This window comes from Symsagittifera roscoffensis, chromosome 2 (genome assembly GCF_963678635.1).
Source record: "Symsagittifera roscoffensis chromosome 2, txSymRosc1.1, whole genome shotgun sequence".
Taxonomy (NCBI): domain Eukaryota; kingdom Metazoa; phylum Xenacoelomorpha; order Acoela; family Convolutidae; genus Symsagittifera; species Symsagittifera roscoffensis.
In genome coordinates, this window is record NC_087063.1 from 29775741 (window position 1) to 29847829 (window position 72089).

The following is a 72089-nucleotide window of genomic DNA, read 5'->3' on the forward strand; positions in this document are numbered from 1 at the left end:
GGTTGTAGAAAAACTGCTAGAAAAACTGCTAAAAACTGCTAAAGACAAATCTTTGACTTTTGAACTGCAAAAAAATGACTTTTTCGAGGGTCATTAGTATTCGTGTAAATAACTGGGCGTAACCGCTTATGAACTGGAGCTTCCCACAACCCGTTCTTCAAACTGAAACCAGTACCTCAGATTCGCGAGGGTAGTTATTCAGAAAAGACAAAAAGTTTCAAAAACAGTCTAAATTCTACTTTTCCGAGGGTCATAACTTGTTGTCTAAAAGAATTTGAGCGTAACTGCTGATGCAAGGGAGCTTCCAACAACCTGTTCTACCTAATGAACCCAAATTTGCAGATTTTTCGAGAAAATGTATAAATCAAAAAGAAATTCCCCAATGCCATACATTTTTCTCAGACCCATTTTAATCAAATAGGAACAATAGGCCACCTTAGGCTTGAAATACCTGTTTGATAGTTTATGAAATTTTTCTATTGATGCGGTAGGACAAGAGTAACTTCAAAAACGGAACCATAGCAAAGAAAAGAAAATCCCAGTTTAATTACTTCAAAATCTGTTAATTTCACCAATTACTTCAGTTTTCTTAAAAATGAAGTGATAACAAGAGCTTGTTAGGTTGTAAAATGCTTAGTGTGGGTAGTTTTGCAAAGAGAAGTGAAAAAAATTCACCCCCACACACTTTTTCGAAGGCTGCAGGAAAGTGGGGTAAAGTAAAAAAAAAAGAGGATAGGGGAGTATGCAAGCGCACAGGGGAATGGCCCTACTTCCCATTAGCACCACTCTTTTGAAAATCGGTAAAGTAGTTTTTGAAAAAACTAAAGTTTTCCAAAGCGTCTCAAATTTTCATAATTCATTTTTATCAAACAGGAATTTGTAATGTAATAGTCTGTGTTAATATCCTTAGCATTGGTAGTATTTAACAGCTGGCTATTGATCATAATGAACACTTTCAAAATGAACACAATTGTCGCAACAATATATGCGTCGCACTAATATTTGAGACTTAGGTTGAAAAAAAGTGAGTTCATACTATAACACAAGCATTGCTTGTGTAAAAAAGAACTGAAAACAAAAAAGATTAGTTGTTTCATGTTTATATATTTGATCTAAAGAATTCATTGTTTGGTTGATATTGAGCATTTGAAAATTGATTGTCAGTCTTATCGATCTCAAAAAACCACCGAAAATTAAACCCGCCACAATAAGCTGAAAACTGAACAAAAACTTTCACCGAAGGTTTATTGAGAAAAATTGCAGGTACAATCAATATAGGATCTACGAGTACCGACAGAGCTGAAACCGACATCCATGAAGCCGAAACAAAATCAGTCAAAATAGCAAATTCTAAAAATATGCAAACAATGGTAAAATTTCTGGATATGGCATTTACCAGTTATACAAGCATTAGTGCTCAGTAGTTGCTTGCTTTTTCAAGAAATTGAGCACGATTCGCGAATTACGTTATTATCCCGAAAGAAAGTCTAATTTCTAATTTGCCAACGCTTGCTAATTACAAGCGAAATAAGATTTGTCAATAAAGCTGCGTGTGTTAGTTCTGAACTTGTAGCCATTTTTAATCTCAATTAAATTGAAATTGAAAATGAAACTGAAAGTTGTTTGAGCTTCGGAAATTTTTGAAATCAAGTTTTTTTTATGTTGTTTGAAACAAATAGCTTTTCTAGGCTCATTTGATGAATTAAAAATTGTAAGACTACACCAAAAGAGGTACCAATATTTGCTATTTAAATTAGAAAAAAGAATAGCCATACTATTTCACTGACGCCCAGTAAAATTCTCTGGTAAAAAAACTCAAATTTCAAACAAATTGATGGCCTATTTAAAGTTCTTTGAATTTCTAGAATAATTTATCATTGAAACTTTTAAAATAAAATTACCTCAAAATGAGAAAACTTGATCAATGGGTGAACTTTCTATTTCGCTGAGAAATTCGATAATTTAATTCCAATTTCGAAACTAGAAGTCGGCTACGTTTTTTAACCTTTACACTTTCACTGTTCGTTAGTGGAATTTGACTTACTTTTAGCTGAGTAAATGAAATGAACTTACCAACCCAAAAAAGTAACTTTGAACAAACAAACCGCAAAAAAGTAACTTTGAGTCTGAACAAATTTTAAGAATTTTCCTGAAAAAATCATTGCGACCTATAGAAGAGTCTTAACTACGTTCATATGAACACATAAAACAATTAACTTAATTGCAACAATGAAAAATGAGAGTTTCCTAATAGCAACAAGAGTAGCAGATGAAAATTGACAACAAAATCTTTAGAATTGTGCTGAGGATATATTTACGAAAGCGGTTTCCGATTTTTTGAATTTTTTCTTTTAATTTTGTTTTGCTTTTTAGTAAGAGAGATGATGATCGATTAAAATAAATTCTTCTAATTTATGATTTAAAACCAAAATATTGTAAGCAATAGAAAAACTAAATCGAGGTTCAACCATTTCATTCAGTCCTCCAAGTGATTGGTGTAGAAACGGAATAAAAACAAGATCATTTTATGTCGTCGCCAATTTGATTACTTTTTCGAAAATATTGGCGATTTCAGCAAAAACCAAACGTGAACATTATCATATCACTACTTTTCCTGGTTTTTCCTTAACCATTTTTGCCTTTAATTTAAATGAAGCCTCATTGGCTACCAGGAGAAACGTGGGATGTTTGTCCTCTTTAGAAATTCGAAAATCTGCGAACTCAAATTCTCCCTTCAATTTACAGCATCACCGGAACCAATGCATCTACCCCTGGTGCTATTAAATTACAATATCCTCTTTTGAATTTTTATTGTTTTTTGGCCAAAACCTTGTATAACCTTGCATAAATAAAAACTTAGGCTGGATTTTGTTTTCGTGTTTGATTTAAGTGTTTTGAGAATGCTCGGAAACTCAATTTTCCGTGCTAAAAAGAAGTTCAACTACAATTACACTAAGTTTCATCGTGTTCCAGCTAAAAGACCTGGTTAACGTAAAAAAAGCATTGAAAAATTTATTTAACATTTTTATTAAATAACTATTCGAAATAGTGACACAATATTAAGTTTAACACGGACCAACCACAAGTACCGGTACCATTCATTGACTATACTGATCTCGGCAACTCTAGCAATAAAACATTAAATATCACAATTATGATGCTTTGTGGTCTCTGGTGCTAAGTTTGTTTTTGATATAATTCGTTGGATGCTTCGTCTCATTCTTCAGGCCAGTAATGTCATAAAACAATTATTAAGCATTTCCTCCTTCGCTTTCATCTTCAGGGTTTGGCGACCTCATGCCTCCGAATTGTTCACGCAGTCTAGCTACTTGCTCAGGGTCCTCCCTTTCAATTTGTTCTGCTAAGTGTTGTCCCCTAGTCCGAATAAATGTAGTTCAATTAAGACGGGCAATTAAAGTTCGGAAGAATTCCTCATGCACGAAGGACCCAATGCGTGAAAGTTTTGTCAACCAATCAGAGCTTAGTATTTTAAAAAAACGAAAGAAATATGTGATAAATTCAGTCAGTTTTTGACAGCTTTAAGGGCGTTGTTTGTTTAAGAACTATCGTGCATTCCGTCCTTCGCGCATGACAATAGCCCCCTTGAAAATCATCAACTTCCTTTTTGGGTAATAGCATGGTCAAATTACAACACAAGCTTAAAATACAAGCTCTTCAAATTATACTAGCCATTAACGCACCTCTGGAGCGTCAAAAAGATTGACAGAGAGGCAAAGCACACTTGCGAGAACACGACCAAAAAGCAGCTTTATCAAGAGAAATAAGAAAAAGTAGAAATAAGCCTCGAATTAGCAAAAACTTGGTTACGTGTAGGATTCGAATCTGCGACAAACTGCAATCAAGAGGTTTTGAGACTCACGCTCAACCCACTCAGCCACGCAAGCTTAACAACCGAGCAACACTAGTCACGCATAAAGTAACTACATATGCTAATAAATTGTCAATACTATTCAGCAACAGTGGCATCAACTACAAATAGACTCAATTTTGCCAGTAATAATTTGCTAATTTGGAATATAACAAACTGAAGTCATCCACATTAACTTTGCATGCAACAAACCGCAAATCATAAGGCCACATTATGTATAAATTATGCCTTTCAAAAAATTGCGAGATATATTGAGTTAGAAAATTTCTAAATTCGAGTTTTCATTATTGTTATGTTGTTCGAAACCATTCACTTTTTTCAGTTCATTTGATGAATTAAAAATTCATCAACTGTGTTAACTTATTACTTTCGAATGTCAAAGCACATGCTATGTAAAAACTGTAAAGGTACCCAAAAAGTGGCACCAATATTGCGACTTAGGTTGGAAAAAAAGAAGGTTCGTACTAATACACTAGCTTCACAAAAGGTAATGAACGTGAAAATTTATTAGAAAACCTCTAACTAGGACAGTAAAAACAGTTCAGCAGCCATAATTTGAGTCCAGATATAAACCCCCTAATAGCGCCCAACCATAGTAGTGACAATTTCAAACTTTCTGAAGTTTTTTGATCTAACCTTTTTGAAAAATCAATAAAAAACGGCATATCTCTGTAGCTTAGATGATTTGAGCAGTCAAACTTGGAGGCACGATCTGAAACCTGTGAGAGCACCCTCAAAGCACCTCACTATAGTTTTTCTAATTCAAATTTTATCTCGGAAACTGAAACGATATCAGCAGTCAAATTTGAAGGAAAAAAATTGCAACCCTTGAGACTACCCTGGCAGCAACCAGCTTAAGGGATGAGAAATTCTCATTTCGTGAAATTTTTGAAATTTCTGATAATTTTTGAAAAAATCATAAGCTGGTCTGTTTGGTTTTGAAAAAGTCGAAACCAAACAGACCAGTTAACTATTCGCAAGATGATAATTTTGATTGCACAAATAGATTCTAAACACAGAGGCTAAGCGGAGCTTCGCGTCACTTGCGATACCACGAAAATTGCATTGCAAGATAAACTAAAAAACTTCAAAATGTTGTCTGGAATGAAGTTCTATTTGCGGAAAACACGCCCAAAAACACATTCGACGGCTAAAGAAAAAAACTGAAACCTATTCGACGTTGCAGAAACTTCGAATTATTCATGCTTACAATATTGAGATACTGATTGCATCTAAAATGGAATGATAATGGATAGAGGGGGCATAGAATGCATGGAATAGTTAGTAGTTTATAATCATTTTCTGATTTTCTGGATTTAGAAGCTTCGAATGCGATGAAATAAATTGCATTTTGCGAATTTCTGTCCTCGCAAACACCAATTTGGTTTTATGTCGGAGTCGTGATGGTCGTTGATACTCTAAAATTTGCAATCTTTTAGACAACCCAACTACAGGGCTGCGAATTTTAAAACGTTTTTAAATCTAAGTTCTCTGAAAACTTAAAAAAAAAGAAAACGTTATATCTCGAAACTACGAGGATCTGAGCAGCCACATTTAAAGGCAAGGTTCGCAATCTCTGCGAGTATTTTGACATCACTTAACTACCGCTTCGGGAATTTCAAACTTTGTGAAAGTTTTTAATTTGATTTAAACAAAAATTTAAAACGTGGGATAAAAAAAATTTGGGCATTGATAATTGGGGGCCACACCCGCAACTCCTGAGGAAAACCTGACAGTATTCCACAATTGAGTTTCATATATTAAACTCGGAGAAATATCACCGAATACTGACTGGAAAATTGAAAAAAAAATCTTCACCATTGCAATATACGATATCTTAAACGTGAAAAACTTCGTTCGTTAGCTTAAACATGGTTTTGTTTTCCGACTGCGTTTTGATGCAGGTATGATATGTATTGGTCGCTACGTTAATTGATTCGAGAATCGGAGCAGCTAAGAACTATATTAAGTGGAAGAATTCGAATTTTTTAAGTATCGGTCGTCAAAAATTTAGTTTGTCTAAAACATTGTGAAATTGAAAGATTTGATTGGCTAAATACACAGCATTTGGTTGTTAAATAGCTAAAAAAACTAATCAAACGGAAAAATGAAAAAAAAATGAAATGTTTTTTTTGCACAGTTTTTTGGATCAATCTATTATTCTTGTGTACCTGCCCAACAAATTTTTTCGTAACGTTATAATATGCAAATGAGTATGTTAAACAACAGCCACTGCAGTTAACTTTAAAATTCAGAATATTCGCATCGACAAACTTTCTCCTCAGACTCGCAGTATTTCTCTGCCTGAGCATTGATATCGTTCGATGAAGTCAACATAAAAAGAGCAATCATAATTTTGTTAATCATAACTCTCATAACGCCTCCTAAGAATAACTTTCACGACGCCTCCTAAGTTGCAATCATAACTTTCATGACGTTTCCTATGTACAATTGCTTACCTGGATTGATTTAGTTAAACCAAATCGAGTGTCCAACATTTCATTCACTCCCCCGAGTGAGTTGGTCTAGAAACGGAACAAAAACAGATCAATTTGTGTCGTCGCCAATTTGATGACTTTCTCGAAAATATTGGCGATTTCAGCAAAAAAGCAGTGAACATGATCACTACTTTTCTTGGTTCCTCCTTAGCCATTTTTTTGCCTTAATTAATTTAAATTGAAGCTTTATTGGCTACCAGGAGAGAAAGGAAGGATAGACGTCCTCTTCAGGAACTCTCCCTTCAATATACGGCATTGCCAGAACCAATGGATCTACCCCTGGTGCTATTAAATTACAATATCCTCTTTTGAATTTTTATTATTTTTGATAGGTAACTAGTTTTTGGCTAAAACCTTGTATAACCTTGCAAAAATACAAACTTACGCTGGATTTTGTTTTCGTATTTTGAAAATTCTCAGAAACTCAATTTTTCGGCCCTAAAAAGTGCAACTAGAATTAAACTAAGTTTCACCGTGTTCCAGCCATATGACCCAGTTAACGTGAAAAAAAGCATTGAAAAATTTATTTAACATTTTTATTAAATAACTATCCGAAACAGTGACACAATATTAAGTTTAACACGGAACCAACCACAAGTACCGGTACAATTCATTGACTATCCTGATCTCGGCAACTCTAGCAATAAAACATTAAATATGACAATTATGATGCTTTGTGGTCTCTGGTGCTAAGTTTGTTTTTGATATAATTAGTTGGATGCTTTGTCTCATTCTTCAGGCCAGTAATGTCATAAAACAATTATTAAGCACTTCCTCCTTCGCTTTCATCTTCAGGGTTTGGCGGCCTCATGCCTCCGAATTGTTCACGCAGTCTAGCTACTTGCTCAGGGTCCTCCCTTTCAATTTGTTCTGCTAAGCGTTGTCCCCTAGTCCGAATAAATGTAGTTCAATTAAGACGGGCTATTAAAATTCTGAAGAATCCCTCATGCACGAAGGACCCAATGCGTGAAAGTTTTGTCAACCAATCAGAGCTTAGTATTTAAAAAAAACGAAAGAAACATGTGATAAATTCAGTCAGTTTTTGACAGCTTTAAGGTCGTTGTTTGTTTAAGAACTATCGTGCATTCGGTCCTTCGCGCATGACAATAGCCCCCTTGAAATTCATCAATTTCCTTTTTGGGTATTAGCATGGTCAAATTACAACACAAGCTTAAAATACAAGCTCTTCAAATTATACTAGCCATTAACGCACCTCTGGAGCGTCAAAAAGATTAACACAGAGGCAAAGCTGCGCTTCGCAAACACTTGCGAGAACATGACCAAAAAGCAGCTCTATCAAGAGAAGTAAGAAAAAATAGAAATAAGCCTCGAATTAGCAAAAACTTGGTTACGTGTAGGATTCGAATCTGCGACAAACTGCAATTAAGAGGTTTTGAGTCTCACGCTCTACCCACTCAGCCACGCAAGCTTAACAACCGACCAACACTAGTCATGCATAAAGTAACTACATATGATAATAAATTGTCAATGCTATTCAGCAAAAGTGGCATCAACTACAAATAGACTCAATTTTGCCAGTAATAATTTGGAATATAACAAACTGAAGGCATCCACATTAACTTTGCATGCAACAAACCGCAAATCATAAGGCCATATTATGTATAAATTATGCCTTTCAAAAACTTGCGAGATATATTGAGTTAGAAAATTTCTAAATTCGAGTTTTCATTATTGTTATGTTGTTCGAAACCATTCACTTTTATCAGTTCATTTGATGAATGAAAAATTCATCAACTGTGTTAACTTATTACTTTCGAACGTCAAAGCACATGCTATGTAAAAGCTGTAAAGGTACCCAAAAAGTGGCGCCAATATTGCGACTTAGGTTGGAAAAAAAGAAGGTTCGTACTAATACACTAGCTTCACACGTGTAATGCACGTGAAAATTTATTAGAAAACCTCTAACTAGGACAGTAAAAACCGTTCAGCAGCCATAATTTGAGTCCAGATATAAACCCCCTAATAGCGCCCAACCATAGTAGTGACAATTTCAAACTTTCTGAAGTTTTTTGATCTAACCTTTTTGAAAAATCATTAAAAAACGGCGTATCTCTGTAGCTTAGATGATTTGAGCAGTCAAACTTGGAGGCACGATCTGAAGCCTGTGAGAGCACCCTCAAAGCACCTCACTATAGTTTTTCTAATTCAAATTTTATCTCGGAAACTGAAACGATATCAGCAGTCAAGTTTGAAGGAAAAAAATTGCAACCCTTGAGACTACCCTGGCAGCAACCAGCTTAAGGGTTGAGAAATTCCAATTTCGTGAAAATTTTGAAATTTAAAATTTCTGATAATTTTTGAAAAAGTCATAATTGATGTCTTATCTCGGAAACTAAAAGGATTTGAGCAGTCATGTTTGGAGGCAAGATTTGCAAACACTTAGAGTAACCTGGAAGCACCCAACTACACAGTTGGCAATTTAATATATTGTGAAATCCAAGTTTTCTAGAAATTTTGAAAAATAAAAAATCGTCGTATCTCGTAAGCTAAAAAAAATTGGGTACTCAATTTGGAGGCAAAATTTGTTGGTGAACCCTGTCAGCATCCCACTGTTGGGTTGCTAATTTCAAAATTGAATAAAAAAACACTGAATTCAAACCTCAAAATCAAAAAAAAGCGATATAGCTTAAGTGTGAAAAAATTATTTCGATAAACATGCCAAAAAAGACGTTATAAAAGCTAAAGCATTGCAAGATAGTAAAGCACGCATTTACAGATATTTTTCTAATTTTAAACCGTTAGGCACTAAAACTGATAAAAGAACACTTAGAACTTATGAAACATAAAAAACATTATCGCAGAAGACCTTTTGACTCAGACCGCCTCAAGCTCTCAATTTAAGCCAAAGTAGAATTAAAAACCGGTTTGCATTTTTACGGCAGAGAGAGAAGAGGTTTTAAAAAGCGGTATGACAACTTTGGGTTTTGAGCAAAGTCAACTCACATCTGAAGGAACGCATTCATGTTTGGGGGCTCCCCGTCACCGGTCCCCCCGCTACTTCCACTGCCACCGGGGTTCTGCTGCATGGCAGAACTAAAGCTGAAACCAAACAGACCATTTATAAAACTATTCGCAAGATGATATTCGAAATAATTTGGGCAATAATTTTGATTGCACATATACATTTTAAACACAGAGGCTAAGCGGAGCTTCGCGTCACTTGCGATACCACGAAAATAGCCTTGCAAGATATCAGACAGGAAAGGAAAAGAGAGCCACTAAGGCCGATGAAAACAGAAAAAAAATTCTAAGAAACCACAACTAAAAAACTTCAAAATGTTGTCTGGAATGAAGTTCTATTTGCGGAAAACACGTCCAAAAACACATTCGACGGCGTTTAATGAAAATTCAAAATTTATTCTTGAGCGAAAAAAGTTGTTGTCATAAAAAAGTTCAACTATAAATTCTTTTCTGAGATTTTTAACGTTTAGTGCAACCGGAGGAAAGCATACAGAGTATGTTTTCCTCGAACGACCCAAAATTAGACGAGTAAGCGATAAAATATAAGCGGAAATCATTTAGACCAAAAATTTTTTGTAGGCGAAAAAAATCAAAAAAGGACAAGATTACAATGTTTTTTGCAATCCGGAGGAAAGCATACAAAGTATGCTTTCCTCGAACGACCTAAAATTAGGCGAGTAAGCGATAAAATATAAGCGGAAATTATTTAGACCAAAAACTTTTTGTAGGCGAAAAAAAAACAAAAAAAAAGGAAAAGATTACGAACCGTTTTGGCCGAGTGTTCAATAGCCTTAGTGGTTTCACGGGCTAATTATCCAAACCTAACTTGAAACTCTCAGTTTGAAAATAGGTGCTTTGAAAGAAGTTAAGACACTTACGCGTTCATAATTTGAGGGTTTTGCATAAACTTAGTTGCCTGAAACAAAACAAGGAGTCTCACGTCACAATGAATTCAAACGGATTTTTTTTTCTAATAACGAAACGATTAGCAGCGCTACGATATGCTTACCATGTTCATAAATTCGGGATTGGACAGAATATTGCCCAGACCACCGCCAGCAGCTCCACCCATCAAACTGCCTAGGTCCATGCCGCCCAAAGTCGCCTAAAACCACAAACAAACCATTCTTCAACTTCGTTCATAGGCGTTCAAAAAAACTATAGCTCAATAACGTTTTAAAAATCTTAAGCTCTGTCTGTTATGACTAAAAAAGTTCTATTAGAATTTTCACAATTTGATAGAATATTTTGCTTCAAATCTTTTTCATTCTTCACGTAATATTAAAAAATGAAGCGCTAATTAGCTAAAGTTCATTTTTTAATTTGTTCAATCACCGGAAAAAACCTTATTTTTTTTTTAAAAAAAAGAGTAGAAGAACCGATTATCATGAGTCCGAATTTTTTCGAGCTGGTAACACTCGGGTTAGGCGTGTTCTTGATTTTTACATGGTTCTGACTTGAACAAAAACGTGCCTAAGGGAATGTGACACCATTTGAAAATCCGGTTGCCAAATTTTAGAAACAATATGCGCGGTTTATTGGGAGCGGGGCAAAAGTCTGACTTAATAAAAGCAAACAAGATAGAAATACAAGTCAGTTCACTCACGCCAGATGATGGCGGTGCAGATGCTGCCTTTGCCGCCAAGTCCTGTGCAACCTTCAGATTATTCTTATAGCTTTCATTCGATGGGTCGAACTCCAGAGCTTTTTGGTAGGCCTCGATTGCCTTTGCGTACTCTTTCATCTCAGTGTAAGCTAGCCCCATTCTGCCGTGGGCCTTACTATATTTGTCGTCTATCCTTAATGCCATCTCGCAGTCATCGATGGCTTGGCTGTGGTTACCCATCTTACTGTGAGCTGCAGCTCTAGATAAAACAGCTCAATTTCAGCATTATACACAGAGGCGCAGCGGAGCTCCGCATCACTTGTGACACAACACAAACATAAAAAAAAAACAGTTGGAAAACAATAGATGAACCAAAACTTTCTCGATAAAAGAATTTTAGGGACCCAGCTAAAGCTGAAAGTACCAGTTCGATATTTTCAAAAATTGTTATACTGATGAGGGATGACATGGGTAGTTTTAAAAATTTGACTTTGCCCATACCTTAGCTGTTTCTTTACTAAAATAAGTTAGGATTTTTCCCACGAACATAGCCTTTTTCCAACAAAAATAAACGAATATCCGCTTCTGCAGCAAACACTCTCACAGCCGGTTCTTTAGATTGACCGGTTAATCTCGGGTTTATAGGGTAATTTTTAAGAGAGGTCAAAAAACTTCTAATAAATGGTCGAAAATTCAAAACCGTCTCTTTACAAAATCTTTAAGTAAATAAAGTAGATCGAGGTCGCTTTTGCAGAAAGATTCCCAAAATCTGGTTTCTCGGTTAAACACTTCAGCTAAGAATTATAGTTTTCGAGAAAAGTCATAAGTGTTTAAAAAACGGTATAAATTTCAAAACTTTGGACATTTTTGAAGGCCACAACTTTTTTCTTAAAAAAGATAACCTTGATAACTTTTGACATTTTTGAAGGCCACAACTTTTTTCTTAAAAAATGGGAGTCGCCGCTAATGCAAATAGGCTTTCGACAACCTTTTGCTTTGATTAAATCCTTGATATAGAGAATTGACAGGATAGTTATCGAAAAAAGTCAGAAAGATTCCTAAAAACAGTCAGCAAATCAAAAATTTGTCTTTTCGTCGAAGCATAGCTTTTTGTGCAAAACACTTTGAGCGTAGCCGCATATGCAGCACAGATTCACACAACCTGTTATTTTGATTGAACAAAAAAATTAGACGTGGTAGGATAGATTTCGAGAAAGGTCAAATAGTTTCAAAAACCTTAACAAACGAATATCGCTTTTTCCGAGGGCGTAGTCGAAAATGCAAGGAAATTTTTCACAACCCGTTATTTTAATTGAACCCAAAATCTTAACTTTGGGAGGGTAGTTCGAAAAAAATCGAAAAATTGCAAAACGGTCGAAAATCCAAATTTTGAGTTTTCCTAGGGCCATAACTCTTGTGTAAAAAAATTTGACATAACCGCTCATGCAGGGGAGCTACCCACAACCCATTCTATCTATTGAGTCCAAAATCTCAGATTCCGGAGGTGATTGAGAAAATGAGAAGTCCAAAAATATGGGTCAACTATTCCCCCACAGACTATTTCGAAGGCTGTAGACAGTAGTATAAAGTAAACAGAGACAAGAAAATTATGCAGGCACACCGGGGGTAGACGGTCTTTACAAGAATACCATTTTTTGTAAATATCTTTCATAACTAAATTTTTTGCAAAAAGTGAAAAAAAAACATTCAAAAGCGTCTCAAAAACATTTAAACCTCCATACATTTCATAATTCATGTTTCTATCATGCAGGAAATCTAGGAACATATTCCGAGCGAGAAATTTGAATTTCAAATTAGCAACGGAACGAAACTTACTAAGCCGAAACAAAACCGACAATCTTTGAGCAGAATTCAGTTGAGCCAAAATTAATGCTTTTCAAATTTTAAGGTTTGAGCCCCCGCTAAAACTACAAAAAAAAACAACACTTGCAATCACAAAGATACTTGCTTAAATCGCCATAAAAATCCGTGATGACGCAACCTAAGCCAAGAAAACTTGAGCAGACAAACTAATGTCCTTTAATTCAATTTTTACGGGAAACAAACATTTAATTTCACACATACTGAAAAAACAAGGTCCTGCCAGTTCTCGAACCCCAGACCTCAAAAAGCAATGGCAACTGCGTTACCTACAGTCTAAGTAGGAAGAAACCTGGAAGTTATTGAGGTTCAGTATTGAAACAAGCGCAATTTCCCCATTAAAAAAACCGTTCTTACAAGAAATTGCACTTGCTTTAATACTCAACTTTAATAACTTCCAGGTGAATACGTTACCAAATCAATTTCACCAAGAGTTATCAACGTTTGATGACCCACGCTAGACGAAATAAGAAGTTTGACAAGTGTGTTTTTTATACTTTTATAAGATAGATATTAAAACGGTATTGATCGAAAAATTTTAAAACGAGATGAAATTTGCACTTGTTTCAACCTTAGGGTGCATTTTTATGCCTAATACTCACAAGCATGATTTGATGCTTGAAATATGAAGCATTTGAAAAATGAGTGATATGTATGATTACACTTGCAATAGCAAGTGCCGTATAATCGTGAACTAGACTTTTCCCCATAAACAACCTTTCTTACAAAAGTCTAGTTCCCTATTATATGGCACTTGCTATCGCAAGTGTAATCATACAAATCACTCATTTTTCATACATCAAATGCTTCATATTTCATGCATCAAATCATACTTGTGAGTATTAGGGATGAAAATGCACCATAAGGCTGAAACAAAGGCAAACTTATCTCGTTTTAAAACTTTTCGATCAATACCGTCTTAACATCTATCTTATAAGTATTTAAAAAAATAATTGTCAAAGTTCTTATTTTGTCTAGCGTGGGTCATCAAACCTTGATAACTCTTGGTGAAATTGAGTTGGCAACGTATTCACAATTATAGATATTCAAGGACACATACCTGTTGCTATAATAAACAGCATTGCGTGGATCATGTTCAATTGCAGATGTGTACTTGGCTACTGCTTCTGAATAGGATTCTACTTTCATTAATTCATTACCTGAAACAAAATCATCTGACATTTCCACAATTACCGAATTCTGAGCATCGATTCAATTTCAATTGACAAAGGTCAACCGAAAATTTATCACAGGTAAATTTCACTTCATATTCTTTAAGTACCTTCGTTTTTGAGTTTCTCAGCTTCTGCCTTGTCTTCAGGGGACGTTGGCTTGTCGTGTTGGACTAGATATGCTTCGAAGATGGACTGGATGGAAGTTGGTGTGAACAAGTGTCTTCTATCTTCTGGATTGGTAAGTGATACGCTGTACACGTTCTCTAGACACTGTGTCGCCACTATAAACATAAAATAAGCAAAATAAAAGCTCAATGACCAAAGATTCTGTAATTGATTTCTGTTCAAAGAAATCTATATTTTAATTAGATAACAATTTCATAAGCCTTCACCCTATTTCACTTGATATACGAAAGATGGTTACTCCTAACTAAATGACAGGGAAAAAACAACATTTTAAAACTTTTCTGGGGACCATACACTGAGCGCTCTAAATCGCAAGAAATTTTAATTGAATTTGTTAAACACAGGCTAAGCGGAGCCTCACATCACTTCTAAATACAGAAATAAATGGAAAAAATGTTTATTTTGCTTCGACTACTAAAAACTTTTCTGATAATTTACACAGATTTCTAACACATTTAATCGTGTTTTGGATTATCAAAACATAGCAACAACGGTATACAAGCTTCACCGACAACTCGTAAGCTCATAGAAAAAAAAAGTTTTTTTTGGAGAAACGATTTATATTTTCATATTTTACATTTAAGAAGTCGTGAGTTAGAAGGATGCTGCGAGCTAAGCAAACTACCAAAATAATGATTTCGTCTCAAATGGCATCATTCTCAAATGGCATAAAAATAAAAAAAAATCCCAAATTTCATGCAAAAGTTGCATTAAAAAAATCGACAACAAATTTTTCGTGAACAAAGTGAGAAAATTTGTCAAGTTGTCTATTCAAATGTTGATTGACATTCTATCGTGAAAAAATTGTGAATTTTTTATCACAAGCAACTAGCATAAGCTTGCGGTTATCAATAAACTTCTTGTGTTCAATTTTTTTGATAAATTTGTTGCTTAAAATTGGTTTGGAAGCAATTAATTCCAAATCTTGTTCACATGTTCTCGTTCCTGACAAATTCTTAGAATTAGAAAGTGATAGAAAACGTTTAATTACAATGAAAACTTGAAACTTTTGCCATTTGGGAAAAATTTCCACTTTTCTCCCATTTGGGAATTATGCCATTTGGAAAGTTACCAAAATAATGAACTTATTGCAGACCATGCTCATGATTGAACAAAACATTAAACACGTACGATACAACACAAACATAAAAAAACATAGAAAATCGAAAAAAGTAAATGTTGAAAAACACCAGGGAGCCAAAATCTTCGTATTTCTCGATAAAAACTAGGGGCCAAGCTAAAGCTTGAATTACCTGCTTGATACTTTTTGAATTTGCGAAAATACTGAAGAAGAATGAAATTGACTTTGCCCAAAATCTTAATTGTTTCTTCACTAAAATAAGTTTGTAACATTCCGACATTCCGAAAGACAACACTTTTTTCCAAAAAATGCTCGTCTCTTCTGTAGGGTAATTTCTAGAAGATTCTAAAAAAGGTCAAAAGTTGAAAATAGTGACTTTCCGAAATCAGTAACTTTTTCTGCAAAAAAGGTGGTTGCTTAAGCTGAGAAAATTCTCAAAACAGGGTTTCTCGATTGAACACTTAACCCAAGAATTGGAACGGTAGTTTTCGAGTTAAGTCAAAAAATTTCCAAAAAACCGTCAACAAATCAATAATTTACTTTTTACGAGAATCATAGCTTCTCGAGTAAAACATTTAAGCGTGGTAATTTATTAAAAGAGATTCACACTTTTTAATTCGATTGAGCCCAAAAATTCGGATTTGGGAGGGTAGTTTCCGAGAAAGTTCAAACTTCAAAAACGATAGAAAAAAAACGTATTCTTTTCCTTGAGACATTACTGTTTTTGTAAAATAAGATTGGGTGTATCCGATTAATCACAACCCATTGACTCGATTGAACCCGAATTTTCAGATTTGGGAGGGTTGTTCTTGGGACAAGTCCAAATCTTTCCATTAAAAAAAACGTTCAAAAACTCAAAATTTTGACTTTTGAGAGGGCAATGACTCTTGTTTAAAAAATTGGGCGTAACCGTTCATGCAGGAGGGGGGCTTCCCACAATCGGGTCTATCCATTGAATTTAAAATATCAGATGCGTGAGGTGATTTTTGAGAAAACGAAGCAAGTCCCAAAATATTGGTCAAATATTCATCCACGAAATTTTCGAAGACTGTTGACAGTGGGGTAAAGTAAAAAGATACCATGGGATTACGCTGGCGCAAAATGTGGTAGGCGATCTTTTCAGTGATACCGGTTTTTTGATAACCGGTAGTGTTGATTTCGCAAAGTGAAAAAAAATTCCAGAGCGTCTCAAAAAATAAAACTAATAAAAACCCAAATCCTTGCATTTTCATGATACTTTTTTTACATAGCAGAAATTTTAGGAAAAAAACGCCAAGCAAGATATTTCAATTTCAAATAGTAACGGAACAAAACTTACCAAGCGGAAACAAACCTAAAAATCGTTCAATCTTTGATCAGAAACCAGTAGAATTGTTTGGACTACAAAGAACAGGGACTACAAAGAACAGCACTTGCAATCACCATGGTTTTTGCAATCAACACAGGAAGATTCTTTGATGTGAGAACTAAAGCCAACAAAACATGAGCAGACAAGCGAAAGTCCTAGTTCAATTTTACCGTAAACTTTTATAAATTTTCATACTTATTGAAGAAAAGGTCCTGCTGGGACACAAACCCCAAACCTTCACGTGCATAAGCAACCACGTTACCTCCAGGCTAAGCGGAAAGGAATCTAGAAGTTCTCAAGGTTCAATTTACAAGCGAGTGATATTTCTTGTAAGAAAAGTGTTCAGGGGAAAAAGTCTAATGACCGATTACAAGACACTTGCTCTCGCAAGTGAAAAGAAACAAGAATGGCCGGTTGCAGTGCACTTAGCTCAAGTTCCGGCAATATTCATATAAAAAAGAGGTTTTATTCAAATTAGGTTTTATTCAAATTAGTGTCGTTTCAAGAGGGTGGTGTGATTCGGAAAAAATACGATCGCATAGAAAATTAGTGAGTTAGGCATTACGGACAACATTTGTCTTTAAAAACCAACAAATAGTGAACACAAACATTTGCAAAACAATTTTAACTTTTATAGAAAACCTTGTTTGCCTAATTAACGCTAAATGAAAAATGCATAACAAGTTTTCTCTTTAGTAAAAGTCTACAAAAAGTTAGATTCCATTTAAAAAGAGCTACTCGAGCGCGTTACTCCTCCGAAATTAGACTAAATTTTCAAAATTTCCAAAACGTGTCGACACTAGGAAAATTTTATATTGTAGTTCGAATTATGATTAGAAGGTTTTTTTAAGTGATATACCACTAGACAAAATCAGTGATGAAAACTAAAACACATCCGAAAACAAAGTTTATGCCCATTTTTCAATGGTCAGAACAATAATGTAACAGAGGGCTGAAGCTAATAACAGCAAGGAGAGCAGGATGCTGTGCAAGTAGCACTGAAGGTTCCGGCCATTTTGTGAAGTTTTTTCTTCAAAATGCGTCGTTTTTTTGTTTTTAGTATGATGATAGAATCTAAATGAAAGCCTAAAACTTCGATGTTAAGATTAATTAAGTACATTTGTGAACAATTTTCCGAATCAAATAAAGAAATTAAAAACTTTGTTTTCGTTCTTAACGTTTTATTCCAAAGCGCTAAAATAATTCTCGATAAACGATTTTACTTAGGTAAAACTAAGTTAAGTTAGTTATTCAGTGAATTATAAAACCAAGAAATATAAGCCAATAACAAATTAGTCACAAAATCTTTATTCAACCGACATGGGACGAAAAATCAAACTGGGTTTTTCTCGACACTTCTCAAATTTGGTTAGAAAAAGTTATTGCTCGTGTAATGCAGTAAAAAAACCGCAATTCTTAATGAAAAGTAGCGCAAATAAAATGGCCTGCAGCACTGCTATACACGTCATTGCGCCAACAAGCAATAAGCAGACACTAGATAGTCCAAAAACTTGATTTGTTCACAGAAACTTCTAGTTTGTAATAATTACAGGCCCTGGGCAGCTAAACGACAATAACTAATATTTTCTATTGAACGTCTCAATTTTCTTGCAAATTTATAAGAGTAAATCCCAATAGCAAGAAATTTGCTCTCGCAAGTGTAAATAGCCACGGAAATTTGTTTGGAGTGCATTCCATTCGCAGCTGTTTGAGGAATGGGCTAACCTTCGAGACTTTCCTTGGCGTCTGAGTCCACCAGGTCAGAGTTCATTTCATCATTGAGAAAGGTGAGCATGCTGAATATCAGCTTGCGCTTGCTGCTACTGCTACTATCACTGGCCATATTGAACCTGCTCAATCAAACACAAACAAACAACCAAGATCTGAAAATACGACACGAATATTACAATCACTATGGTAAGCAAAATTTACTTTAAAAATAGTCTTTTTATGAGGAGAATCACAACCAGTAGATTTTACACTAAACAAATCAGCTATACATAGCAGGTAATTACAGAATCGGCTGTGAAATTTAAGCAATTGGGCCGACTTTCAAAAATAGTTCTTTTTGGCAGGACTCTTTGCAGGTCCATTAAATTGATTTACTGAGCTTTTTATTACGTGAAAAATCGTATTTTGGCAGTTCTGAGAAAAGTTGTCAAAAATGCCGTTTTGAGCGCTTTTAACGAAGTCTATATAAAAAAAAACATTTTTTCAGAACACTTCATTTTTAAACCATTTTTATGCTTTGAGACTTTGCTTTTTTCCAACTTTTGCGACTGACACTTTTTCGATAAAACTAATCCAAGTTGAGAAAACTGGATCAATAGGTTTCAGTCCACTGGGATACCTATAAGTTTGATTTCCTTTTAGCAAATGAATTTGAAATGAACGTTACAAAATATCCATAAAAATAAAAACCACGAAAAAAATCATCACGACCTAAATAAGCGCCTTCACTTCGTTCATTGACACCTAATAAGTTAATAAAGTGAAATTCGCAAAGCTTTTCTTGAAAAATCTTCTTCAGTCTAATATTCAATTCAAATCGGTGTTAAAAGTTTTAAATGTATATCATCATTAGCATTACTCCTTAATCATTTTCTGATAGGGATGGTCTTTGATTAGACCAAAATTCACTGGATCTGTCTCGTCTGCCCAGTCATCTGGAGGAACTCCTAGTTCTTCGTCCGTCCATGAATCCGGAGTTATTGTCACGTGGTTATCCAGAAAGGGTATTACGTCATAAGGGTGGTAGTAGAAAGAGTAAGAAAAGCCGGCAACCATTAACGCCAGAAGGATTTTGCTTGTTTTAGTGAAGAGTTCGTGTTCGCTGTCTGGGATCATTGTTCGGTACCACGTAGCGTATCCGCTTCCTCCGCCTGATCCATTGCGAACACATGTAACGGCCTTCGATGGAGGTGCACTATTTCTCAAGACACCCCTACTCTGTGTAGACAAACGCCGATTTACAATCTGCACAAGGGATCTAGTCAACCTAGCCGGAAGAAGCATTTTTAATATATCTGAAAAAGATGTCCCCGAAATTGAAAACTGCCTAGCAACAGCAAAATGAAGAACGCTTGCTAATAGCAAGAGAAAAATTATTTAGAACAAAAATTATCAGCCAAAGGTCGATGATCGGATTCTGCACAAAAATTGCCAATAGACAGTTCGAGAATTAGGATGCATTCTCCACTAGTTATTCTACGATCTATATCCATATTTGAAGTTCACCACAAAAAAAACTCATTTGAAAAAAAACTATTACACGCTTCATAAAAACACGATGATTGTATCAGGGTAAAATACCTTGTCTCAGGGCGATGTAACAGAAACATAGAATGGCAAACCAGCCGACACAACATGAGACGAAGAAAAAAAAAGAACATTTTCTTATGCACGATCAAAACGTTTTGAGCTATAAAAAGTTTCGAAACTCCAGGTTCTTACACAACCACCACCCGAAGCTCATAAACAGATTAACATTTACCTTTGCCATTCAAACGACTCTATGAGGCATCTAAACCAAAATAACAAGATCGGAAATCATTTACGACAGGGATAACTTTAAATCAAATAATATATAGAAAGAAAAGGATACAAAATAATCATTGCTAAATTAAACACAGAGGCAAAGCTGAGCTTCGCACCATTTGCAGGAAAAAAATCAATGACTATGATCAAAATCAAGCAGAAAACTGAACAAATTTTAACACAGCTCGCTGGTAAAACTTTAACCAACATAAAAAGCAGAGCTCTAACAAGCAGAATTCGATAAGGCCGGATATTTAAATAAATTACATGCTCCAAATATTCCTGTTGGGCCCATTGGCGGCTCAGACGGGCCCAGTAGATGAATGAGCGCAGGATGAGTCGTGAGCAAATTTATTTACGGGAAAAAAATTTAAAATATTAACTCTTAACGAATTAAATATATGAACGTTAAAGCTCTTCGAATTTTAGCAATCTTTTAAGATTGACTTTTTCTGAAAAATTAAGCTAAAATGAAAAAACTCGATAAAAGATAAATCTTAAAAGATAAATCATTGATCATTAAACACCTAAGAATTAATATCCTTTTTCGACACAAATTCATTACGCATTTTGCAACAATTGATTTTTTGCTTTTCGAAAACGGAATTGACTTCCTTTGACCGAATGAATGAATTTAAATTAAACTTAAAAACGTTACAGAAAATCAAATTTGAAAGTGGACAAATATTAAGACTTCTTTCTTGAAAAATCACACTTAATTAAAATCGAAAAACTACAAGAAAAGTCAATTTTTATTATAGTAAAAAAGCTTACATCAAAAGAAAAGTTCAAGCTTTCTAAAGTAATCCGATAAAAAGCAAACGATAGTTTATAACATTTTTCCGAAACAATTTTTGATTTGAAAACAAAAAACGGCGATTGTTCTTGATTTAAAAAAAAACGCAGAACTTAACCCAGCACTTTTTTCAAATTAAACAATTGAAAGATAAATTATCATCTAAACAAAAACTAGGAAACTTAAAAACAACACGACCTGTTTAAGTGTTTTCATTACGTTCATTGGCACAAAAATTGCCAGGCAAATCAAAATCATTAGTGTGGTTTCGTAAAGGAAAGATTAATCGACAAACATTTGTGCAACTTCAGCTCATATGATACAATTTATTCGCGGCTCATTTTCGTATGGCTTCTTTGACTGCATTTTTCAAATGCTTTATATTTTACATCTGATAACGCCGTGAACATCGAACAAAAATAGTGACACCACCAGATGCGTAAGAAGTTCATGGATGTCATAATATATTTCCCAGCTTGAAACTTTTTATAACGAGGCGAAGCTACGCTTCGCAAAACACGAGCGAGAACACGAAAAAAAGCAGCTTTATAAAGTGAAATGATAAGTAGAAATAAGCCTGGAGTTAACATAAATTCGGCCATTGTTGTGATTCGCTCCTGCGACCTAGAGATAATGAGTTTCCAGCACTAACCACGGACGCTTATCAATTCAAAATCACTAGCCAAATATCAAGCACAGAACACATGCTAATGAAATTTCCAATGCTACAGATCGTGATTATAGCAAAACTGCCACCAAATTATCACTTTCATTTGCGAGTTGGGTTAGAAAAAAAAGAACGTTCGTACAAAAACACTAGCTGCTCGCTAGCGTAAAAAGTCATAGTGAAAACGATACAAAACGATTCATCTATTCCTCTATGAGCAAAATTGGCAAGACCATTAGAAAGCAAACAAAAAGACATTTGTAAAATTTGTACAGGTTTGACATTAATCAATTTACACTACGGTTGTCACATCTACAAAATATCTTTACAGCTACTGTCTAGAATCTCTGAACCGTTTTCTCCATTTTCTTTCTCTTTATCGTGATTCCATTTACCGGATGACAATTTAGCTTTCTGGTTATAAGCAGTTAGCTGCAACGGCGATGATGAAGACCTAATATTTCCTGAGCCACTCTGAAGAATCAAAACAGTTTGCTGCAGCGAATGAACTTGAGACTTCAACGATTCAATAGTCGCTTCTAATTCTTGTCGAACTGAAGCCGGCAACATTGACTTCATTTTAGCATTATGAGTTAAGACAAGTTGGTTCATCTCATGTTCATAATGCGATTCTCTCTCTATCAGTCGTTTCTCCAGTGACTTGACCTTGAACTGTGTGCTTTCAAGGTCATTTATAATATTATTAACCTTCTGCGTGTGTTCATTCCTCATTTTAGTCAGCTCTGCGTTTTTTCGTTTCATAAGCTGTTCTATCTTCGTTTCGTGTTCTTGTTGTTCCCTGAATGCCTCGTTGCGCCATGTTTCAATTTCTGTTTGCAGTTGCGCGTTGTTTTCCTCGGCGTATTTGAGTTTAGCTCTCCATTCCGATTCGATTTGCGTCTCCTTTTCAGCATTTCGCAGCAGCATGTCTTTCAGTTCTCTTTCGTGTATTTCCTAAACAAAAGGCCGATATTTAACATAGAACAAAACAGGCTGAAATTCCAGAGGATTCGGGCAAAAAGGGAAGGGCGGATTTTGAAAGTGACACTATGTACGTTATCTTCAACTTAACAATTTCTTACAGTAAAATTTGTCGCCTTGAACATAACTCTTCAAGTTCCTCTTCACTTTTGTTTTCAAGTATTTCGGTGCAAGATCCGGGTGCACAAAAACGTAATTTCAATCAGCTTGACACCATTTAAAAAATTGTAGTATATCTCCTATGATATATCAATTGTGTGTCAACGTTACACCTCCAGCTAGCGGTGTTTTTGCGAATTCCGAGTTCAGTCTAAGCCCTCGCGGCTCTGATCCGTAGCACCTGCACCACGGAAGCTTAGAATTATACTAACATAACTACAGATTCTATTAGATTGTCAATAATGGGATATGTTCCACAAGTCCCATAAAAGCAGTTTTTTTTGCGAGTTGGGTTGGAAAAAAATTGATTCGTAATATAACACTAAAAACACTTCGCTTGCTTGTGTAAAAAAGGACAAGGAAACCGGAAAAACTTTGACCAACTTTCGAAAAAAAAGTTCATCAGTTAAAGCTATTAGTTTTTCAACAATTGGTTATGAAATTTTGAAATTTTTTACTGAACGCCATCCCATTTAGTGAAAACTAGCTCTTTTTTGAGCGTGAAAAAAAATCGTGACGACCTATAAATGTCAATCATTTCGTTCAACAATCAATTCAATTTGTATTTTAAAAAGAAAAATTTTGGAGAATGCCCACAGAGCTGGCAGTTTCTGCGTCTCCCTTGACCTTTCTGAAGAGGACAGCGGCCGACTCCTAATTACCTCCCTCATCCGATCCTGAGACTAACTCAACCTTGTTGACTTACCACCAAGTCTTTCCTCTCTGCATCGGCTACAGTTCTGCACTTGGCCGCAATGAGTTCCCTGTCCGAGTTAAACTTGGTCCTCAGCTGCTCCATCTTCAGCCCCACCTCCATCAACTGCTGCTTCCTCACTGACTCCAACTCATTAATCTCCTCTCTCAGTTTGTCTCTAGTAGACTCCACTTCAGACAGATACTTCTCACGTTTCTTCATTTCAGTCTTGTGTGCGATTTCCTAAAGCGAAATCGAAAATCAAAACTATGTTAGACACGGAGTGAGGCTTAAAAAATGAACTTACATTATTAGCAATCCTCTGTTCCAACTTCACTCTCAGGTTTTCCAGACTTTCATCATGCTTCGCACTCAGCTGTTCACGCTCGTGTGACATATCCTTAACCCACTTGGCCTTCTCTTCTTCATGTTTCGCTCTCATCTCGTCTATTGTTTTCTCATGATTCCCTCGGAGAGCATTCAGGGACTTCTCATACTCACTCGCCTAAAACGGTGCAGGGCATAACAATGATTGATACTTTTATCTACAAATCAACAGTATAAGAAATAAGTCGGATGAAACAAAATCAAGCAAAACCTTGAATACGAATCCAAATTACGAAATCATTGTTCCGACAATTAAGAATGGGGAGGAGCTTTTGCCTTCGGGTGTTTTAAATTTTTTCCCACGCAAAATCAGGTACCAAAAACAATCATCGCAAAGGATCGAGATAAGGAGGAATACATTAACTCCATTCATTTCTTTCTCGAAACCAATGTATGAAACCGATAAGAAAAAAATGTTGGTCAAAACATGGAGATCCAAAAGTTCTTAAATACACTGAAATGCTTTGCTTAAAATTTTGCACCCAAACAACCTGCACATCCTACAGGAGCAATTGGACATAAGAAAAATTCCTTTGAGTTATTTGCTATGAACTATGATCAAAATGGAAAAATTCAAGAAAAATGAATGCAAAAGTTTCAAACAATTTCCACATTAAAGAACTTGCAGAAAATCCAAAAAATCTCAAAGCTGATTAAAATGACCCAATTATCACGAACTTATCAAATATGAGGTTAATAGGCAACGTAAAAAAGAGCTGTATCACAACAGCAAAAAAATTTTTTGACATTAAATCAATAAGCTATGCTATCAACATAAATTGATGTAATGAAAAGTTTGTTTGTTTGTTGAAACCTTTTCAGAAAAAAAAACCTTTTTTTGTTTGTTATTCATTTATCATTCTGTACTACTTCCACAGAAGCCGGCTATCCGCATTGCATTTTCGAGTTTGAGACTTTCATGCACACGAAAAAAAAAACATCTTTCAACTGTCTGCTGGAAAAAATCATAATGTTTTTCAATTTTAGTAAACGTTTTCAATCAGAAAAGTCCATGCCGTGGAAACTTAGCTGACAAAAGAGACAGGCGTACAATAGACCGACAAATGAAATGTTGCGAGCAAAAATTTTCGATTTCCAAAAAGTAAGGTTTATCGCCGGACTCGAACCGTAATCCCTTATCGCCTCAAGCAGGAACTTGATATCCCAATGAAGCTGATGAATTCTGCAAACAAAAGTTATTACGCGAAAAAAGTCTAGGTCCCGCAGTTGCAATGCCCTTGCTTCGGGTGGTAAAACTACAAAAACAGGACAGGTAAGGCAAAAGAACCACTGTGCTTCGCCTTATGTAACCGCCATACGGCTTTAATCACCCCACCACTAGCGCATAGAATCATTCAACCACAAGACCCGAATAAAACTCAAAAGCTAACAGATTTGAACTCGCTTCGGTGAAGCCGATCTGGCTAATGCTATTTAAATTGTCAAATTGAATTCAGGCTGTATACACAATCTGAAACGTCACACAGAAATGTGCGCGCTGCAAACGAAAATTTCAACTTATATATTTAAAACTTTAAAGTTTCGATGACTTAATAATACCACCTGAAAGCTCTTAGAATATCAAGAAACTTTTATCATTGGCACTTTTTTGATTAAATTAACCCAATTTAAAAACTGGATCAGTATATAAATTTTCATTCCGCTACAAAATCTGTAAATTAAACGCCCTCTCTAAGACTAAAAATCAATCACGCTATGTTGCGCCACTTGCGCTTAAGTAATTGGAGAGTGCAACTTGCAGTGCATAGGGAAACCGCAAACGAGAACAACTTTTCTTGAAAAAAAAATGCGGCCTCTAAAACCACTAAAGGACACTAAATGTTTTCATTTAACTAAACGAAACTTAAAATGCGCACAATTAGAACTCAATATCTAGTCAGTGGACAATTGGAAAAGGGTCAATGAAATAAAAATATGACCTTGTTTTTTTTCAATTTTCGAATTTCCAGGAAAAACAATGGCCTTGAAGCGCCTTGAATTTCTAGAAAATTGTTTAAACCCCAATTGAAGAAAACAGGATCAATAGCTAAAATTTTTATTTTGCTGGGAAATATGATAAATTGATTCCATTTTCTAAACTAAAAATCGATCACGTTTTTCGTGACCTTTACACTTTTGCTGTTCGATAGTGGAAATTTCCTGCCTTTTAACAAAGGAAATGAACTCAAATTAACAACAATCAAAAGACAAACCACGAGAAAGCAATTTTCAGCGATAACAAGTTTTCCTGAAAAACTTGATGAATTTGGACTAATTTTGATATTGACTCATTTTGATAAACCTGAAACAATTAAAAAAAAAACTAGATCAACAGGTAATTTTCTACTCCAAAGGAAATGATATAAATGACATGAAAAGTCCAGCTCCTTTTCTTTCCCGCACATTTCTTTTGAAGAGAGCAAATCCGCCTTCCATTCAGCCTAGGAATTTGAGGTAAACTCAAAAATAAATCTAGATTCCAGTCACTTTGTAATTGAAAATTGACTTTCTTTTATACAATTTAAATGGTGACTCCCTGAAAACATAGGCAAAAAGTTAGAAAATTGCAAATCGAAAAAAAATCCGATTGATAATACTAAAATATTTTTTAATTTTCGAGAAAACACACAACTTGTTAAGGCCTTTTCGATTTCAAATATCTTACACTTTTTTTCTCACACTTACACTTTATTCACACAGAGAGAACACCAGCGAGAACACGAGCAAAAAGCAGCTTTATAAATTGAAATAAGAAAAGATAAAAATAGGCCTCCAATTAGTAAGACTTCGCTACGTTTGCGCTCCAAACCTGCAACCTCGAGAATTGAAATCTAACGCTCTGCCCTCTCGGCCACGAACGCTTAACAACCGTCAAACACCAGTCACCAATAAAGCAGCTACAAATGCTAATAAATTGCCAATGCCAAGCAGCAAAAGTGTCACCAAATACAAATAGACACAATTTTGCAAGTTATAGTTTGGAATAGAACAAACTGAAGGCATCCACGCTAATTATGCATATACTAAATTGGACAGCATAAAGCCATTTTATGTATAAATTATGCATTTCAAAAAAAATTAAAGATATATTGAGTTAGAAAATGTCTGAAATCGAGTTTTTATTATTGTTATGTTGTTCGAAACAAATAGCTTTTTTCGGTTCACTGGATGAATTTTAAAAGTATCAAGGTATCAACTGTGTTAACTTATAACTATTCGAATGTCAAAGCATACTATTAAACAGCCGTAAAGGTGCCCAATAAGAGGCACCAATATTTGCGACTTGGATTTGAAAAAACGAATAGTCGTAGTATAACACTAACGCTCACTGCAGTTCGCTGGTGTGATAAAACTAATACAGTTTAAGAAAAATATCAATGTGTTATTTTTTTTTATTCCGTAAGGTAATCTTTAATTTGAAATCCACTTTTGAACTTAAGTCGATCACGTTTTTTCGCGTCATTTAAACTTTTCCTATTGGAAAGCGTAACTTGCTTTCCTTTTAGCAAATAAATTTGAGATCTGAAAGAAATCAAAAGTCAAATTGCGAAAGATCAAATTTCAGCGTGACCAAACTTAATGACTTTTTCCAGAAAACAAAAAAAAAACAACCGACGTAAGTGTCTTCACCTTCGGTCATTTACACTCAATAATTTGGTCCATATACTTTCAGTATGCAATTATTGCACTGGTGAGCGGCTGAACACAGTCCATGAGCAATCAAATAATAAAGACATATGAACAGATTAAAAAGAACTCGTACCTTGAAATACACTGAAAAAGTTAACAACAGTAATCATTCAAACGTCACAACAGCTTAATATCTGCGCTTACTAAGCTCAACGCGAACTTCAAAATATTTTTCAGAAAGTAAAAATCTGGTTCGAGTATTGTCAAAACCCGTCACTCGGGATTCAGAAGTTTTTCAAAATTACCTGTTGTTCTCTGGTCACTTTAGATTCGTTCAAATCGCTTTCTATTCTCTCTATCTGTCGTCTCATTTCTTCATAAACTTGATTATGCGAAGCATCCACCTGTTTTCTGAATTTCTCAAAGGCCGACTGTGATTGGTTCATTTCTCTCTTGTGCATTTGTAGCAACTTCTCAATCTCAGTATCCTTTTCGCTCACGCCTTCCTCACATCTGGACAATTTGGACTGCAGTTCTTTCACGTCAAGGTCATAGTTGAGCTGCAGCTCTTTAAGCTTCTTCTCGTAGCCCTGTTGACAGCTGAGGAGTTCAGTCTTGGCATTGTTTTGCGTTTCTTTGATTTTGCGATCTGCATCCAGGGTAGCATCCTAAATTGTTAAAATGGATCATATTCTCAACTCTCTCAGAGCTAAAATTTTCTCAATTTTCGAAATTTCTTTTTAATTTTCTCCATTTCGACTTTCAAAGCAGAGTTCATGGTGGGTATGGCGTCCATCGCGAAATGATTTAACTCTGTATTTTAACTATACTGTCTTATCAAATAACTTCCAAAAACACCTATTATGTTGGACATATTTTTGTGTCCTGAAATGCTGTCATAATTTAGTTACCTGTAGTTTCTGCTTCATCTCCAGCATTCTGTCGTCCATGTCACATATCTTCTGCATCATATCATCCACCTTCTCCGCATGTGTCTTCTTCAGACTCTCACAGCTGTTCTCATACTTGTTCACTGTCTCCTGCTTGTCCTTCCGCATGGAGTCCACTGTATCCATGTACTTGTGCTCAAACTTCTCCAGTCTACTCACAAAAGATGTGATTCAACACTTCATTCGGAATAGCAAATTTTATTGCGCAGAAGAAAAAAATGTGAAACAATGGTACATAGCCAACCACAAAAAAATGGCAACCAAAACACAACAACCAAAAAAGAGATATGTAAACAACGGAAAAGAAGACATTCCATATTCAAGCTAAGAATTTTGGTGCAAGAATAATTTTCATTCATTGTGACACAAAATTTGGATAGTATTTTGCTGAAACCTCACTCATTCTAGGTTTTTGACATTCTATCAACAATAACTAATATCATTTCGTACCTCGTTTTCAGTTCCAGGAATCCATCGTTCAGAGTTCTGCACTCGTACTCCAATTCCATGTTCCTTCGCTCAAGGTCAAATTTCTCTTCTCTCGTTCGATCGATATCGGCTGTGAGAGAATTGATACGAGATTCCAACTCCTCCACTAGCTTAGCTGTGGTCGTCTGTTGCTGCGTATACTCACTAAAACCAAACAAAAAGTTGACATAAACTGCAATATTCGATACTACCATTTCAGTTACTATGAGAGCTGACGTCGTGTCGAATCTTAGATAGTCACATCGGTCTTAGTTCCCGAAAAAAGTTCCACTCAGAAAACAAACTTGTCTCAAAATCTCGAATCAGCAACAAGTCAATGGATTCAGCTGGTCGAAAATCAAATTATTTAACTTACTGTTCCATTTTATGCAACCTCTTATTTGTATCATCAATCAGCTCCTGAATACTGTCTGCATGTGCTTGTTCCAGCCTCTCTCTATCTTCTTCAAAATGTGAGTTCAAGTTTGCAATTTTGTTTTCGTACTCTTTCTGAAGCGTCTCGAGGTTAGAGTGAGCGAGACTCTTGATTTCTGCTATCTGGCGATCTTTGCCTCTTTTCATTGCGTCTGCCTCTTGCGTTAAAGCTGTCAGTTTTCCTGCTAGTTCTTTTGTCTTCGATTCCATTTCTGTTATCTTTTTTCTGAAACGCACAAAAGAATTATTCGAAATATATCCAATGCGTTTTGAAACTGTGGATGCGATGATTCAAAAAGTTTCTCTATTTTTAAAAGAAGAAAATCACAGTTTTTGAGTCAAAATTCGAAAAATCAGTTCCAAGAACTTCAAAATCAAGTCAGGAAAATCATAACCTGTACTGAGCATGTGTCATTTCCACTTCTTCGTTTTTCTTTTCCACAAGTCTTTTCAGTTCCCTGTCATACTGAGCCTCCAGACTTTTCTTCTCTTCCTGAAATTAAAACAAACCCAGAAGCATGTATTGATCTGTTATGAGCACCGAAGGAAATGTTGTGTCAGTACCATCGACTCACCAAAAGCTTTGAGTCGTAAGTCTTCTTTTGAGATTGAATCTCTTGTTCATGCAACTTATGAATCGACTGCCGTTTAGCCTCATCCACCATACTTTGGGCCACACCCTTGTATGACGTCATTTCATGATCTCCATCATAGATGTCTCCTCTACCTATCGGAACACTGGCTGCAGACGATGGCCGATTGGCATTTGAGCCTAAGTACTTCCAAGAAAGAGAGCTGCTATAGTCGTAATAATCCGGCTGTGCCTCGCTTACAGTATTCAATTCAGGTGTTTTGTTTCCCGATCCTCGATAATTGTTCACACCCGATGATCCCGACGACTGGTAGTTGCCACGGTCATACCTCAGAGATGTGGTGCGTTTCGGGCTGTTGCTTCTACGTCCAAGATGAGAAGCTGTTGTGTCATTCAGTTCTGTGTCAACCCATGACGGTGTACTACTTTTCACATTCGCTGCTGCGAAGGATGCTGCTTTAAGCCTGAAATATATTTAAAAAATAAAATTTATAAGCCATTAATTTAGGAATAATTAAGCCTCCGTTGAGGAATTATTAAGCCTCTCTATTAGGAATTATTAAGCCTCTAACTCCATTAAGCCATGACAGGCAAGTCTGTAGGACAAACACACTCTGCGTTAATGTATATCACAAAAACATTCTATAAAACCAACAACCTGAATGTTCCGACTGCCTTTTAAGGTCTATGGAGCAGCAATAACATGAAAAAATTAAATGTACAAAAAAAATAAAACTAAAATTTTTTTTTAAAAAAAGTTGAGATTTTTTGTGAAAATCAAACCCCCACACGCCATATAAAGTCCAAAGTGATAGGTTTGGCTCCTATTAACAAATCAATTATGGCAAATAAGCTTCCTTGAACCAATTTGGAACGATTCCGAACTAAGACGGATTAAATCTTTGCTTATGCGTTAATAGCGCGAATTATATCGCGCGTTAATTGTCCCAAATTGGCCGAAACTGCTATCTTTAAACCCCAATAACTTTACAAAAAAAGATAACAGATGAAATATCTTTTCAAATCAAGCTCAGACAACAATAACTTTTGGATGATATTTAAAAAATTCCGTCAAAAATGGCAAGTTAAAAAGTCGAAATTGGTCTGAAAAAAAAAACCCACCCCCAGCACAAATATTCCGTTACTTTCGTTACGAAAGTTGGAACAAAAACAACAATCTGAATATTTCTTGCAAACTAACACTCAACTGTTAGTTAAGGGACAAGGTTAAATGCTAGTCAAATTAACAAATCCCAAAAAATATCAAGATTGGCACTTTCATGGCGAATTTTAAGCAAGATACACATTGAACCCACATTTTGCGCGATGGAAATTTTTGAACGAAATTCTATAAAATGGACTACAAAAACTTTTAATGGAGGCAAATTTATTTTTTTAAAACCTTTTAATGAGTGTGTTATATTGTCGATGAAAATATTTTAACGCCAGCTTGATTTTCAAATAATCTAGTCTGTTTTCGGCCGACAGCCTAGGCATTTTGCTGAAGATTCGCGATCTGTTTTGTGTAAAAAATTATGTTGATGCAAAAGTGAAGGACAAACATCATCTACAATGGATACATTACAAAATTAAAAAAGCTTCACAAACTTTTTCTGGCATTCGACAGTCAAAAGAATTTCGAGCAAGAACATGGGACAAACTAACAGAGAGAATTTATCTGAAGCCTAAAATTTCTGGCAAAAGTTTTCTTGATTCCGAGGCTTTAACAGCCCATGAGGATTCATCTTACAAGCTCTAATTAAAAAATTATGTTTCTTGATGAATTTGACCTTCAAAACACTTGAACACTTGAAATCGGGCTATAGAAAATTAAGAAAAAGACAGCATCTTAACGCGGTCAAAAAACTTGCGGGAACAAAACTCGCAGAGTATCAAAAAATCTGTTTAAGGTCCATGTTTACGATTTTGGATGTATGTATGATGAAATAAAAGAATCTACGAAAAATTCATCAAAATTTAAGAAAATATCAAAATATCCAGCAAAAACTAATTAGAAAAAATTGCTTTCTCTCGGCAGAGAAAACACTTTTTGGCAATTTTTTGATACTTCTCAATCATTCATTATAATAAATCACTGTACCCAATCACTGTAACAAATCTTAATGTCTTGGCCTATAACAAAAACACGCCAAGATATTGTTAAATTAGCATCGAAAAAAGTATCAAGCGTTAACAAAGCCGAAATTACCTAAACAGAAACCCTTTAAGCCCAAAAAAATCAACAAGACTCAAAACTTATCAAAAATTAATAAGTCCCACTCACCCTCAAAACACACAAATTTTATTTGCTCGTGGCATGAATTAAAAAGAGGCCACTAAGCCAATTATAGGCAGGAAAATTAAGCCGAAAAAAAATAAAAAAGCCGAAAAAAAAATCAAAAAAATTACGACTAAAAAAATTTAAGACTGTCTCATCCTCGTAACACAAACACAGTCACATACAAACTTTTTTTTCGTATGTCAAAAGACTCAAAATAAGGACATTATGCCGATTTAATATAGGCCGAAACTGATTAAGCGGGAAAATAAAACAAAATTGCCAAAAATATTGTCATGAAAAACTATAATTTCTTTTAAAGATTTTCAGCATTTTGTGCGATCTAGACGGGAGCTTAAAATTGGGTTTCCCTTGAAACGACTCAAAAATAGGTCACAAAGCCAAAAAAAATTGAGCCGAAATCATTTGGACAGAAGGAATATTTTAAGCGAAAGAGCTATTGGCTTTGCAATGTCGTTCAACTGGTCTATTTTTGTCGAGTTTTAGGCCAAGTTGGAGGGAATCTAGAAGTTTTTCAGGTACAACAATACAGCAAGTAAAAAATCAAGTAAAATTTGTAAGAAAAGTTGCATATGGCAAAAAAAGTCTAGCTCCGGATTACAAGACACTTGATCTCGCATGTGAACTCAGGACCGTTAGTCGATTGCGTTACACGCTCATTATTCAACTAAAATAAAAAAGTTGATATCTGTTTTTCTCGATACTAGCACAATTTTTTGAAAATTTTTTGTCGTTCTAATGACGAATGAAAAGGGTTTAAAATGATACTAGCGTTTAACGCACCTCTGGTGCTTCGAAATTTTTTGACAACTCATGAAAAACGACATTTATTGGAAACAACATCTGCAAACTTTTAGAATACTCTGACTGCACCCAATTACAGGGTTGGTATTTCGAACTTTTTAATTTTTTTCAATTCCAATTTTGAAAACGTCATCTCGAAAACTTAATGGGCCTCTGGAAAAACTTGGAGGCCAGATTTGCAACCACTGAGAGTCCCTGAAAGCACCCTACTATAGGGTTAGGAATTCAAAATTTTGTGAATTTTTTTAAACCTAAGTTTCCCGAAACAAAAATTGAAAAAAAAGTCTTATCTCGGAAACTAAAATGATTTGAGCATTCATATTGAGAGGCAAGATTTGAGACGCCTGGGTGTACGCTGACAATAAGGTTGTATCTTCATCAAGTTAGTAGTTTTAAATTTTTTTAAATTTCTTTGAGAAACTTTGAAAAAATCAAAAAACGTCACATCTCGGAAAAAGCCGTTGAGCAGGCGCGTTTAGCAGTCTCATGTGGCAAGACTTGCAACTCTTTAGAGTACCCTGACAACAACGAACTATACCGTTGGGAATTTCAAATTTTGAAAAATAATTAATTTAAACTTTCTGAAAAGTTTGAAAAAATCTCAAAAAATTTCACATCTCGAACAGTACAAAGAATTGAGCAGTCAAATTTGGAGGTCAAATTTGAACAGTCATATTTGGAGGCAAAATTTGTAACTCCTTAGATTACTCTGCCAGCACCCAACTACAAGGTAGGGAATTTCAAATTTTGAGAAAAAATTAATTAAAATTTTCTGAATATTTTTCAAAAAATAACAAAAAACATCATATCTCGAAAAGTACAAGGATTTGACCAGTCATATTTGGAGGCAAGATTCGTAACTCCTAAGATTACTCTGAAACTACCCAACTACAAGGTAGGGAATTTCAAATTTTGAGAAAAAATTAATTAAAACTTTCTGAACATTTTTCAAAAAAATAACAAAAAACATCATATCTCGAAAGTACAAGGATTTGACCAGTCATATTTGGAGGCAAGATTCGCAATCCTTGATAGTACTCTGACAGTACCCAACTACAGGGTTGGGAACTTCAAGTTTTGTAAATTATTTTTTTTGAAATTTCTGAAAATTTTTGAAAAAATCACAAAAAACATCATATCTCGAAAACTACAAGGACTTGAGCAGTCATATTTGGAGGCAAGACTCGCAATCCCTGATAGTACTCTGACAGTACCCAACTACAGGATTGGGAACTTCAAATTTTGTAAATCATTTTGTTATTTGAAATTCTCACATAAAAGGAAAACAAACAACGATTAGAATTCTCTATATTAGACACAACTCCAAAAATTACCAAAGTGCTACAGCATTGAGCCGAAGCATCAATAAACCAAAAATAAATATATGTGACTCTATCCCGCTACTATGTACATATCCAAACGATTGATAGGAAGTACCATAAGAACGAACTTTAAAAAAAGCGTTACAAATTCGAAGTCGATCACGTTTTTCGGGACCATTATACGTCCGTAATGGGAGAGCGCAACTTATCCAACTTTTAGCAGATGAAATTGAATTTAACTCTAATAGTGCATAAATACATAGACGCATTCATAAATGCATTAATATGTATGAATGCACTTCTGTAAAACATACAATGGACAAAACTAAGCGATAATTCAGGTTTTTACTCTCTGAAAAGTCTGTTTTCACGTTAAATTTGGACATTAATTTTAAAAAATTCTGAGACCACGAGCAAATGATCAAAACTACTCTTTATGTAACTATCAAAATTTGGTTTCAAAAACTTACCAATGTAATCCAGGTCTGAAAATGCTAGATTTCCTCATCTGCGCTAAGTTTTTCAATCCGCGTGATGAAGTAAGTAAGAAACAGCCGAGTTAACAAAGCTTTCACACTGATTATTTCAACTTTCTCGCATGAAAATTTTTTACTCCGCTTATTCCAGAAAGAATTCACTACGATCCAAAGCTTGACTCTTTTTCCTTAATACTACCCCCCCCCCCCCCCCCCCCCCGAAATTTCACTAATAAAGTTTTGTTCACAAGTAGAGATTTGTTCACTAGTAGAGCTTTGTATAGTAGGCATCGAAATGCCAGCTCAATGTAAAAGATGAAAAATACAATGAGGCAATAAAAGTATTCAAAAATACCAAAATTGAAATGAAGAAAGGGGCCAGAGTACTTGGTTCTGTCATACGATCCGAGACTGAATGAAAAACTTTCTTAGAAACTCAGTAAGAAGAACATAATAAAATACTGAAAAAACTTGGTAAGATCGCGAAAACGTGTACTCCTGTTACACCAAAGGGGTACAATAAAGTATCATTTTTAGCTAGAACTAACCCCAAAACCACAGAAAACATGCAGGCCTGCGATAAGATACTGCAGGAAAATCTCATTCCAAATTTAATTGATAAAGATAATATCAGCCATCAATTTAGAGACATCGCTTCTTTGCTACTGAAAATGGGTGGTCTAACTATCAAGCTACCTTCTGACTATGAGAATTTTTTTAGAATGGTGAATTAAAACATCGTCAGTCCTAGACGCATACGACCCATTAACAGCTATATCTGAGCAAGAAAAAAATCTATACAAAAATTGAAACACTTAAAATTAAAAGAACAAACCAAAAGAGAGCTAACATTTTGAACAACTTGAGCGACAATGAAAAGTACGCACTTGAGCTGGCCTCCGAAAAAGGAGCCTCAAATTGGTTAAAGGCAGTCTCTTAGCAGATAAAATTTTAACCTGAATAAATCAGAATTCCGGGATGGAATTTATCTCAGATATGGATGGGAACCAACCAACATTGCACTCACATGTCATGTGGTCAATCTTTCGACCTTATTCACGCCCTTCAATGTGCAAAGGGTGGATACACCCACATGAGGCATAACGAATCAGAGATACCTTTGCCACCCTTATGAGCGAGGTTTGCTTTGATGTTGAAATCGAGCCGAAACTTCAGTCGTTGCAAGGCGAGAGCTTTGTCAACAATTCAACCACTGATGAAGACGCTCGACTAAATGTAAAAGCAAATGGATTATGGGGCTCAAGGTTTAGCCGAACCTTCTTTGATGTCAAAGTCTTCAACCCGCACGCAAAAACTTCACGAAAACTACTGAAAGACGCCTATAAGTAACACGAATCACAAAAAACTCAAAACAACAACAGAGAGTTCTGCAAGTCGAACAGAGCAGCTTCTGCCCGCTCATTTATGGCTGCACTGGTGGTGCCGCACCAGCAGCTACTCGGACAATGCAGCGCATAGATGAAAAACGTAGTGAAAAAAGGCATGAAAGCTACGCAGAAACAATAAACTATATAAGAACTAAGATAAGCTGCGCGCTGCTAAGGAGCGCTTCCTTTGTATACGGGGTTGCAGATCACTGCGTAAGACGCAATTCATAGACAATTCAATAAGTGCTGTTGTAGAGGAGGGACGGTTGAAGTAAATACCGTTAATGACAATGCATTAAATGATGACTTGATTAATTCCTGCAATATTGTTTATTGATGTATTTATATAATGCTGATATGGGCCCTATCCAGCTTGTGCACGACCGTACCTAAACAGAAGAGCCCCTTTTGTAATTTACTATTTTTTGTTAAAAAAAAAGTAAAGTTGTTCACATTATCGGATTGTTACAAAATTTGGTATGCGGACTCGTAACAACATAAAATTGATGCATAAGTAAGGTCGTGGGGGGAGAGAGCCCAAAGCTTGGTGCAGATGAGGAAATCTGGCATTTCCAGACCCTGATTAAATTGGCAGGAAACCAAATTTTAATAGTTCATGGAGGGTAGCTTTGATCATTTGCTCTTGTTCTATGTAAAAATTTTGTAGTAGAAAATCGAAGTAAGCAATGTCCAAATTTAATATTGAAAACCGGCATTTTAGTGCATAAAAACGTGAACTTGTACTTCATTTTGTCCACTAGTGTATACTGGAGAAAAACTAACGCAATTAAAAATAAAACAAAAATTGAAAGAAACTCGTACAAAGTAAAAGAAATTAGCAAGAATTACGTTAGTTTTCTTGCACGGAGAATGAGATATACCAAATTCTTTCCCGGTAAAACCACAAAAAAAATCATGAAATTAAAAAAAAAAACAATTACAAAAAGCTCAATTTTTAAAGCTCTTTTTCAAAAATTGATTTCATTTTTTAAAAATTTTTCTTAACCGAGCAAAAAAATATGATCTGAATTTGCATCTCTCCCATATTGCAAACGAATACTTACTGGTATATTCCAGATCAAAAACGTATGAAAGTTAATCCTATGATAAAAGAGGTTCAATGTGTATCAGATTGAAAGTTTTTTTTTCTGTTTCAATTGAGTCAGTCACAAAAAGGAGCTCATAACATGTTGTTTTGACACAAGGAATGAAACGATTTTATAATCACAGGGTTTCAAACAATTTTTTTGAGCTTTGAAAATAAATTGGTTGCATTATTTTTTTCTCCAGTAGATGAGAATTTTAAGAATTTTCCTGGAAAAAATCATCCCGATCTATAAAAGAATCTGAACTATTTTCGTCGATTCTTAATCACTACCTTTAAACAAGCATTCGAATTAAATTACCGAGCGGCACCTAAGCCAACAATACTTGGGTAGTACCACACGAGCCGAAAACAAAGTGTCAGAGAACATTAGAAAACTTTGAGCTACTATTCTCATTCCTCCTGAACGACCCAAAAGCATAAACATCTAGTATACCCTTCATACGACGCAGAATAGGATAACGGTATAGCATAAGCCAAACCCATCAATTCAGCAAAAAAAAAATAAAAAAGGGTAATCAAACTAAATCAGAGTAAAAATATAAGAAGGCTACTAGCCTTTTTATAAAAATAGCAGATAATTAAATGCAAATTTGTGTAGAATATAAAACAAATAAGAGCACCGTGGATTGTGGATTGTAAAGTGTGTGAAAAACTTCGCTAAAATTCCTCTGGAATGGCGTTTTCAGCCGTCAGGTTAAAAAGGATAGACGCGGCATTCCCCACTTGGACAGCGATGCCTAAACGCTGTCGAAAAAAGGCTCCGGCTCTCTCTTCCAGGGTGGCCACTCTCAGTCGCTTGCTCAATTTTTTGAGGAAGACCGTGGTCGAGGGGCCATATCCTCCTAGCGTTTCAACAGCGACGGGTTCAAATATATAGTCACGCTTCAAATAATCAGAGTTAGTAACCTTTCAACTTTCAGCGCGACAACCAAATACTACTCAATACTGATGAAATCAAAAATAAGATGTTCTGTGGGGAAAACTTTTATGTTCTGGAAGGTAAACTGACATAACTAAGACCTCAAACGATAGCCTCAAGTTTTGCCAAAGAATCAACTTCCATACAAGCAAGGCCCGGCCGGAACTCAGAAACTAGGCTTCAGTTCCTCTGAATGCGCATGCTTTACCTCTAAACCAAGTGAGGTGACTAAAAATATTGAGCATCCTTAGCAAAGAAAGGTTAATTTATTACAAAATTTTGAAAAAAAAATGTTCACGGGAAAAAAGCCTAGTTCTCGATTACAAGCACACTTATACAAGAACACGTGTGAAATGAAACTTTCGTGCTTCTACGCGCCTGAGCTGTTAAATGTTGGGCAAGTCTAGCAGGCCTATTGTCACAGAACCATTGCAAATATTGATACTTCTGATATGCAGAATAAGTAGCTCCATACTTACGCTTCATGCGTAGGATTCAAATAGCTCTGAGCGGACGACGTCGACATTAGCTCTAATGCACCTTCTGGAGGATTCAGCGCAAAAACACCAACATTCAAATTTCCACGTTTTAGTAAATGAAACAGCAGTTGAGCGTAACTATTCCTGTTTTTCTTTTCCCATGCTGAGGATTCAGTAAACTGACACAACTTTTTGATCCAGGAAGCACATTTTTGTCTTTCATCTTTATCAACCATTCCCATCACATAGGGTTTGATTTGAAGCAACAAAGAATCAAATTCTTCGTCAATTTTAGTAAAATTCTCCGACGATAACATGACTTCTTAATCAAAAATTTATCATAGCAATATCTGTAACAATCGAACTAAGCACCTTCAACGATGTAGCAAAGTAGCCTGAAAGAATCAAAGGAGCAAAAAAATTTTCACTTACGCAGACCAAGCGAAGCTTTGCGCGACTTGCGATACAATTAAATACGCCAATCGAACAGAATGACCTGAAGATGCAGGTTACCAACGAGCTTTAGCTGGAGCAGTTTTGACGTACGATCTGATGATTTTAACGATTAAGGGTCTTATTTACCAAAATGGACGAACTCGGAGGGGCCAGTTTCGACTAACATGGTTATTTTTAAATTTTCGATTTAGGTATGCATGACAGGTAACAATTTTTATTTTCACGACAACTGAAAAAACGAAAATCAGACAGACGATTTTCGCTTATCAGAATTAGACGTGTATTTGTATGAATAAATAAATAAATAAACTATAACATATCTATAAAGAGACAAATATGTTTTAAATTTTCAAGTCTATAGAGTTTTGAGTCTATGAGAAAGTAGCAGTATCACGCGTTCTCGTGGCAACACCTTGGTTCGAAGTGAAAGTAGATGCGTGTAGTTATCTGTACTCTGGCCGCAAAATCGACATTGACGTTCTTGATTTGGACTATAGCAGTTTTCATTTTGACAAAGCTTGTCATGGAGTCCATTAACATAATAGCTGCCTATGGCTGGTCTTTGAATAGCAATTGAGTTTTTGATATTTAGATGGTCGTTACCCACTGGATGTTCACGTAGTCGAGTGTTTGACAAGAATTTGGATGTTCCACACCATCTTTTCCAAAAATAACCTCAAAATCTGACTGGAAAACCTGGCATTTTTGCGAAATGTCGTAGTCCATGCGTTGCAGAGGGGAGAACCGTGGATCAGAAAAGTTTATGGGCGCTCAATGATACTTTTCTTATGTCCACTTTGGCAGCTAATGTATTCGTTTGTTTTATACACTTCTGTTTTCGCTAATTGAAGTGCTGACTGGGGCTGCTTTGAGTAGTCAAGGTGACTCCTAGGTAACAAAATGAATTGACGAATTCAACTGGGTCCCCGATGTAGGTTAATTTGTATGTACGCTTTTCTAAAATTCATAGCCGTTGTTTTCACGACGTTCACCTGTAAGTTATTGTCGTTGAATCATGTAGAGTGCTAATTGTACGTCGAAAAATTGTTCCGATGTCAAAATCAGATCATCTTCATAGAAAATACACCTGCAGCCACAATTTTTAACGATTTCTGGCAAATCTGCAATAAACAGAAAGAAAAGCAGTGTGTATTTGATAAAGTAGACAATAAAATTACAGCCGTCGATATTTCAAGAGCGCTCCGAGTTGTAACGATTGTGCAGCTAGAATGGTTACCGAGCAGATCCCGCGAATTTGCTACCCTTCCTGGCTGCGAGGAAGACATCTTTTCATCCGGATTCAGGAAGGAACCTGAGAGCAACTGTAAACATATATTTTAACAACTTTTAGCTTCCTTAATAACGTTGATTTTCAGATTATGGGAAGCTAGGAGTTTAGGGAAAGGGTCGATCCACCTCCTGTATTTTCGCACAGAATTACATACCGACGGCAAATAATGCTAGCAAATAACGACTGGTTAGCTTCTAAACAATGCTTCACATGCTTCAAACAGTCTCTACCAAGCCAGTTCAAGGTGTGGTTCACTTTTATAGGGCAGACGAAGTCGTAACAACTCACAGGCTATCGGTCAAACATTGCAAATCAACTTAGTTATAAGCAAAAATAGTGAGCTCATGACTGGGTCTCAGTATCCTCAGACCACGAGTTCACTCCTAAAGACAGGGCTACTACATTATTTACTATATTACTATTGTTTTTGTTCGATAGATAAAATCATCACATCCATCGGAGGTGGATCAACCCTTTTACCTTAATTCCTAGCTTCTCATTATCTAAAAATGGATCTGATTTTATTTTAAATTAAACGAAAGCCATTCCGGGAAGCTAAAATTTGTTAAAATACAGTCTAAAATTGTTCTTCGGTACCTTTCGGATTCTTGAATCTGAGAGAAGATACATCTTCCTCACTATCACGAAGGGTAGCAAATTCTTCCGTCAGCCCTCCTGGTTCTCGGGAACTGCTCTGTAACGATTGTAGCTGCACAATCGTTACAGCTCGAAGCGCTCTTGTTCAAACAATGATGACTGTATTTTTTCCGTACGCTATATCTGTCACACGTCTAATTCTGACTAGCAAAAATTGTCTGTCTGATTTTCGCGTTTATATTTGCTGCGAAAAATGAAATCGTTACGTGTCATGCAAGCCTAAATCGAAAATTAAAAAATCATAATATTGTCAATCCAAATTGACCCCCTGCGAAATTGTTCAATTTAACGTTTAACACTGCTAATAGTCATAAACTTTCTTCCAGCCAAACTGCTTCCAATAAAAATTGGTTGATGACATGCAATTTCAGATCATGGTAGGAAGCAATTTTTCCAATCTCATGAATGATTAAATACTCTTGAAAGAAACCTACACCATCAAAAAAAAATTGAAAATCTACAAACTGGGCCAGCCCTGTCTCTTCAAAACGAGCATTATCTACAAGATATAACGCTTTTCGAAGAAAGTAGGTTCAACGAAAAGCAACGCTACTACTAATCGACTCCCAAGTCAAGCACAATTCCCGCGAAAACATTTCTAGATCAAGATACAGACAATAGAGACGCCCAAGTATTTAAAAATAATTAACAAATATTTCCAATCTGTTTTCACGCAAAACATTCAATGTGAGAAAACAGATCTTCCCAATAAATTGAGATATCTGGTTTAAGACGAGAAAGACTGCATATGTCTGCTATGTGGTACCATTTCTGAATAACGTATCGGTTGTCTGGACGTCAGCAAAAGTTGATTAAGTAATTGTTGACAATGTGCAGCGAAAAGTCGTTTCATGGGTCTCTATGACAAACAGCAGTCACATTTCCTACAAAGACAACTTCTTGAAGCATGAAATCCTCCCATTGTCTCCCTACTCAGAAATCTACGTTTTCCTACTGTTTGCCAAAATAATAGCTGAAAAAGTCGACATTGTTTGGCGAAGCCATGTGAGCATCTCTGACGTTGAAAACCCAAGAGCGCAAAACTGACCCGGAATTTTGTCTGCAATCAAATGCGCCTGAAAAAGTTTGACTCAGAGTACTGTTTTCCAGCCTGTCATATAGCGAATCGATTCAACGAATATTTTAAATCCGTCCGACATACTGCTTGATCACAATTGCACTAGAAGTCTGTTAAATTGAATTGTGACCCATATCCTTCAACGCCGAATGCACAACAATTCTAGATGTCTCAATTTCTCTATACAAGTTGAGTTTTGATCAACCATTTTTGCTTTGGTAGAGACGGTTAAAAGCATGTGAAGCCTTGTTTAGACGCTAGCCAGTTGCTTTAGAAACTCGCTGTATTTTCCGTCGGTTTGTACTTCAGGGCGAATGTTACAGATATGTAATAGCTTGTCATATACCAGTCCGCCATTTAAGAAAACAATTCGAGTAAAATTTGGGTTAAAGAACGAAAAAAACCTTCTGCGAAGTCTTTCAAACTTGATTGGTCAAAACTGATTTTGGATAGAGAAATTAAGCTATCTAAAATTGTTGTGCATTTGTTGTGCAAGGATATGCACAAAATTATAAACGTGAAATTGATCGTTTTCGGCATTATGTCCTTCGTAAGTTTATAAAAAATGTTACAAACGACAATTAAATGGTTCTAAGCAAAACAAAAACAATGAAAGATTTAGGAACACAATCCAAGGGTTCATATAAAACCCAGTGCAAGGATGGTTCAAAACTCATTGTTCTATTTGGAAAACTGAGTTTATTTCAGTCTCCACAGATATTGCAGCCACATAAAATGCGCCAAGTACACAGATGATTCATTCTAACAGATTTTAAAGCATTCCTTGTAATAATTTAACAGACTTCTAGAGCAATCGTGATCAAGCAGTGTGTCGGATATGAAATAATCGTTGAATAGATTCGATGTATGACAGGCTGGGAACCAGTAGTCGGAATCAATTTTTTTCAGGCGCATTTGATTGCAGACAAAATTCTGGGTCATTTTTGCGCTCTTGTGTTTTCAACGTCAAAGATGCTCACATGACTTCGCTAGTCAATGTCGACTTTTTCAGCTATTATTTTGGGAAACAGTAGGAAAATGTAGATTTCTGAGTAGGGAGACAATGGGAGGATTTCATGTTTCAAAAAGTTGTCTTTGTAAGAAATGTGACTGTTGTTTGTCATAGAGACCCCGGAAACGACTTTTCGGTGCACATTGTCAACAGTTACTTAATCACCCTTTGCTGGCGTCCAGACAACTGATACATTATTCAGAAATGGTACCACATAGCAGACATATGAGTTTTTTCTCGTCTTAAACCAGATATCTCAATTTATGGGGAAGATCTGTTTTCTCACATTGAATGCTTTGCGTGAAAACAAATTGGAAATATTTGTTAATTATTTTTAAATACTTGGGCGTCTCTATTGTCTGTTTCTTGATCTAGAAAAGTTTCCGCGGGAATTGTGCTTGAGTTCGTAATCGATTTGTTGTAGCGTTGGTTTTCGTTGAACCTACTTTCTTCGAAAAGCATTAAATAGTGTATATAATGCTCCGTTTGAAAAGACAGGGTCGGCCCAGTTTCTAGATTATCAATTTTGATTTTTTTTTGATGGTGTAGTTTTAGGTTTCTTCCAATTGAAGAGCATTATATTACTTGTGAGATTGGAAAAATTGCTTCCTTCCTGGGAGCTAAATCAGACCTCTTTTGTTGTGATTGATAATGGATCCTGTGTATTTCGTATAACAATCTCACCAACAATCCAGCATCAAGTCGACGTTGCTCAAGCAATTTGATTGGAAGAGACTTTGAAGACTGTAAATTCATGGCTGGGTCTCAGTCTCCCCAGAAAACGAGGCAAACCTAAAGACAGGGCTACTTGTGAATTCTGTTTTACTAAAGTTTTTGTCCAGTAGATAAAGTGATCTTATCGATCTGATGTGACATTTGACCAGAATGACCTGAAAATGCATGTCATCAACGAATTTTTATTGGAAGCAGTTTGGCTGGAAGATTGTTTTGGACGATTACTAGTGTTAATCCTTAAACTGAAAAAATTCGATGGGGTCAATTTGAATTGACAAAATTATTAATTTTTAATTTTCGATTTAGGCGTGCATGACACGTAACGATTTTTGATTTCGCAGCAACTAAAAACGCGAAAATCAGACAGACAATTTTCGCAAGTCAGGATTAGACGTGTGACATACAGAGCGTACGGGAAGAATTACACTCATCGATATTTGAAGAAGAGCGCTTCAAGCTGTAACGATCGTTACAGAGCAGTTCACGAGAATCAGGAGGGCTGACGGTAGGATTTGCTAGCCTTCGTGATAGTGTAGTTTTTGTCTGAGATTTGGTGTCCTTTGTTGAACTGGTTGGACTTTAAAAGAGATTTTAGCAAGAAATAACAATTTATCAAGTGATGTTCAAGGTTCGCGTTTGTGACATATTGCGGTTGGCTACACCGAAAATGATTAGTGACTTTCCGCCTGTGGTTTGTATGAATTGCTGGGATAATGATCAGTAACACCAAAAACGTCACCAAACCATCGCTACGTCTAGTGCTGTACCGGAAACGTCTAGTGACCTTCTGCCTTTTGTTTGTGAGAGTTGCTTTTTCTTATGGTCGGGTCAAGGAACGTGTTACCGATTTAAGGCTAATGACTGGGCTATGCAATTTAACTGGTTTGATTCACACAGCTCACTGAGAATTAATTGATCAACTAGGGAGTTTGAGGTAATGGACGGCCATTGTGTAAATTTAAAAAAGATATTTCCGACTCTGTACAAGCAAATAGCACTGTAATCAAACTGTTTACTTCTAAGAAAATGAATGTGTTTAGCTAAATTCCAAGGCAAGTGTAATTATTGTTAGACAGAGCACTGTAGAGGCAACAGGTTATTTGTAATAGGTCAAAAAAATGACGACATCAGCAATGCGTTCCATCAGCGAGGTTTTTTGATTAGGCAGATGAATTGATACAAATTTTTTAATCGTTTAGCATTCGGGAAGGTTCTCCGACGTTGGTACTCGAGTATACTTCTGACGTTGTAAGCTAGGACGTTTAATACCGGAATTAGTCAATTGGCTTTTTCGACCTCGTTGAGTTTCTTTTTTGACCACCTGGTACCTTACCGCATGAGCAGAGATGTCTCGGACTCGTAGGTCGTTTGGGTTTGTGCCCTCGCTGAAAAAATGATCTGATGAGAGCAAGGTTTTTCAAATCAGCTTCTTCCTTCGTCAGTTTTCGACTGAGGAAACTCGGCTGGTTGAAGGTGTTCAGCTTCATAGCGAATAGTAAAATCATTTCACGTTGTATGCTATGTATGCTTATCAGATTCTCGTCATATCGACCAAGCCTACGACATCTCCTACAACATCATTCACTAGCACTTAGGTCGGTAGTTTTTATACCTCTACATGATCGTGTTCCTGACGCAACCTAGCTCAATTTTCCTTTGATTCGAGAATTCCTCGTATGCGAATGGCATCGATTTCTTTGAATCATTCACAAATTTTTGAGTTGATAAATAGGTTTTTTTTTCTCAGTCAAAACCTTAACATTCGCCCAAAAGCTACATAACGAGGAAAAGTAAAACTAAAATTTACAACGATTGAACCGTGTCAAGATATGGTTTACGTGCTTTCAACCGTCTCTATCATAGCAAATTTAAAGGGGGTTTTTCGTATGATCAGTTCAAGGAACGTGTTACCAATCTAAGACTACCGGCTGAGCTATGCAATTTAACTGGCTACATGCAATTTCAGTGGGGGTATGGCTGGGACACATCATCCCCATATCACGAGAATGCTCCTAAAATAGGCTAATGCATTTTTATTTTTTTACTTTTGTTTTAATTCAGTTCAAGAAAAAACCCAATCTATCAGGTTAAGACTTTCTTTACGCCTAGCTCCTCATATCCTGATATGATTAAAACTTTTTGTTAAGAAAACTAAACAAGGGACATGTCAAGATAGCTGAAAATTAATAATAAAATAGTTGTGCAGCTCAACGACAAAACCCTTAAGCCCAAGCAAATCTAAGTCAGTTCAGTAAATCCTCTAGGAGCTTTAAGAAAGATTTTAATGCAAATGTACAGAAACCTAACAAGCAGTTTTTAAAATTAATTAGAAATTTGAAGGGTTCGGACGATGTAAAGTTAGATTTTTAGACACTAACAAGGCTTTTAATCAGAATAATGATGCCCTTAGTTGGGATGGGTTGCATCCTTCTGATACAGGTGTTGAACTTTTAGTAAAACAATTCAGAGATTCTTTTAATAATTCTTCAATAACACCAAATATAAATGATTAACAACCCAACCCAGAATGAATGAATCCTATTAACTATCCAATTTTGATACAAAAACCGCAGATATGCCTCAACTTTTTCAAAACTTGCAAGGCTTCTCAGAAATTTTGATTTTGTGTGTTTTCTTGTTTTAGACTATGGCGATTGAATTTGAATCTTTTAAACTAATCGGTGATGCTAAATATTTAGTTTTGGTTGCTTTGTGCGGCGCTTCCAACCGCTATTTTTCAAATAGACAACTTGCACAAAACGAAAAAAGTTTCTGGGATATTTCAGCTCTCGAAAAATTGAACGCAAGTCGAACTTCTTGCGAGTAAAGAATAATGTGGAATAATTTATGTTATAATCCAAACAAAAAGATTTTCATCAATTTTTTAGTACAATTAACACTCATCATTGACAAGCAGTTTCTGTTTATAACAAGATAACTATAGCTTGATTATAAGAAAAACTATTTGATGCTAACGACAAAATTGAATTTATCATAACTCCTTTTTGATTAAAACTTTTCTGACTCAATGATGAGATGCGAGTCAGTGCTTTGGCAAAGACTGATATAGATTACGTCATTAGTGACTATCAAACATACGAAGAAGCATTTTGTTTTGATACATTTTATAAAACGGACCATGTGGCAAATATTAAATGTGGATAAACTTTAAGAAAACTATTTAAACTTTCAACAAAGACAATTTTCCGCTCTTCCTTGGTATCACTAATACCGATGCGCAGACGCACAAAACAAGTTTCCATTGATGATTATATCTTTGAATTCTAATACTCGTCACCAAGATGCGCCGACCAAAAAAATTATTCCCAATTTTATATCCAAAAATGTGCTGAAAATGGATTGGCCCTCTTCAGAGTGCAAAAAATAAGTTGAAAAGTAAGCAATAATTGCTTTCAGCTGATTGATATCAAAATACCGAGATTGGTCGGCGTATTTAAAGATAAACAAGAAAAGCATTCGCTAAGTGTCTACTCAATTCTAAAAACATTTCAGCAAAAATGAAATTTTATTAACCAGATTCGTGGTTCCTATTCAAGCAGCAGCAGAAATACGGTTATACATAACCAATTCAATGAAACCTATGATGTCTGCGTAGACGAGTAAACTTTTTCAATCTGAACTAAAGAAAGCAAATGTCACGCCCTTGTTAAAAAATGATTATTTGGATCCAAAAAATTATCGCCCTTTTTCAAAAACCTCTGCTTTTTTTATAATCTTTGAAAAAGTTCTTATTACTAAAAGAGCAAAACATACGAACAAACAAAAGAAAACAGACTCCAATTCAAATTAGATTTCGCGAAAAGTAATCAACACAAGATGCATTGGTTTACGTTAAAGAAAATATCCGGAGAGAAATAGATTCTAAAAAAAATTGTTTATGCAGCTTGGTTGGATCGTTCAAAGGCTTTTGTTTCTTTTTCACATACTACTTAAGATAAACAAATACACTGTATGGGATTTTCAATGGAAGCAAATGCGTAAGAAAAAATTTCAACAGTGAACGCAGTCAATGGGTGAAGGTGAATTGAATTTTTTCTGACTTTGTTGAAGTAAAAAGAGGTGTGCCACAAGGTACGGTACTAAGTCCATTGTTGTTCAATACCTATATATAAAACCGATTATCTCTTGAAAGTACTTTGTTGCAATATGCAGACGACTGTATGATATTTGCATCATCCCGAACTTCAAACGATTAAATTTGAAAAACAATTAAATTTGAATACATCAAAATCAGAATTAAAATTTTTTGACAAAACATTGATAAACCGAATGTAAAAACTGACCGACTTTTTATAAATGATCAATACCTAGCAAAGAAAACTGATTGCAAAATTTTTGGCCGTATTCGTGATTCTAATTTTTCCTTTCAATATAAAATAAAAAAATTCTGCAAAGATTGGCCCAAGGAATTGAATGATAGATATTATTGAACAAAATTTTCGACTTTGTCTGAGATTGCCTTGCTTCATTGTCCAGTTTTAAGTCATTTGATTATACAGCAGTGTTTTTGGAGCAATTAAATGCAATTTCATTGATATCCTCGGAAAATCATGTGAACACTGGGCTGTGAAACGCACATTTTTCAGATCAAATTTTAGATTTTCTGCCAAACTACTGAAAAATAAGTCATTTATCGGAATTGAGAAAAATGAATTGAAATGTGTTACTTATCTATTTCAGTATCTTATTACAAAAAGCAAGCTTTTACGAATGCATTGAGGCTACCGACAGTGAAATATGGAAAAAATCAACGAACAAAGCAAACAAAATTTGATCAACTACTGCTCTCCAAAAAAATTTTTTCAACAGACGTCAAAAACATGGAATTCAATGCCCAGTAATTTATGAAACTTTTATATTACCATATTAATGTTCGAGAAAAAACTAAAAGAGTATTTTTACAGCTGGAATGAAGTATAATCCTATGTGTAAGCATACAAATACATGGGGTGAATGCCGTTTTCATAAGTCGATTTACAACTATTTGCTCAGATTGAGAATGTTTTAATACTTTCACGTGGTTAAAATTTTTAGAGTTGTGCAAAAACAATTTTTCTACTGCACATTTTCTTTCCTAAATTGATGGTTTTTTTGGTATATAATTTCGTCTCATTTTATTCAAACATGAGTAAATAATTTAGTTTCGTACCTAATATTAATTTTCCACTATTACTATATTAATGCATTGACTATTCTGTATGGTAATTAAAATGTTTCTTCTTCTCCTTCTTCTGCAATCAGACAAAATTTCCAAAGTTTGCTCCAAAATTTTCTTAACTCCGCACCAAGTTTTTCAAAGCAAGCTATAAATAGCATCATTTTTTAAATCATTATAGCCTCCTTACTTTTTTCATTTTTCTACATTATAAAAATTTAATCTAAATAAGACTTTCTTTTTTGACTTCTAGTGCCAGTTCTCAAAAAGATTTCCTTCTATGAGCTTTTAAACATGTTGGGATCTAGAAACATCCTGCCAACCATCAAGCTTCCATCATTCTAGATCCCCTCATCCTCTTTGGAATAAGTTTTGAGGTTATTTGTGCGAAAAAAAAACAGGAATTTCTATAGTAAGTTGGAACATTGGGTTAGTCGTCCTTCTTGAGAGACTACTGAAGTTTCCTCATGTCACCACAAAGCGAACATCTGTAATATTTTAAAGTACTCTACATTCAAGCCCTCGTAAGCGAATAAAAAACGTTTCCAAAAACACAAATGAAGTTGCATTGCGCATTCAAAATTGCAGCAATATTCAACTCAGAATATAAAAACAATCACATTTTTTTATTAAGTACTTTTTTCAGCTGAGTAATCTTTGTTGACCTACTGAGTTTTTTTTTCACACCAAACATTTTGAGTTTTTTCTCTTCCTCTTTATTTGTGATTTCTCAGCCGTCTTTCTTTTTAAAACTTCGTCGTTTAGAATGTGTAAATTTTCTAACTTCTTCAATTTTCTTGCTTCTTGATATTTGGCTTTTGTAAAAACTTTATGTTTTTATCTTGCAACATTGACTGCGCACTCTCGGGGCACTCTCGCGCACTGTCTTGCAAAATGTCACTAAGCAATTTTTACGCTGTTGGAGACAGCCGTGCAACATTTTTGCTCCGCAACCTCTGTTTACAACAGAATAAAGGATCCAATGGAAATTCTTGGTTTCTGCATATTGATTTTAATCCGTTTTTCTCCCTTCTCTCTTCCGTCACTGTCGGTTGTTTCAATATCTTTTCACTGCGGCTGTTACTGCATTCCGAGATGTAGAGCCTGATATGTTTACACATTTGCTCTGTACTATAGTCATACATGTTGGCCCTGAACTATGGCAACAGTCTTTTCCTGGACTTAATTGTTTCAATTCATTCTTAAACATTGTTTCTAATAGACATAAATCTTCCTGACAGCTTAATTCTTCCGGTTGTTCTTTCCTTGACGCTTCTTGCCTTGTGTTCTCTCCTGTAGTAATCTCCAGCCCTTTAACTGCCATCATCACTCCTAATACAATGATCGTTACTGGTTGCCATGAGTCTGGTAGACCCAAAGAAAGCAACTACCCGGATTACCAATCAGTATTAGGTTAGTTCGCTTCGGTAATCACCATGTCATACAGAAAATGGCAAGGGAAATTACTGTGTGTTAGCACTAAGCTCCACCTATTGCAACGTTCTGACGCTTTCACTAGCAGTTGCCTTTCCAACAAAATACGGTGGTTTTTTTTTCTTTTCATCGGATCCTGTAGTATTTTGTATAACCACTCGTATGCAAATGGCATCGAGCTCTTCGGATCGTCTACAAATTTTTTGGTTGTTTAAAAGTTTTTTTTATTTTCTAAGCCAAAATTATAACAATCGTCCGGAATACACACACCAAAGAAAAGTAAAACTAAACTTTATAACGATTGGACGGTGTCAAGATATAGTTTACGTGCTTTCAACCGTCTGTTTCATAGCCAATTTAATGCGTTTTTCGCATGATTAGGACAAGGAACGTGAACGTGTTACCGATTTAGGAACTACCGGCTGAGTTATGCAGCTTAACTAGTTACGTGCAATTTCAGTGAGGCGCATGGCTGGGTCATAGCATCCCCATATTACGAGTTTGCTCCTAGAAACAGGGCTAATACATTTTTACCTTCTACTTTTGTTTTCATTTCAGGAAAAAACCCAATGTATCAGATTGAGACTTTCTTTGAGTTTAGCTCCTCATATCCTGAAAATGAAATTAATTGTTATTTAAATTAATCTCAGGACATGTCCAGTTAGCTTAAAATTAACGATAAAATAGTTCTGAGGCTCAACAAAAGAGCCGTTCGATTCCTAAATTTGAAATTTTTTGTTGAAAAACGTCTTCCTCAGCCCCAGGAAAAGGAGCCTACTTCAATCCAAGCTCTGTAACTATTGTAACAGTACAATTGTTACTTCCCGGAAGGCTTCTTTCCTTTCGCAATCACAGCTTCTTCAATCGTGATCTCGTGCCTTTTTTTCCAACCCGAGCCGAGATTTTTCACCTAATTTGAAGCAAGATTTGAGCGGTTTGAGCGGTTTTTTTAGACAATTACGCTCAAAATCTTGCTTCAAAATGAGCGGTTTGAGCGGTTTTTGAACGGTTTATCTAAGAAAACCGCTCAAAAACCGCGCAAGATTTGAACGGTTTTGAGCGGTTTATCTAAAAAAACCGCTCAAAAGCCGCGCAAGATTTAATAATAAAAAGTCGACAACGGAGGGATTCGAACTCGCAATCTTCTGATTCGAAGTCAGACGCCTTATCCGTTAGTCTATGCTGACTTGCTGGAAGCTTAATATTCGCTGTATTTGTTCTACTGAATATGTTCAATGTTTTAGACATACACAACAAATATACTGTCAGGATTTTTATTGTCAGTCTCTACAAAATAACAAAAATAATCGATTATAAGATCGCCGACCAACCCACCCACCCCCCCCCCACCTCTTACTAGAGTTGATGTCCCCCTTTAGAGTTGATGTCCCTTACTAGAGTTAGATGTACGTTGAGGGGGGGGGGTACGTTCTACTGGAGGGGGGGTACGTTGGTGGGGGGGTTTGTTGGATGTTGGATACGTTGAGGGGGTACGTTGGGGGGGGGGGGGGGCACGTTGGCGGGGGGGGGGGGGGTAAGTTGGGGCGGGGGGGAGTCTGGGACCTCGACCCGGGAAGACCGCTCAAAAACCGCTCAAAAACCGCTCAAATCTTGCTTGAAAAACCGTTCAAAAATCACCGCAAGAAATGAGCGGTTTTTGAGCGGTTTTTTAAGCAAGATTCGAGCGGTTTGAGCGGTTTTTCCAAAAAAACCGCCCAAACCGCCCAAACCGCTCAAACCGCCCAAATCTTGCTGGAAAACCGCTCAAACCGCTCAAATCTTGAGCGGTTTTTGAGCGGGATCTCGACCCGGGAAACATAACTGTCTGTTGTATTAGAGCAAAGAGCAAAATCAAAAGGTTCTAATCGCAAACACTGATAGTTACGTGTCATGCATATTTGAAAATGTGATCATATTTTTTTCGACCTGTTTTTTTTGCAGAGAACCTTGTTTTCTATTGTAACAACAGCTTCTTCACTGAATGAAAATTAGATTGTGTTCTGGTCGAATGGCACATACTCCCAGACAGTGAACTACTACAATAAATTACTATCGAAATAATTTACTATCGAAATGGCGGAACGGGTGAAAAAAAACTCGCAATTTTAAACACGTTGCTACTTTGATTGGAATAAAATACTGTCTTTCAGACGAGTTCGATGCAGAAGAATCTGTGAGTAGCTTAGAGAAATTAAAATATTTTTTTAATCATAACTTTACCGCCAAAACGAAATCTAAATTAGTACAAAAACGTCTCTAGGGTCTTTTAGAAAAGATTTAAATGCGAATGTATAAAAATTGATCTAGCAATTTTTTACTAAGTTTAAAAAATTTTAAGGGTTTGAGCGATGCAGTTTATATATATTAGACATAAACAAGGCTTTTAATCAGAATAATGATGCTCTTAAATCGGATGGTTTGCATCCTTCTGATGCAGGTGTTGGGCTTTTAATAACTTGCAATAGTACCAAATTCATGTAGACTGACAACTCGACCCAGAATGAAACAACCCCATCAACTAACCAATTTAGATCCAAAAACCGGAGATATGCTTCAATTTTTTCAAAACAGTGCAAGGCTTCTCAGAAAACAAAAAATTTCAGTTTTTTTCTTGCTTTAAACTACGGCGATTGAATTTGAATCTTTTGAACCTATATGTGATGCTAAAATTTAAATTCTGGTTGTTTTGTGCGGTCTCAAATGTAAAAATTGAAGAAAATGAAAGTGTTTTTGGGTAAATTAAGCTCCCGAATTTTTTTTTCCTTGAAACTGAAATAAGATGAGCGGATATCAAACCAACTGACTCATTTTCTTTGTAATTCACACTATGTGGGGATGATGAACCTAAAACGGGCATATACAAAACAATAGAAGCTGTCTACAAAATTTGTTCCAGGAATGCAGCAAAATCTGAAATTTGTTCATTTGACTTTTCAAGTTTAAAAGAAAACGCATGCAGGTAAGAAAACTTGTTAAAAATTGGGTGAAAAAACGGTTTTAGGAATTTTGGAATTATGGATAACAAAAAAATCTATTCGAAGTTATGGGATTTGGTACCAAAAACACACGTGATGTTTGGAATTGATAAACAATCTTCAATTGAACTAAAATGTGATGGTGTTTTGCTGTTTATATCAATAAAATTTGCTCCGAAACTATGAGAAAAACCAAATTTGTTCAATAAAAGAAAACATGAGTCTGTGTGGTTTGAAAATAAATTGAACTTCAATGTGGCGAGTAGAGCAAAATGTTGACAAATTTTTTTTTCATCTAAACGAAACAAAATTTTTTGTTTTTTTAGAATAACTAACACTCATACTTGACAACGCATTTTCCGTTTGTAACAAGATAAAACTCATGGGTGACTATTTTTTAAATTACTTTAAAAAATCAGATAAAGTCAATATGAAATCAATCATTACTTTTTATGGCTTAAAAGTTTTCTGTCCCAATGAAGAGATGCAAATCAGTGCTTCGGCAAAAACTCATATTGATTACCTCTTTAGTAAATACGAAACGAACGGAAACGAAATTTGTTTTAATTCTTTTTATAAAGCGGACAAATTTGCTTCACTTGGTGTGAAATTTTAAGTGTGGAAAGATCGTGCTGAAAACTGTTTATACCTACCTAAAACAAAATTAATTAACCTAAATCAGACTTTTGTAATACTTTTTCCGCTCTTCCATGGTATCAGTTATACCAATGCGGAGACAAACAAAAGCATGTTTTCATCGATGATAACTTTTGTTTCCAATATTTTTCACCAACATGCGCCAATCAAAAAATATGTATTTGCAATTTAAAAGCTGAAAGTGTTCTGAAAGTTGAATGGTTTGATCCAGAGTACAAAAAAAAGTAGAAAAATAAGCTAGAATTGCGTTTAGCTGATTGATATCGAAATACTGAAGATAACTGGCAAAACTCTCGTATTTGCCATAAACAACAAAACAGCAGCAGAATTACGGCGATACGTAACTCATTCAACGAAATGATAAATCAGAATATAAAAATTGCAAACCGAATTAACCATGTATTTCCAAACTTAGACGATTTTTTTGGCTCTTTTTTAAAAAGTGCAATTTTTCTAATTTCTTCTATATTATTGCATCTTGATAATTGGCTTTTACATTTCTTGATGTTTTCAGCTTGCAACATTGACTGCGCACTCTCGGGTTCTCTCGCGCACTGTCTTGCAAAATGCCATTAAGCATTTGTACGCTGTTGGAGACAGCCGTGCAACTCTTTTGCTCGGCAAAACTCTGTTTACAACAGAATAAAGGATCCAATGCAAATTCTTGGTTTCTGCATATTCATTTTGAAGGCCCAATTTTAATTAGTTTTTCTCCCTTCTCTCTTCCGTCACTGTCGATTGTTTCAATATCTTTTTGCGAGATGGATGTAGAGCCTGATGTGTTTCCACTTTTGCTCTGTAGCATAATCTTACATCGAATCGGTCCTTTGGGCCCCGAACTATGGCAACAGTCTTTTTCTGGCCTTGTTTCGTTCACTTCCGTCTGATTCTTCAGTATTTTAAACATTGCCTCGAATAGATGTATCTGACCGACAGTTCAATTCTTCCAGTTGTTCTTTCGTCGATGCTTTTTGCCTTGCGTGCTCTCTTGTAATAATCTCCAGCCCTTAAATTGCAATCTTCACCCCTAAACCATTGATCATTACTGGTTGCCATGATTCTGGTAGACCCAAGGAGAGCAGTTCCCCGGATTCTGAGTCAGTACAAGGTTAATTCGCTTCGGGTACCACCACGTCTGCAAAAGAAAAGAGCAAGGGACTTTGTTGTGTGTTACCGCTATGCTGCACCAATTACAATATTCTGACGCTTCTAGTAGATTTTTATGCGGTAGACTTTTTCTTTTCGTCAATTGCTTTGTTATCCGCAATTACCGATTTTTTCGGCTGATCTTTTGAAATTTCAGATGATTCACAGGCATTCCCTTGAACGTTTTTTCCAACAATCCACTTTACTCTTAAACTCTAATGCATTCGGGAAATGCGGCGAATATCTTTCAGAGAAACTCGTCTTTCTGACGTTTTTTTTTGACATTCTTACAAGTCTGACGCACTTTGGCTTTGAAAATGGTTGAGTGATCTTTTTTGTTGGCTTTCGCATACACTGTTTCAAATTGCACTGGGTGGTTTTTTTGCAGACGGGAGCCACGCTCGAACCCACCAGGTACTGCTCTTCCGCTGGCCTGTGATATTCATCACTTCACCTGAGTATCTTTTCAACCTCGATGACTTTTTTTGTTATCTAAATTGTTTCTGTTTGGTTTGCAACACACGCGGAAAGTTGTCTACGCTGATGGCTGCTACCATGTCATGTTTTTGTTTCACACTCAAAAATGACCCTAGAAAACATATCATATAGTAGAATGATATTGCCGTCACAAGCTTTTTTTCTGTTTTTAAATGAAAATCTGCTACATTTTCTGTTTTTGTTTTGCTTTTAATTGTGATGTTTCCGAACGATATCATCAATTGCTTATGTTGTTTCGTCGCTGTGTTCACATAACTGAGACTTCCAGAAATACGAATTCCACTAATTTTTCCGGACCCCAACCAAGCAACATGACATTTTTCTCGCGACTTGTTCCAGAAGTTAAAATCTTTACGTTTCGCTAAGTGTTCAGCTCACGCAAATTGCTCTCTGTATAAAGTTTTTTTCGACGTCTTGTGTCGTTCGCAAAATAATGTCAGCGTTGGGATTCCAGAACATGACAATTTCAAAAACTCTCTTGCTGCTCTCAGGCTTGTTTTCAGAGATTCATCTCAAAAACCTTATCCAAATTCTACTCTGCAGTCAGTTTTTTGTGTAAAAGGTTCAATCACCTCTTCTTCCATTATTAATCCGAGCTTGACTTGTTGACATTCTCTACCTCAAGGTTGATAATAATGACACCCAAACTCTCAGTAACACTGCTTGTTCGTTGTCGAAGTAGCAATCAAGCACATGTTCGTTCAACCTTGACATTCCCGGACAGAAACTGATATGATTTATATCTCATTGGTCCACAGTAGTGACTTAGTCACTGGGTTCATTAGTGATTTATTGACTCATTAAAGGCTCCAAGTCTACCCGTTTTTTCAAGTTCACTCGTACCGGCCTGCTTCGGTGAATGTTCATAAGTGCCTGCAGAAGCAATGTTCTCCTAGACGTCCTGACTGTTTTCAACAGATGCACTCATTTCATCAAAGCTGGTGCTGATAATTGCTCTAATATGAACCTTGGAAAAAACGAGCGTCTGTCATTTTTGCACACGGCATGGTAGCATCTTCCCTATTATCAAGTCTACTAAAGACATCATCAAGCTCATTTTTTGTCTTTTATTTTCTCTAGAGTTAAACTCATCCCTAGTTATTTCCTCTAAACAGCAGGTGACTCTAGATTGCAATTCATCATCCTATCATCCTTGTGTAATGAATTGCTACAAAAGGATGAATTTTTGATGTGAAGTATTGATGTCTTGATTGTTGTCTTACTCTCAGCTGTGCCTGGAAAAACGTAACAACACTTCCTACAACCATAAACTGGCAAGCTGCTCATGACTTTCCTCGTGCATTTCCGAGGAAGCAGCCAAAGTTCCATGAGCTGCTTTTTAACGATATATTGCGAATGGTTTCATTCCAGATAAAACTCATGGCAAATTTTGATTCGAAAGCCACTAGATGTCCTCTTGGCAAAATTCTGAGCTCCAACGTTACTATGTAACCGCTAGCAGGTTCATCTGTCACAACAGTGACCGAAGCTTTTAATCGAATGTGCTCGACGCCATTGAGCTACTCGTTACACTAATTTTATCGTGATTCAGCTTTGAACGTTCAAGTTTTTCAAGGTGCTGCTACCACACTGACTGGAGATCTCCATCATTAGCGTCGCGCCATCGACAACTGTGACAATCTTTTTGTTTTATAGCTTGCAGATTTTGATCTTGCCAAGAGGATCGAATGTACATTTTTTATCTTGTTCATCTTTGTGGTACCTTAAGATCTACTATAACCGTGTCCTTTGTCTTCCGGGGTCTTCCGCTCGTCTCATTTTTTTTCTCGCTAAATTCCTTTTCTTGCTCTGGACAAAGAAACAAATTCGACACTGTGTTCCTGTTATGCCCATTTTGATAGAAAAATTTTGCTCGCTCCCGTCAGTGGCAGAAAGAATAAGGAGTTCACTCATTAATCACTCGCATTTCTCCAGTTTCTCATCAGTTTTGTTTAATTTTTCTCTATTCAAACTTGATTTTGACATCGATAGAGTCTCGTAGCGCTGCACTACAGATCCGATTTTTTCGATAAACGAATCTATATATATGTGACAGTCAGTCGTGAAATCATGATTGAGATGATGCACTTCCCATTTTTCCTCAGCAGGGCTCCTAGAAAAGGTATTCTAGCTGCAATCTTTAATTTTTTTCTGCGATTTACTTAAGATTCTCTTACATTTTCCATCTTTCATTTCGGTTCACTCTTTTTTGAGCAATGTTGCCAGGAGAGCTGATCTCCCGCCTAATTTAACTAAAACTCATAAAAACTGAGGGTTCTAACGCGGAAGACTTGTCTTTCCCCTGCTTGGCCAGTCTTATTGTCAAAGAGAAAGTTTAAGTCTAAACCTGAGTCTCTAGTAAGCAACGCTTTATCCCAGTCGTTTTTTTTGGAGTTGGATTTTAACCCATTAGTTGCTCTCTGCCTGATTACAGGCTTGACTTTCATTTGGTCCCTGGCCCCCAGTTGGTCTTTTTTGTCGTTGATCTCTCCCGCTGGGAGACTTGGTACGAGAAAGTCACCTGTAACTTCGATTTTGTCTTTCATTAATGAATTTTGAATTCTGAAGGTTGCTAGAGCTTCTCTAGCCACAAGTTTTTGAACTGTAAAAACTCTTTCTCGAAATTTATTGTTTTGTTAGAAACACCCATACTTGACAACGCATTTTCCGTTTGTAACAAGATAAAACTCATGGGTGACTATTTTTTAAATTACTTTAAAAAATCAGATAAAGTGAAAATGAAATCAATCATTACTCTTTATGGCACAAAAGTTTTCTGAAAGTTGAATGGTTTGATCCAGAGTGCTAATAAAAGTAGAAAAATAAGCAAGAATTGCGTTTAGCTTATCGATATCGAAATACTGAAGATAACTGGCAAAACGATCGTATTTTCGGAAACAACAATTCTCTTTACTCTTAAACTCTAATGCATTCGGGAAATGCGGCGAATATCCTTCAGAGAAACTCGTCTTTTTGACGTTTTTTTTGACATTCTTACAAGTCTGACGCACTTTGGCTTTGAAAATGGTTGGGTGATCTTTTTTGTTGGCTTTTTTGTTGGGTGATCTTTTTTGGTTGGGTGCTCTTCCGCTGGCCTGTGATATTCATCACTTCACCTGAGTATCTTTTCAACCTCGATGACTTCTGTTCGTTATCTAAATTGTTTCTGTTTGGTTTGCAACACACGCGGAAAGTTGTCTACACTGATGGCTGCTACCATGTCATGTTTTTGTTCCACACTCAAAAATGACCCTAGAAAACATATCATGTAGTAGATTATATTGCCGTCACAAGCTTTTTTCTGTTTTTACATTAAAATCCGCTACAATTTCTGTTTTTGTTTTGCTTTTAACTGTGAGGTTTCCGAACGATATCATCAATTGCTTATGTTGTTTCGTCGCTGTGTTCACATAACTGAGACTTCCAGAAATACGAATTCCACTAATTTTTCCGGACTCCAACCAAGCAACTTGACTATTTTCTCGCGACTTGTTCCAGAAGTTAAAATCTTTACATTGTGTTCAAGTCACGCAAATTGCTCTCTGAATAAAGTTTTTTCTCGACGTCTTGTGTCGTTCAAAAAATAATGTCAGCGTTGGGATTCCAGAACATGACAACTTCAAAAACTCTCTTGCTGCTCTCAGGCTTGTTTTCAGAGATTCATCTCAAAAACTTTATCCAAATTCTATCCTGCAGTCAGTTTTTTGTGTAAAAGGTTCAATCACCTCTTCTTCCATTATTAATCCGAGCTTGACTTGTTGACATTCTCTACCTCATGGTTGATAATAAGGACACCCTAAATCTCAGTATTACTGCTTGTTTGTTGTCGAAGTAGCAATCATGCACATTCCCGGACAGAAACTGATATGATTTATATCTCATTGGTCCACAGTAGTGACTTAGTCACTGGGTTCATTAGTGATTTATTGACTCTTTGTTAGTTTAGGATTCATTTCATTTCGATTATATTCCTTGAAGGCTCCAAGTCGAGTTAAACTCATCTCTAGTTATTCCCTCTAAACAGCAGTTGACTCTAAATTGCAATTCATCATCCTCGTGTAATGAATTGCTACAAAAGGATGAATTTTTGATGTGAACCATTGATGTCTTGATTGTTGTCTTACTCACAGCTGTGCCTGGAAAAACGTAACAACACTGCCTACAGCCGTAAACTGGCAAGCTGCTCATGACTTTCCTCGTGAATTTCCGAGGAAGCAGCCAAACTTCGATAAGCTTCTTTTTAACGACATATTGCGAATGGTTTCATTCCAGATAAAAACTCATGGCAACTTGTGATTCGAAAGCCACTAGATGTCCTCTTTGCAAAATTCTGAGCTCCAACGTTACTATGTAACCGCTAGCAGGTTCATCTGTCACAACAGTGACCGAAGCTTTTAATCGACTGTGCTCGTCGACGACGCCATTGAGCTATTCGTTACACTAATTTTGCCGTGATTCATCTTTGAACTTTCAAGTTTTTCAAGGTGCTGCTACCACACTGACTGGAAAACTCCATCATTAGCGTCGCGCCATCGACAATTCTTACAATCTTTTTTGTTTTATAGCTTGCAGATTTTGATCTTGCCAAGATGATCGAGTGTACATTATTTATCTTGTTCATCTTTGTGGTACCTCAACATCTACTATAACCGTGTCCTATATCTTCCGGGGTCTTCCGCTCGTCTCGTTTTCTTTTTTCGCTAAATTCCTTTTCTTGCTCTGGACAAAAAAACAATTCGACACTGTGTTCCTGTTATGCCCATTTTGATAAAAAAATTTTGTTCGCTCCCGTCAGTGGCAGTAAGAATACGGAGTTCACTCATTCATCACTCGCATTTCTCCAGTTTCTCATCAGTTTTGTTTAGTTTTTCTCTATTCAAACCTGATTTTGATATCGATAGAGTCTCGTAGCGCTGCACTACAGATCCGAACTTTTCGATAAACGACACTATAGATATGCGACAGTCAGTCGTGCAGTCATGATTGAGATGATGCACTTCGCATTTTTCCTTAGCAAGGCTCCTAGAAAAGGTATTCTAGATGCAATCTTCAATTTTTTTCTGCGAGTTGGTTAAGATTCTCTTACCTTTTCCATCTTTCATTTCGGTTCACTCTTTTTTGAGCAATTTTGCCAGGAGAGCTGATCTCCCGCCTAATATAACTAAAACTCATAAAAACTGAGGGTTCTAACGCGGAAGATTTGTCTTTCCCCTGCTTGGCCATTCTAATCGCTGCTTCAATATAGTCTTATTGTCAAAGAGAAAGTCATAGTCTAAACCTGAGTCTCTAGTAAGCAACGCTTTATCCCAGTCGTTTTTTTGGAGTTGGATTTTAATCCATTAGTTGCTCTCTGCCTGATTACAGCCTTGACTTTAATTTGGTCCCTGGCCCCCAGTTGGTCTTTTTTGTCGTTGATCTCTCCCGCTGGGTTACTTGGTACGAGAAAGTCACCTGTAACTTCGATTTTGTCTTTCATTAGTTTATTTTCAATTCTGAAGGTTGCTAGAGCTTCTCTAGCCACAAGTTTTTGAACTGTAAAAACTCTTTCTTGAAATTTATTGTTTTTTTAGATTAACTAACACTCATACTTGACAACGCATTTTCCTTTTGTAATAAGATAAAACCCATGGGTGACTATTTCTTAAAATAATTTTAAAAATCAGAGAAAGTCAATATGAAATCAATCATTACTCTTTATGGCTTAAAAATTTTCTGTCCCAATGAAGAGATGCAAATCAGTGCTTCGGCAAAAACTCATATTGATTACATCTTCAGTAAATACAAAACGAACGAAAACGAAATTTGTTTTAATTCCCTTTATAAAACGGACAATTTTGTTTCACTTGTTGTGAAATTTTAAGTATGGAAAGATCGTGCTGAAAACTGTTTATACCTAAAACAAAATTAATTACCGTAAAACAGATTTTTGTACAACTTTTTCCGCTCTTCCATGGTATCAGTTATACCAATGCGCAGACAAACAAAAGCATGTTTTCATTGATGATAACTTTTGTTTCCAATATTTTTCACCAACATGCGCCGATCAAAAAATATGTATTTGCAATTTAAAAGCTGAAAGTGTACTGAAAGTTGAATGGTTTGACCCATAGTGCAAATAAAAAAAGAAAAAAGCAATAATTGCGTTTAGCTTATCGATATCGAAATACTGAAGATAACTGGCAAAATTATCGCATTTGCCGTAAACAATAAAACAGCAGCAGAATTACGGCGATACGTAACTGATTCAACGAAATGATAAATCAGAATATAAAAATTTCAAACCGAATTAACCATTTATTTTCAAACTTAGACAAGTTTTTCGGCTCTTTTTAAAAAAGTATAAATTTTCTAATTTCTTCTATATTGTTGCATCTTGATATTTGATTTTAGGTTATTACATTTCTTGATGTTTTCAGCTTGCAACATTGACTGCGCACTCTCGGGTTCTCTCGCGCACTGTCTTGCAAAATGCCATTAAGCATTTGTACGCTGTTGGAGACAGCCGTGCAACTCTTTTGCTCGGCAAACCTCTGTTTACAACAGAATAAAAGATCCAATGCATATTCTTGGTTTCTGCATATTAATTTTGAAGGCACAATTTTAATTAGTTTTTCTGCCTTCTCTCTTCCGTCACTGTCGGTTGTTTCAATATCTTTTCACTGCGGCTGCTACTGCATTGCGAGATGTAGAGCCTGATGTGTTTCCACTTTTGCTCTGTAGCATAATCATACATCGAATCGGTCATTTTGGCCCTGAACTATGGCAACAGTCTTTTTTTGGCCTTGTTTCGTTCACTTCCGTCTGATTCTTAAGTAGTTTAAGCCTTGCCTCGAATAGATATATCTGACTGACACTTCAATTCTTCCAGTTGTTCTTTCGTCGATGCTTTTTGCCTTGCGTTCTCTCCTGTAATAATCTCTAGCCCTTAAATTGCAATCTTCACCCCTAAAACATTGATCATTCCTGGTTGTCATGATTCTGGTAGACCCAAGGAGAGCAGCTCCCCGGATTCTCAATCAGTACAAGATTAGTTCGCTTCGGGTACCACCACGTCTGCAAAAGAAAAGAGCAAGGGACTTTGTTGTGTGTTAGCACTATGCTCCACCAAGTACAAGATTAGTTCGCTCGGGTACCACCACCTCTGCAAAAGACATCATCAAGCGCATTTTTTCTCTTTTATTTTCTCTAGAGTTAAACTCATCTCTAGTTATTCCCTCTAAACAGCAGGTGACTCTAAATTGCAATTCATCATCCCTGTGTAATGAATTGCTACAAAAGGATGAATTTTTGATGTGAAGTATTGATGTCTTGATTGTTGTCTTACTCTCAGCTGTGCCTGGAAAAACGTAACAACACTGCCTACAACCGTAAACTGGCAAGCTGCTCATGACTTTCCTCGTGCATTTCCAAGGAAGCAGCCAAAGTTCCATAAGCTTCTTTCTAACGACATATTGCGAATGGTTTCATTCCAGATAAAAACTCATGGCAAATTTTGATTCGAAAGCCACTAGATGTCCTCTTGGTAAAATTCTGAGCTCCAACGTTACTATGTAACCGCTAGCAGGTTCATCTGTCACAACAGTGACCGAAGCTTTTAATCGACTGTGCTCGTCGACGACGCCATTGAGCTATTCGTTACACTAATTTTGCCGTGATTCATCTTTGAACTTTCAAGTTTTTCAAGGTGCTGCTACCACACTGACTGGAGATCTCCATCATTAGCGTCGCGCCATCGACAATTCTGACAATATTTTTTGTTTTTCAGCTTGCAGATTTTGATCTTGCCAAGAGAATCGAGTGTGCATTAATTAACTTGGTCATCTTTGTGGTACCTTAAGATCTACTATAACCGTGTCCTATATCTTCCGGGTTCTTCCGTTCATCTCGTTTTCTTTTCGCTAAATTTTTTTTTGCTCTGGACAAAAAAACCAATTCGACACTGTTATGCCCATTTTGATCGAAAAATTTTGTTCACTTCCGTCAATGGCAGAAAGGATAAGCAGTTCACTCATTCATCACTCGCATTTCTCCAGTTTCTCATCACTTTTGTTTAGTTTTTTTCTATTGAGACCTTATTTTAATATCGATAGAGTCTCGTAGCGCTGCACTACAGAAGCGAACTTTTCGATAAACGGCACTATAGATATGTGACAGTTAGTCGTGCAGTCATGATTGAGACGATGCTCTTCCCATTTTTCCTCAGCAAGGCTCCTAGAAAAGGTATTCAAGCTGCAATCTTTAATTTTTTTCTGCGAGTTGCTTAAGATTCTCTTACATGTTTCATTTCGGTTCACTCTTTTTTGAGCAATGTTGCCAGGAGAGCTGTTCTCCCGCCTAATATAACTAAAAATCATAAAAACTGAGGATTCTAACGCGGAGGACTTGTCTTTCCCCTGCTTGGCCATTCTGATCGCTGCTTCAATATAGTCTTATGGTCAAAGAGAAAGTCTAAGTGTAAACCTGAGTCTCTAGTGAGCAACGCTTTATCCCAGTCGTTTTTTTAAGTTGGATTTTAATACATTAGTTGCTCTCTGCCTGATTACAGCCTTGATTTTCATTTGGTCCCTGGCCCCCAGTTGGTCTTTTTTTGTCGGTAATCTCTCCCGCAGGGAGACTTGGTACGAGAAAGTCACTTGTAACTTCGATTTTGTCTTTCATTAGCGTAATTTCAATTCTGAAGGTTGCTAGAGCTTCGTTAGCCATAAGTTTTTGAATTTTAAAAACTCTTTCTTGAAATTTATTGTTTTTTTTACAATAACTAACACTCATACTTGACAACGCATTTTCCGTTTGTAACAAGATAAAACTCATGGGTGACTATTTTTTAAATTACTTTAAAAAATCAGATAAAGTCAATATGAAATCAATCATTACTCTTTATGGCTTAAATGTTTTCTGTCCCAATGAAGAGATGCAAATCAGTGCTTCGGCAAAAACTCATTTTAGTTACCTCTTTAGTAAATACAAAACGAACGGAAACGAAATTTGTTTTAATTCTCTTTATAAAACGGACAATTTTGCTTCACTTGTTGTGAAATTTTAAGTGTGGAAAGATCGTGCTGAAAACTGTTTATACCTAGAACAAAATTAATTACCGTAAATCAGATTTTTGTACAACTTTTTCCGCTCTTCCATGGTATCAGTTATACCAATGCGGAGACAAAAAAAAGCATGTTTTCATCGATGATAACTTTTGTTTCCAATATTTTTCACCAACATGCGCCAATCAAAAAATTTGTATTTGCAATTTAAAAGCTGAAAGTGTTCTGAAAGTTGAATCGTTTGATCCAGAGTGCAAATAAAAGTAGAAAAATAAGCTAGAATTGCGTTTAGCTGATCGATATTGAATTACTGAAGATAACTGGCAAAACTATCGTATTTGCCATAAACAACAAAACAGCAGCAGAATTACGGCGATACGTAACTCATTCAACGAAATGATATATCAGAATATAAAAATTGCAAACCGAATTAACCATGTATTTTCAAACTTAGACAAGTTTTTCGGCTCTTTTTAAAAAATTTTCTAATTTCTTCTATATTGTTGCATCTTGATAATTGGCTTTTACATTTCTTGATGTTTTCAGCTTGCAACATTGACTGCGCACTCTCGGGTTCTCTCGCGCACTGTCTTGCAAAAAGCCATTAAGTTTTTGTACGCTGTTGGAGACAGCCGTGCAACTCTTTTGCTCGGCAAAACTCTGTTTACAACAGAATAAAGGATCCAATGCAAATTCTTGGTTTCTGCATATTAATTTTGAAGGTCCAATTTTAAACAGTTTTTCTCCCTTCTCTCTTCCGTCACTGTCGGTTGTTTTAATATCTTCTCACTGCGGCTGCTACTGCATTGCGAGATGTAGAGCCTGATGAGTTTCCACTTTTGCTCTGTAGCATAATCATACATCGAATCGGTCATTTTGGCCCTGAACTATGGCAACAGTCTTTTTCGGGCCTTGTTTTGTTCACTTCCGTCTGATTCTTCAGTATTTTAAACCTTGCCTCGAATAGATATATCTGACTGACAGTTCAGTTCTTCCAGTTGTTCTTTCGTCGATGCTTTTTGCCTTGCGTTCTCTCCTGTAATAATCTTCAGCCCTTAAATTGCAATCTTCACCCCTAAAACATTGATCATTACTGGTTGCCATGATTCTGGTAGACCCAAGGAGAGCAGCTCCCCGGATTCTCAATCAGTACAAGGTTAGTTCGCTTCGGGTACCACCACAACTGCAAAAGAAAAGAGCAAGGGACTTCGTTGTGTGTTAGCACTATGCTCCACCAATGACAATATTCTGACGCTTCTAGTAGATTTTTATGCGGTAGATTTTTTCTTTTCGTCAATTGCTTTGTTATCCGCAATTACCGCTGATCTTTTGAATTACAGATGATTCACAGGCATTCCCATGAACTTCTTTCCCAACAATCCACTTTAATCTTAGACTCTAATGCATTAGAGGAATGCGGCGAATATCTTTCCGAGAAATTCGTTTTTCTGACGTTTTTTTTGACATCCTTACAAGTCTGACGCACTTTGGCTTTGAAAATGGTTGGGCGATCTTTTTTGTTGGTTTTCGCATACAATGTTTCAAATTACACTGGGTGGTTTTTTTTGCAGACGGGAGACACGGTCGAACCCACCAGGTACTGCTCTCCCGCTGGCCTGTGATATTCGTCACTTCGCCTGAGTATCTTTTCAACCTCGATGACTTCTGTTCGTTATCTAAATTGTTTCTGTTTGGTTTGCACCACACGCGGAAAGTTGTCTACGCTGATGGCTGCTACCATGTCATGTTTTTGTTTCACACTCAAAAATGACCCTAGAAAACATATCATACAGTAGAATGATATTGCCGTCACAAGCTTTTTTCTGTTTTTACATGAAAATCCGCTAAAATTTTTGTTTTTGTTTTGCTTTTAATTGTGAGGTTTCCGAACTATATCATCAATTGCTTATGTTGTTTCGTCGCTGTGTTCACATAACTGAGACTTCCAGAATTACGAATTCCACTAATTTTCCGGACCCCAACAAAGCAACTTGACAATTTTCTCGCGACTTGTTCCAGAAGTTAAAATCTTTACGTTTACGTTTCGCTAAGTGTTCAGCTCACGCAAATTGCTCTCTGTATAAAGTTTTTCTCGACGTCTTGTGTCGTTCGCAAAATAATGTCAGCGTATGGATTTCAGAACATGACAATTTCAAAAACTCTCTTGCTGCTCTCAGGCTTGTTTTCAGAGATTCATCTCAAAAACCTTATCCAAATTCTACTCTGCAGTCAGTTTTTTGTGTAAAAGGTTCAATCACCTCTTCTTCCATTATTAATCCGAGCTTGACTTGTTGACATTCTCTACCTCAAGGTTGATAATAATGACGCCCAAAATCTCAGTAACACTGCTTGTTCGTTGTCGAAGTAGCAAACAAGCACATGTTCGTTCAACCTTGACATTCCCGGACAGAAACTGATATGATTTATATCTCATTGGTCCACAGTAGTGACTTAGTCACTGGGTTCATTAGTGATTTATTGACTCTTTGTTAGTTTAGGTTTCATTTCATTTCAATTATTTTCCTTAAAGGCTCCAAGTCTACCGGTTTTTTCAAATTCACTCGTACCGGCCTGCTTCGGTGAATGTTCATAAGTGCCTGCAGAAGCAATGTTTCTTAGACGTCCAGACTGTTTTCAACAAATGCACTCATTTCATCAAAGCTGGTGCTGATAATTAATCTAATATGAACCTTGGAAAAAACGAGCGTCTCTCATTTTTGCACACGGCATGGTAGCATCTTCCCTATTATCAAGTCTACTAAAGACATCATCAAGCGCATTTTTTGTCTTTTATTTTCTCTAGTGTTAAACTCATCCATAGTTATTCCCTCTAAACAGCAGGTGACTCTAAATTGCAATTCATCATCCTTGTGTAAATATTTGCTACAAAAGGATGAATTTTTGATGTGAAATATTGATGTCTTGATTGTTGTCTTACTCTCAGCTGTGCCTGGAAAACTGTAACAACACTGCCTACAACCGTAAACTGGCAAGCTGCTCATGACTTTCCTCGTGCATTTCCGAGGAAGCAGCCGAAGTTAAGCTTCTTTTTAACGACATATTACGAATGGTTTCATTCCAGATAAAAGCTCATGGCAAATTTTGATTCGAAAGTCACTAGATGTCCTCTTGGCAAAATTCTGAGCTCCAACCTTACTACGTATCCGCTAGCAGGTTCATCTGTCACAACAGTGACCGAAGCTTTTAATCGACTGTACTCGAAGCCATTGAGCTACCCGTTACACTAATTTTGCCGTGATTCATCTTTGAAGATTTCAAGTTTTTCAAGGTGCTGCTACCCCACTGACTGGAGATCTCCATCATTAGCGTCGCGCCATTGACAATTCTGACAATCTTTTTTGTTTTATAGCTTGCAGATTTTGATCTTGCCAAGAGAATCGAGTGTGCATTATTTATCTTGTTCATCTTTGTGGTACTTTAAGATCTACTATAACCGTGTCCTATATCTTCCGGGGTCTTCCGCTCGTCTCGTTTTCTTTTCGCTGAATTCCTTTTCTTGCTCTGGACAAAGAAATCAATTTGACACTGTGTTCCTGTTATGCCCATTTTGATAGAAAAATTTTGTTCGCTCCCGTCAGTGGCTGAAAGAATAAGGAATTCACTCAGTCATCACTCGCATTTCTCCAGTTTCTCATCAGTTTTGTTTAGTTTTTCTCTATTCAAACCTGATTTGATATCGATAGAGTCTCATAGCGCTGCACTACTGATCCGACTTTTGCGATAAACGACAATATAGATATGTGACAGTCAGTCGTGCAGTCATGATTGAGATGATGCACTTCCCATTTTTCCTCAGCAAGGCTCCTAGAAAAGGTATTCTAGATGCAATCTTCAATTTTTTTCTGCGAGCTGGTTAAGATTCTCTTACATTTTCCATCTTTCTTTTCGGTTCACTCTTTTTTGTGCAATGTTACCAGGAGAGCTGCTCTCCCGCCTAATATAACTAAAACTCATAGAAATTGAGGGTTCTAACGCGGAAGACTTGTCTTTTCCCTTCTTGGCCATTCTGATCGCTGCTGCAATATAGTTTTATTGTCAAAGAGAAAGTCTAAGTCTAAACCTGAGTCTCTAGTAAGCAACGCTTTATCCCAGTTGTTTTTTTTTGGAGTTGGATTTTAATCCATTAGTTGCTCTCTGCCTGATTACAGCTTCGACTTTCATTTGGACCCTGGCCCCCAGTTGGTCTTTTTTGTCGTTGATCTCTCCCACTGGGAGACTTGGTACGAGAAAGTCACCTTTAACTTCGATTTTGTCTTTCATTAGTGTATTTTCAATTCTGAAGGTTGCTAGAGAATCTCTAGCCACAAGTTTTTGAACTGTAAAAATTCTTTCTTGAACTTGAGGACAATCTCAGCTTCCTCCAGTGCTCAATTTCCTTCTGGTCATCTATTCAGAGTACGAGAACAAAATGTACGGAAATACCGCAACATTCGTTCTGAAAAATTATGGATCCATCGGGTCGGCCAAGGCAACCACTCTTTTTTCACTAGTTTCAAAGGCTCCTACTGTGGGTGCGTTTACTACGGAGTCAGCTCCGTGTAACATTCTCTCAACTAGAGGGTACACTGCTATTTTTCCGGAAGCTCAATGAATTCATCCTAGTCTTCGGTTTCTTTCCTGATTATTTGGTAAGCTGTCAAAAGCCTCTGGATAAACGTCACTTCCCCCTTTGTCTTGTTGAGGGACTTGAGGTTGCAGAGCTTCAGGTTAGTTCGCACATTTCCTCTGTCCACTTTAAGCACCATGTCAAAGAAAATTAACAGTACAAACTGATCGATGTCACTTTTGATATAAGATTAACCAATTTTGATATAAGTTATGGCAATGAATGTCAGCAAGCCACCAAGCCGGAGATTCTGCACTCCTTTTGTCAGTAGAACGGTAGGTTCCTTCAAGGAAGTCTCTGCTTCAAACACAACTAGCAATGCCAGGATCATGACAGGGCAGCGACTGTTTGATTAACCTCTCAGATCAAGTAACCTAAGATTCCAAGATGTATCTTCGACAGGAAGCTCGTCAACATGCTGTCTTTTCGTGTTCCGCGGTCTTCGCCCTCCGATTTTTTCTGTTCCTAATGCTTTCAGATTTTTTTGTTTTATTGTATCCATAAATTCAGCAGCAGGCATAATCTTTGGCAATAATTGATAGGCTTCTTTCAAATGCGTCCATAGAGCGCCATTTCGAACAAACAAAGGCAGCCACTTGTTTGGCTCTGATTTGGTTCTCGAAACCAAGCCTTCTAAGAGCGCCTCCATCTGTCTCAACTTCTGGTATCGCAGCTTCTCCTTCAAATTCCGAGTTACCGTTCTCGTGGAACTAGGGATCGTTTAACAAGTCAAAATTGACCTAATGATTGTCATTCAATTCTGGTTTCATCTTCGGCTGTTTGCTGAAATGAGCCAACTCTAACGTCAGTGCTTCGTCCAAGGCCAGCACGTGCAATGGGTGTGCCATCAACGTCTCATGGCGTTCGAGATGTCAGACTATCTCGCGGGCATTTCTACTTTCACCGAACTGAGATATCTCTGGTCCAGTTGAAGATTAGGCGCAAAAAAATTTAGTCTTCCATCATCTAGTCATCCATGTTATAAACGATCCTCAGTCAATCTTGGAGCTGTGATTACGCAGACGGCAACACAAATACTGCTCTCGGTGTTATCTTCTAAGAACTTCTAACATTCAACAGGTCTCTTAATTAGCCCGTTTTTTCCAAGTAGTTTTCACACAGCAGCTTCACTAGGTTCAGGAGATCTCTACTATGCAAATGATCGTAAATGGCGTTCAGTTTTGTTTGTATCTGTACTCCTATAGCCATCGGCAAACATTGCATCCGATCAAAGTCGGCTGCTACCAACACGACCGCATCTGGCCAGAGCAGTGCTTTCGAGTTAATCAGGTAGTCTGAATTCCGAATGATTTCAATTTTGCCTGTTCCATTTTAGCTTTATCTTACGCCGCTAAATGAAGCTCAACCGCTGAAAACCTCAACTCTCCGTAGCAATCCACGTCACCTCCTTTTACTACTAATTTCAGGTATGCTTTTCCTTACTTGACCGGGGAAGGCGGAACCAATTCGTTATCTTGAACAATTTGATACCTTGCCCTTTCATCGCTTGTTTTTTTTAGAAACCTTCCAGGTCTTTCAGCCTTTATTCTTATTTGGCCGTTTTTTCTTACATCCTGCCCACATTGGGCAAGGGTTGACCCCACCGTATTGTTTTAGGGCAGTCACCAAAGGTCAGGCTGTTGCCGAGCTGAATCTGATCTCAGCTGCAATTGGTTGGTCTACTCCGCCGTTGACCGACAAATTCCAGGACAATTGAGATTGATGAATGACTGAACTGCTTATCCTTTCTCGGAGACTTGGTACGAGAAATTCACTTGCATCTTCGTTTTTGTCTTTCAATAGTGTATTTTCAATTCATGATTTTGAACTAGAAGAAGTAGCCTCGCTATCCATCTCAAAATGCATCCTCCAAGTCCATGCCGTGGTCATGTTGATTGAGGTATTTCTCCGGGCTAGTAGGTCTTAGTTTTATCCTGCCTGGGCTCATTCTCGTTTCTCCATCTCACTACACGCATGCTCAGGTGGTCAAGGACGCCTCGTTTTCTATGTGCAGTCATCAGTTAGACCTCCGTAAGGCGGTTCCCACGATTGTCTTGACCTAGAAAATTGGTCAAAGCTACTAACATCATAGCCACTTCAAGATGGCCCAGATTGAAGTGTCTTTCTGTCAGACGACCTAAAGTTGCATCTATCGGCGGTCTGTCTTAAGTCTCTGCCAGGTCCATCAGTTCATTCACATCAGAGTTGCTCATGATTTTTGATGTTCTTGTATTGATGTTCTTGTATTTTTTCAAAAAAAGGTTTAAAGGTAATTAAAGTTGATCAAACAGAACCGAAACGTAAAGTAGCAAATCAATTATTATATTGAAATAACATCTTCATTTCCTTTGCATTGAAAAAAAGTAACTAAAGATGTCAGATAGAAAAGATTTGTTCTAGAAATGTAAATAAAAAAGCCACTAAACTTAAAGTTTTGAGAAGTGATCGGAGAGTGGTCAATCAACGCTTTAGTTTTTTCCCTCACTTAATTTTAAACAATTGTGCTATCACTGATAAAAACTCATGGCAATTTTTTTATTCAAAAGCCACTAGATGTCCTCTTGCTAAA

At 36.4% G+C, this 72089-nt stretch overlaps 2 protein-coding genes across 2 annotated transcripts; both read right to left on the reverse strand.

The window, feature by feature from the left end:
* Positions 1–6896: 6896 nt before the first annotated feature.
* Positions 6897–18525, reverse strand: LOC134840147 (small glutamine-rich tetratricopeptide repeat-containing protein beta-like). The gene is made up of 8 exons (XM_063855852.1): positions 18372–18525; positions 14139–14312; positions 13917–14016; positions 10976–11234; positions 10379–10474; positions 10248–10285; positions 9352–9447; positions 6897–7274 (listed from the first exon to the last, which is right to left on the reverse strand). Exons 1-8 carry the CDS (start codon positions 18487–18489, stop codon positions 7151–7153), a joined length of 1005 nt encoding a protein of 334 aa, XP_063711922.1. The 5' UTR covers positions 18490–18525; the 3' UTR covers positions 6897–7150.
* A 3299-nt stretch (positions 18526–21824) lies between these two features.
* LOC134839162 (centrosomal protein of 112 kDa-like) lies at positions 21825–40308 on the reverse strand. The gene is made up of 11 exons (XM_063854620.1): positions 40186–40308; positions 38738–40081; positions 29926–30406; positions 29746–29843; positions 29292–29576; positions 28898–29080; positions 28409–28598; positions 27803–28165; positions 23788–23985; positions 23493–23723; positions 21825–22600 (listed from the first exon to the last, which is right to left on the reverse strand). The coding sequence occupies exons 2-11, from the start codon at positions 39052–39054 to the stop codon at positions 21959–21961; spliced, it is 2988 nt and encodes a 995-aa protein (XP_063710690.1). The 5' UTR covers positions 39055–40081; positions 40186–40308; the 3' UTR covers positions 21825–21958.
* Between the last annotated feature and the right edge of the window lie 31781 nt (positions 40309–72089).

Bases quoted from the DNA above. Each gene is read 5' to 3' on its own strand.
- LOC134840147 (XM_063855852.1), bottom strand. From the start codon at position 18,489: ATGGCCAGTGATAGTAGCAGTAGCAGCAAGCGCAAGCTGATATTCAGC. The intron at 14,313-18,371 runs GTTAGCCCATTC...TTATGTTTATAG, and splicing joins CGCCAAGGAAAGTCTCGAAG to TGGCGACACAGTGTCTAGAG. The intron at 10,475-10,975 runs GTGAGTGAACTG...TTGTGGTTTTAG, and splicing joins CTGCACCGCCATCATCTGGC to GCGACTTTGGGCGGCATGGA.
- LOC134839162 (XM_063854620.1), bottom strand. From the start codon at position 39,054: ATGTTATCGTCGGAGAATTTTACTAAAATTGACGAAGAATTTGATTCT. The intron at 29,081-29,291 runs GTAAGTTAAATA...GTTTGGTTTTAG, and splicing joins AGGTTGCATAAAATGGAACA to TGAGTATACGCAGCAACAGA. The intron at 28,599-28,897 runs GTACGAAATGAT...TTTTGTGAGTAG, and splicing joins TTCCTGGAACTGAAAACGAG to ACTGGAGAAGTTTGAGCACA.